The following is a 72089-nucleotide window of genomic DNA, read 5'->3' as shown; positions in this document are numbered from 1 at the left end:
ACAGTTCGGTAATAAGGGGAAGGGGGTAATGATTTTTAATAGTTATGTGGTTCAAACCCCTGTAATCGATGCAAGGCCTCAACGACCCGTCCTTTTTCTTGACGAAGAAAAACCCAGCACCTGCTGGGGAATTGGAGTGACGAATAAAGCCTTTCTTGAGATTCTCCTGGATATATTCATCCATAGCGTGAGATTCTGGTAATGACAAGGGGTAGGTCTTGGACTTGGGTAGGGAGTAACCTGGAACCAGATCGATCGGACAATCGTAAGTCCTGTGTGGCGGAAAAAGGTCTGACTGTACCTTATTGAAAACGTCCCGGAATTGATGGTAAACAGAAGGTAGAATAACTTCGGGAACAGGTGTATTGGCCAGCAGTTGATGAGTCTCGCCTGACCTCGGCCTCCAGGAGATGGGAGCAGAGGAAGTCCAATCAATGAGAGGATTGTTAAGCTGTAGCCAAGGAAGACCAAGGGTGATGGGTATCCCAGGAGCGTGAATGGCATCGAGAACTAAGATCTCCTTGTACAGATGTGAGGACAGAAGCAAGGGGACCGTCTCTAAGGAGATGTGGGCCGGGGTAAGAGGAAGTCCATCGATACCGACGAGTGCGATGGGAACCTTCTTCCTCACGAGCGGTATGCGGTTTAACCTGGTGAATTCAAGGTCCATGAAGTTTCCTCCAGCTCCTGAGTCAATGAATGCGGCGGTAGAAGTCTTGAACTTATCGCCTGAAAGGGAGACTGGAAATTTAAGTTTCTTAGGGAGTTCACCTTTATGAAGGGGACGTGGAGACATTACACCCAGAGAGAGCCCCTCTGTACTCACTGGGTGTTCCCGTTTCCCGGACGCAGTGGACACTCCCGAACCAGATGCTCCATGGATCCGCAGTAGAAACACAATCCCACGGCGTGGCGGAACTGCCATATCGGTGTGCGGATGCGTTGTACCCCTAATTGCATTGGCTCTGGCAACTCCAGTGCAGGACGAAGAGGTGTGGTAGCACTTGGGGGAGCAGGAGTGCTGCTGGGAGTACTGGAGAACGGAACTTGAAAGTTATGGAAGCGAGTGCGCTGACGCTCTGAACGGCGTACCTGGATACGTTGATCCACTCGGACGGCCAAATCAATGAGGACCTCCAATTGATCCGGCCTGGATTGGCGAGAGAGTTGATCCTTGATGGGATCTGCCAGGCCTTGCCAGAATACGGAGACGAGAGCCTCTTGTCCCCAGTTAGTCTCGGCTGCTAAAGTCCGGAACTCCACACTGTGTCACCATTCGCCGTCCCTGGGTGATCTGGAGGAGAGAAACAGATGCCATCTCCCAACGAGCGGGGGAATCGAATACTTGTTGGAACTCAGCTTTAAATGCCGGGTAATCTTGGGTAAGGTCAGAACGTTGCTCCCAAACCGGGGAAGCCCAAGCCAGGGCGCTGCCAGTGAGGAGGTTATAAATGTAGGCTACCTTCTTGCAACCAGTATTGTAGAGATGGGGGGCCATTTCAAACTGCACCTCACACTGGTTTAGGAAACCCCTACATTCTTGCGGTTCACCTGCATAAGGCGTGGGGGGAGGAATCCTTACATTGGAGCTGCTAACTGCGCTTGCGGAGTGGGGGCTTACATCTGGCGATGTCGCGGTCGGTACTCGGTCTGAGAGGACTGCGACTTGGCGTATAAGTGCCACAATTTGATCCGCCATGGCCTGGTTTTGTTGAAGCAGATTGGAGAGAAACTGTTGAAGTTCGTCTGGTCTGCGTCTTGTGGGCTCGACATAATGTTACGCCGGTGCTGCCCGCAGACCAGACCCTGAGCTAAAGGGGGAAGTGGTAATACATTCACCCGCAGCAAAGGGAGCGTGTCCGGTGTGTGGTATAAAGTGTTGCCAGGCCAGGTGTAGTAAGGTAGACAATACTTGCCGGTACCGGTTGTAGAGATAGAGTGAATAATGCCTTGACGAGGTCAGGGAGTGGAGAGCAGAGATAGGTCGTAGTCCAAGCCGTGTTCAAGGGGTTACCAGAGTGAGCGTTGTCCAAGGAGTACCGAGATCAAGAGCCAGAAGGGGTAGTCGTACAAGCCGCGTCAGAACCTGTGAAAACACTGAGAGAATCCAGAAGTACTTCCATACAGAGACTATGTCGAGCAAAGACTGAGAGCAGAGAGGAGCTAGATAAAGCAGGAAGGTCCAATTAGGAACGGAGGCGGGACAGGAAGAGCTACAGGGAGACACTGCAGATTGGTGCAGGCATAACAGGACAGGTGAGTCTTGTTGGTAATCTGTGTGCCGATTCAGAGCCTCCCTCAAAGCGCCCGTCCAGGATGATGACGTCACGGCTGCAGAGTTGGTCAGCTACGGGTCGCGTCTGAGCCCAAAATTGGTCCACTCAACGCGTTTCGCCCAGCTTGCTGTAGCTGTTGTCGGCTTCGTCAGGAGTGAATAGGATTGGGTACAGTTGACTCTTATATAACCATGTAGCAAGCTAATCTAGTTAATTATACAATAATCGGCACACAGATCCGTGGAAGAAAGCCAGACACCCGAGGGAGGCGGTGAGCAGTTCGGGGAGCTTCTACTTTCTCCATTTGTGAGATACATGCTTGATTTTTACTGGCACATTGTAAGTGCGTATTTTACAGACCCGTTTTTTAAAATATAAAGTTTACCTATTGATCGCACTATGTAGTTCTCTCTCTAATTTGCATACATCACCTTGCTGACGGAGTATCTCCAACAAGGGGGGTCCAGATCTTAGCCATCTACATGGTGGCAACCCTATTTGCCAGCTGCCTGATTTACTCTAAATTCTTGTGAGTAGTACATCTATACGAGCCAAGACAGAATCATTCCACATTCCAGAAACGTCTGCACTTATATTTGTGTACCTTGTTGTTTTTTTCCCCCATATACTCCCCCTGGATGTTTGAGAAAATTGCTTAAATCTTTGGAACCCGTGAAACAGGTCCCACCAGTGAGGTTTGAGCTGGGTGGTTGGAATATTTTTATCACACATCACTTTTTATTATATATTCACTATTCTTATTATTTATAGTTGTTTGCGCCTTATATCACTTATTTCACAATAAATAAAATAAATATCATCATTCAAAATCAAAAGTAAAAAAATAATCCAACATTAAAAAGCAAACACAATCAAAAGCCAGAAATAAACTATTTAAAAACACCAGAAAATAATCGCGTAAATAGCATACAAATTTAAAATCAAAGAAGCAATATACATTTAAAATACATACAAGTATCTGCCAAAACAACCATTGCTTCTTACTGTATGTATGTATGTATGTATGTATAGCCCTAAAGGGCCATACATAAATACATTTGGAATGAATGTGAAAAAAAAAATGCAATCACAAAATTTTTTTGATTCCCGTGGTCACCGCAAGCTCTCAAACCAATCCACGATCCCAAACAGCAACGGGCCACAAATAAAGAAAAATCCAAAGTCCTTTTCTTCTTTCTTAATCTGTAAATTGTAATCTAATTTTGGGGTCTTTCAGGGTCTTCTGGAGTCTTCTGTGGTCTTTGGGGGTCTTCTATCTTCTTTTTCTTCATCATCTATATCTTCTTCTTCATCTGGCACACACTTGTATTCCTATTCCTATTGGAGGAGGAGGTCCTCCCTCCTCGGCTTCTTCAGTGCAGATGGTTCACACGCCTCTGATTGGCTGTGAAAAGCATGTTTTTTTTTTGTGACGCCAGCCAATCAGACTGGCTGTGCTTCCTTTCCCTTTAACATGACATCACCGAAAGCAACATGGCTGCCATCACATGGTACTTCAGCCAATCAGATTGTGGGAACTGAATCCCCAATCTGATTGGTTGGTGTAGACCATGTGACAGAGTTTTTTGGGAAAGGATGTGACATCATCCAAAGGGAGTCACATGGTCTACAACAACCAATCAGTTTGAGATGCCGGTATCCCTCTGCATGATTTAAATTCAGTGGTCACGTGACGCGGGAGATTTAAAAGCACAGAGGATACTGACACCCCATAACATGGCCTGTATCTCATGAAGTAGGGAGACCCCAATGCGGTGCCGCTCAGGAGACCCCCTGCTCATGTACACTATGATCAAAATCAATATTCTTAATGCACGATCGCCTGTAATAGCCGTGCATGGAGACGCATTTTTTATTGGGAAATACTTAATGTTAGCATATGTTTTTAATAAGCATAATAAATTTATTTTTTAAGACTTTTCTTTGCCCCCTCATTTTATGGATAGTTGTACTAAATGTACATAGTACAGTAGGTTTAAGAATGAAGTTTGTCAAGTGTTATCCTGTCATGTGACATGTATTTGTATATGAACCCGCTCTTTTTTATACAGCTACATTGAAAGACCCGAGCACAGAGTATGAATGGGTTGTCTACACAGCAGTTGTCCAGGAGATATGTTGATGAGGTGGATCTTGGAAAGCCCGAAGAGGACTATTTCCTATGTATTACCTTTACTCCATTTGGAGAATGACCATACAGATGGGTGCTGTGCAGTTCTGTTTGTGGAAAGCAACTGAGATTTTGTTTGATGTATATAATAAGATTATGACCCAAGGAAGGGAAGTTAGCGTAGAGTCTCTCAGTATATGGTTATAGATTAGAAGTAAAAGAAAGAAGCCAAGAGAGCGATATATAGGCAGCAGAGAATTCCCAAATTGGGGTGCAGCGTGGAAGAAAATGTGCAGGTGGGAGAATACTTGGAAATTAGCTCACAAATGTAGGAGTATACAGTAGCTATGTATAGCTTTGTAGGTGAGCACGAGTCTTGAATTTGACTCTGCAAGGCAGTGGTTTTCAACCTTTTTTTGGATAATTAACCCCAGAATTAGATTGTAAAATTCTGGAGAACCCTAACCCTCGCCCCCTGTCTCTCATGCCCCATCCCTCCTCCTGTCTCTCTCCCCTTCACACTCTCCGCTTATGCTACATCCCCCTCTCAGTTAAACACACACACACTCCCCCTCTCACTTACACACACACTCTCTATCTCTCTCTCTTTAAGGGAGATGCCGGAGCACTGCAAAAATCCTTGGGGTGAGAGCGCGTACTCTTACCTGATCCTTCCTCTCCTTCCCCCCGAAGTGCAACGCGATTTCTGGTGCAGAGAGGAGCAGGCATGAAGAGGAAGGATAGCATTGACTGTGCGGCTGCTGCTACGCTTGTGAGCCGCCGGGTCACTGTTGCATAGGGCTGCCGCTGCGCCGCTGGGCCAACTGGGCGATTTGTCCAAGCTCCAGCCGTGGAACCCCAGTTGAAAATCACTGCTGTAAGGTATGGGTAGCCAATTTTAAGATTTGCAGAGTGAGGCAGCAGAGGAATAGCGGTGGGTGAGGTATATGAGCCTGGCATCCGCATTTAAAATGGACTGTAAAGGGGACAGACGGTAGAGATGGAAACCAACAAACCAGGTTACATTAGTCCAATCGGGATACTAGTGAGGGAAAAGTAATTTGGGGGGATTGTTTGGTGACATTTCTTCGGAGTTGAAAATGACAGTGAGATACGGACTATGCGGAATAAATAAGAGGGAGGAGTAAAAAATGGCACCTGAGCATCTGACTTGAGGTATCAGGAGATTATGGAGAAATATTTATTGCAAGTGAGAAATCAGGTAGAGGCGTGAAGTTCTTTTTGTGACATGTTTAGTTTGAGATTGTGACGGGACATCCATGAGTAGATAGCAGAAAGGGAATATCTCTCCCAATCCTGTTCCCAGCCTTATTTCTGTATGCGCTCGTCCTCGCCTGCCACATGCAACTTCTACTCCTTCTGGTTTCAACCCCTCTAACCTCATAGCCATCCCGTCACCCTCCCTCCTCTCTCCCTTTCTCCTGTGCCCTTTGAAATGCACGCTCCCTTTCTAACAAGTTCCTCTCTGTGCAGGACTTCTTTTTCTCTCACTCTCTGCTCCTCTTTGCTATAACTGAGACTTGGCTCCCTCAGTCTGACTCTTCTGTGGAAACTGCCCTCTCTTATGGTGGCCTTTCTTTCTCCAACACTCCGCGCCCTGATGGAAGGGGTGGAGGCGTGGGGCTACTACTCTCCTCTATCTGCCGCTAACGAACCCTACCTATTCCTCCCTCTCTTGCATTTCCCTCCTTTGAGGCTCACACTGTCCAGTTTGTTTGTATCTTCTGTCCCTGTCCATGTGGCAGTCATCTATCGCCCACCTACCTCTCCTCACCCCCCTTCTGTCTTTCTCTCTCACTTTGAATCCTGGTTCTCTTTCTTTCTCTCTTCAGACTCCCCTGTTCTTCTCCTTACAGACTTCAACTGTCACAGATGACCCCTCTCCCTTGGGCTTCCCGCTTTTTCTCTCCAACCTCTTCTTTTGACCTTCAACAGTGGACTGCAGCCAGCACCCACAAGGATGGCCACTACCTAAATCTGGTTTTCACTAAAAAAAATCCTCTCTCTTGGCTTCTCCATGTCCCCCTTTCCTCTCTCTGACCAAAGGTGATGACCTCATATTATTTTTCTCGCTTCTCCCCTTCTCCACCTCCATCTATCCCTCACTTCTGCAGAGAACTGCACACTACTAACCTATCAGCTTTTGATTCCACTTTACGCTCCTCTCTCTCCTTTCTCAGCTCTGCTCCAGACCCTGACAACGTGGTCAGGAAATACAACTTTGCCCTGTCCTCCTCTCTTGATCTACATGCCCCACTTTTTCTCTGCCATTCACGCCCTTCTAACCCCAGACCTTGGCTAAATTCCCACACTCGCATGCTGCGTTCCTGCACTCGTTCCTCAGGACGCCTCTGGAAGAAATCTCACACTTTCGCAGACTTCCTTCACTACAAATGTATGCTATCCTGTTTCAACTCTGCTCTCTCTCAGGCTAAACAAACCTACTTTTCCTCACTAATCAACACACACAAGACGAATCCAGACCAACTCTTCTCAGACCACCCTCTGCTGCCTGTTCTTCTTCCTTCATCTCACCTCAGGACTTTGCCGACTATTTCAAGGAAAATGTGGAATCCATACGTCAGGACATCCCCTCTGTAACCTCCTCCCATCCTACACCTCTTCCTAACTCCTACTGCCTTCATTGACTCTTTTTCCGCTGTCACAGAGGAGGGTGTGTTGCTGCTGATCTACTCTTCAACCCTCTACACCTGTCCTCTTGACCCCATTCCCTCCCATATCCTAAAACCTCTTGCTCCTACTATAATCCCTACACTCACACATATTTTGAACTCCTCCCTCTACTCTGGTACCTTTCCATCTTCCTTCAAACAGGCAACAGTTATACCATTACTCAAAAACAGCAATCTTGCCCTACCTGTCCTTCTAATCAATCATCGACCGGTCTCCCTCCTGCCTTTTGCCTCTAAACTTTTTGAACATCTTCTATTCTCTCGCTTGCTCCATTTTCTTAACACCTACTCTCTCCAAGACCCTCTACAATCTGGCTTCCGCACTGCTCACTCCACTGAAACAGTCCTCACTAAAATAACGAATGACCTCCATGCAGCCAAAGACAGAGGTCATTACACTCTGCTCATATTACTTGACCTCTCTGCAGCGTTTGATACTGTGGACCACCCTCTTCTTTTGGTATTTGTAATAAAGCTTTATCCTGGATCTCCGCTTACCTCTCCCATCATACTTTCAGTGTCTCTTTTGCTAACACATCCTCCTCTATCGATCTCTCTCTGGGGGAAGCACAGGGCTCTGTCTTGGGAACTCTTCTCTTTTCTCTTTACACTCTCTCTCTAGGTGAACTAATCGCATCTCTTGGCTTCTCATACTTCCTCCCAAACCTGGCCCTACTACCTCCTTCCACATTATTGTTGGTTGTACTATGATTCACCTACTAGCCCAAGTACGCTGCCTAAGGGTCACACTCGACTCCTCTCTCACATTCTCCTCTCACATTCAAAAGGTAGCCAAAACCTGTCATTTTTTCCTCCGCAGTATTACAAAGATACGCCTTTCTTCTGTTGCTTGATTGCAGAAACTCTGACACAGAACCTCATTCTCTCCCGTCTCGACTACTCTAACCTCCTGCTGTCCGGCCTTCCTGCCTCTCACCTGTCTCCCCTACAATCTATCCTAAACGCTGCTGCCAGAATCACTTTACTCTTTCCAAAATCTGTCTCAGCATCTCCCCAGGCTGAAATCTCTCTCCTGGCTTCCTATCAAATCCTGTATCACACACTGAATTCTCCTCCTCTCTTTTAAAGTTTTACACTCTTCTGCTCCTCCTTACATCTCAGTCCTTTCTCGTTATACACCATCCCGACTATTGCATTCTTGTCCTGGAACAGGATTACACATTTTCTGTCTCCCTTTGCAGTGTAATGATACTGCTGTGGCAGACTTTATTCTAACAAATCACCTGTTTGTCCCTGGCTTGTTCCTGGAATGCGACGCTGTTCACCCGGAGCATGCCGCGCTCCTTTTGTTTTCCCAGCCACGGGTCATGCCCGGCTGACGCGCGGTTGATATGTTAATTGATAATGGTTCAGGATTTAATAAACTGCAATGCTTCGCGTGTCCGCAAGATGGCATAAATTCATGAATTGTAATGCAGTATATATATATATATACTGTATAACAACAACCCCTATAACCCCTAACATACTGTAGTGTACACATACAGTACTGTATACAGTATGCACATCAATGATACTATAGGCCGGCGGGGGCGAGATGTGTTTGCAGCAGAGAGAGATCGGCTGCTCTCTCTGCGCAAACATCGACACATTAAAAATTATTTAAAATACATTTTTGTTCATAGTGTAGATGTGCAGGGGGTCTCCGGAGCTGAACCACATCTACTTCCCGAGATACAGGCCTCTTTATGAGGTGCCGGTATCCCTCTGCATTTAAAGGTCCCGATGACGTGACCGCGGCATGTAAACCAAGCAGAGGGATACCGGCACCCCCTAAAGGGGCCTGTATCTCGGGGAGCAGGGGGTACCTGGACCTAAAACCACAGCGGTTCCGCTCCGGAGACCCTATGCACATCTACAGTATGAATAAAACACACACATCAATAAAGAATCGTTCATTACCTTTGCGGCTATGGTAATGAAGCAGCATGAATGTATTTTTAATAATATTGTACAGTGAGCAGGGGGTTCCCTGAGCCAGAAATCAAAGCTCAAGGGACCCCCTGCTCCTGCACAATATTATTAAAATACAGAAATGCTGCTTCATTACCATAGCTGATAGCCGCTAAGGCAATGAAGGGGTTAACCCACCGTGCCCGCTTTATTGTGGGTATCGGGGGTGGGTGAAGGGGGTATTTGGCCCTTGGTGTGAGTTTAGGACTTGCGGGTGGTTGCATGTGCACTTAACCCCTTCACGACCGTAGCAGTTAATACCGCTACGGTCATGAAGGGGTTATCCCCTCCCGCTACCCCCTGCAAGCCCTAAACAACCACCGTTGGGGCTAATACCCCCTTCACCCACCCCCGCTACCCACAATAAAAAAAAATCACACACAGAAGCCGCCCAAAAAATAAATAAATAAATCTAATTTAAGCCACACTGGCCCGATACCCACCCTTCACCCGTGAATTTGTACAGTGGCTTCATCATGCAACTATATATACACTGGCGACACAGTTTATTACACTGCGGCCAGATCCGCAAGCCGGGAGATTTCCCGGCTTGCTAGTGGCCGCCCCTCGGCGTGCCGCGCGTCATAGACGCGCGGTCACGCGTCTTCGGGAGCGTGCGCCCCCTGCACGCGCGTCCAGGGGCTCCCCGAGGGAGCCCTGGTGTCCCGCGATCGCGGGACAGCGGCAGGGGGTTCCGGGGGACCCGGCGGACCCGGCAGCGGTAGGGAGAGCGCCCCGATCGGAGGGCGCTCTTCCGCTGCTTTGGCGCGCGCCCGTCACTCTCGGGCGCGCGCCAGGCTACTGCTGCGGCACAGAACGGGCAAATGCTCGAATAAACTGTGCCGCAGCAGTACAGTATATATATATACACACACACAGATATATATATATATATATATACAGTATATACACACACATGATGAACCAATATACAATATACAAATAAATGTAGAAGGGTTATCAAAACCATACTGTACTACAAATAACACTTCTCCATACAGACACACTACATTACAATGAATTTCCTTTAATAATCCTAACTGATCTTACAATCTAAATCATGAAATGCCAATGAAAAACCTCACATTACAATCAATACATTGCATTTACATTGTATAAATGATGCATAAAATCTATGCACCATATACATTCTGCAAATGAATGTTAACAATATCATTGCAAGCAAAATACAAATACCTCCAAACAAGTAAACTATTTTAACCAATCAAGTAAACAAAAATCAATTAGCAATCATTATTTACATCCCTAAACAATTGACAGTCCATCCCGAACAATGAAACAATTAACTAATCCAAGCCTGGAGCAGAACAATTTAGCATGTGAAAAAATATAAGTACCAACCAGAATACAAACTTTAAAACCAAGGCTAACCCTGAACACAAGCACACAATACAATATCAACAATTACATCTATCTAATTTTAAAATACTTTAAACACACAATAAAGTATACAAATTAATTTAAAATGCATCAAATCAAGCTTTTAAAACAACATAATTTCTTACCCTGTATGTATATATCTCTCTAGACATATATACATACATACATACATACAGTGGCAAGAAATGATATACCACAAAAAAAAAATACACATGTTAAAAAAGCTTTAAAAACCCACCCTTCACCCATGAATTTGTACAGTGGCTTCATCATGCAACTATATATACAGTATATATATATATATATATATATATATATATATATATATATATATATATATATATATATATATATATATATATACTGTATATATAGTTGCATGATGAAGCCACTGTACAAATTCATGGGTGAAGGGTGGGTATTGGGCCAGTGTGGCTTAACCCCTTAATTACCTTTGCGGTTATTATCTGATAAGGTGTTTAAGGGGTTAATTGATATCTGAATGTACTTGCAATGTATTGGCTTTGTATTTGCTATGTATTTTGTGGGCAAGACAAGGATGTCGCTGGCGACGGAGACTTCTTATTGATGAGGTCAGTAGTACTTTATTTATTTGAATATGCTAGTTAATGTTTTTAATAATGGGCAATTAATCTATTATCCATATCTGGATAATAGTTATTTTGCACATTATTGTACTGTACAGTAGGTGTTGGCGGGGGGGGGGGTGTATGTATTGAATGTATAGGCCAGGTTTATTTTTTTGACATTCAGGGTTTGTTCCGTGGTTTTGCGTGGGACCTCTGGAGACCACCTGCGGGTCTCCTCGGGTATCTCACGGGTATCAGGCTGGTGGTTCCACGGGTGACACATGCGGGGATGAAGCGGTGGCCTCACATCTGTGGGGGCACCGCAGACCCGTAGTCTGCGGGGATGAAGCGGTGGCCTCACATCTGTGGGGGCACCGCCGACCCATAGGTACGGGATGATGATGTGTGGTCCCACTTCTGTGGGGGCACCGCGGACCCATAGTGAGCACTCGTGAGTTCCCCAGACCCCCATGGGAACCACCCGAGGCCCCGCAGACACCTGTGGGTCTGACCCGGGGCTCCCAGACATCCGCGGGCCTACCGTGGGAACCCAATTGTGGCCCACGGTGACCCAAGGAGACCACCTGGGGGCCATGGTGCTGGCGGGACCCACCAGCAGGCCTCTTGAACCTGTTTGAAAAGGGCTGCTGGTACACTGTAGGTCTGTCAGGTGCCCCGCCAGCCCACCGGGGACTCGCGTGGGGCTGCGTTATGAACCCTGTTTGTAAAAGGATAAATCTTGTATTTATGGGGGGGCACAGGGGGTGGGTAATGTATTTAATAAATATAATGATGCTTATTGTGGGTCAATGTATTGTTTTTATTGTGGGTACTGGGGGTGGGGGTGTATGTGGGTAGGCCTCCCTTGTGTGTGGGTAGTGGGTGAGGGTGGTTAGGTCTCACGGGGTGGGGGGTTAGTGTGGGAGGGTATGTAGGCGTCCCGAGTGGTGGGTGAGGGTGGGTTAACCCCTTAATGACTGTAGCGGTTAATAACCACTATGGTGATTAAGGGGTTAGGGGACATTACTTTGGATGTTTTCATTTTTGTCTCTGTTTTGCAGCAGTGGTGGGGCCATGGGCAGGTGGGTAGTGGGTGTGGGTGGTTAGGCCTCACAGGGTGGGCCATTGGCAGTGAGGCGCTGCATTATATTTACACGGGATCCCCCTCCCCCTCCCCACATTTACATACACTGCACTCACAGAAACACAGGACAGGGAGATTAAACAGACACATTAGGGGGAGGGGGCTTTACACAGATTACAGTCACGGCAGGTAAATTTAACAGACACCTTAGGGGGAGGGGGGCTTAAACTTTCCTGCCTTGACTGTAATCTGTGTAACACACACATTAGGGGGAGGGGGGTCTTACATAGATTACAGTCAAGGCAGGGAGGTTTAACAGACACATAAAAAATATGTATTTAATGTATTTATTGTTGTTTATGTATTTTAAATACACAGGGGGTGTACTGTACTGTATGCTGTTTATTGCAATGTTTATTGGGGGCAAATGTCTCCAATAAACATGCTATTCTGCCTTAACCCTTCATTGCCTTAGTGGCTATCAGCTATGGTAATGAAGCAGCATTTCTGTATTTTAATAATATTGTGCAGGAGCAGGGGGTCCCTTGAGCTTTGATTTCTGGCTCAGGGAACCCCCTGTTCACTGTACAATATTTATAAAATACATTCATGCTGCTTCGTTACCATAGCACAAAGCCGCAAAGGTAAGGAATGATTCTTTATTGATGTGTGTGTTTTATTTATACTGTAGATGTGCAGAGGGTCTCTGGAGCTGAACCGCTGTGGTTTTAGGTCCGGGGACCCCCTGCTCCCCGAGATACAGGCCCCTTTAGGGGGTGCCGGTATCCCTCTGCTTGGTTTACATGCCGCGGTCACGTTATCGGGACCTTTAAATGCAGAGGGATACCGGCACCTCATAAAGGGGCCTGTATCTCGGGAAGCAGGGGGTCCCCGGACCTGAAACCAACGTGGTTCAGCTCCGGAGACCCCCTGCACATGTACACTATGAATAAAAATGTATTTTAAATAATTTTTAATGTGCCGATGTTTGCAGCGGATCTCTCTCTGCTGCAAACACATCTCGCCCCCGCCGGCCTATAGTATCATTGATGTGCATATACAGTACTGTATGTGTACAGTACTGTATGTTAGGTGTTATAGGGGACGGCTTCAAAGACAACAGCTCGCAAATGCCCCCATGAGTTTTACACGGCATTGCAGTATTTCAGACAGTGGGAATAAAATGCTTAAATCACAGCCGCGAAAATAACGCAATACACTCCGGCCAAAAACGACACAAAACCGCACGTCACCGGGATATTCTGAAATTCGCGGAGCTAGCCGAGTTAGAATAAAGTTGGTCGCCACTGTAATTGTCTCCCTAGTTTAGCTGCATGTTTTTCTCCTGTTCCAGCAGCTAGCTGCCTGTGTAAATGCAACATTATTGCTACATTTGCCTTCTTACACAGCCCTAGTTGGTTGCCCTGGCAACCTTCCAATCTTCTTAGCTAGAAGGTTGGTTCAGCCCAGCTCCCCTGTTTTTCTGGCAGTTACATTGGTCCTTAGACCTTTCCTATCTGTCACGGGAAAATGTGCCCTTTTCCTTCAAGCTAGCTTTGTGAGTGCATGCTATCCTCCATTACACCCCCGGCAAGGCCATCCTTTTTTAATGTCCCCCCAAACCAAGGCACCTTCATCTAGAGAAGAACTCTCTCACTACATACCACCATCTGAAAGTACCATTTATATTTCTGTTGACTCCCCCAATAAAGTTGAAGAAAATAGAAGGACATTGTATGACATTGTAGATCACAACCGGGAAATTACAGACCTGTAAGCCTGACTTCAATAGTAGGGAAACTACTTGAAGGTTTAAATACGGGATAATATTCAGGAATACCTAATGGAAAACAAAATTATTAGTAATAGTCAGCATGGATTTATGAAGGGTAAATCTTGCCAAACTAACCTTATTTGTTTCTTTGAGGAGGTATGTAGGAATTTAGACCAGGGTAATGCAGTTGATGTGGTATACTTAGATTTTGCAAAGGCTTTTGATATGGTTTCACACAAGTGGTTGGTGTACAAAATAAAGAAAATTGGACTCAGTAATAATATATGCATCTGGATTGAAAACTGGTTAAAGGACAGACAACAGAGGGTTGTCATAAATGGAACTTTTCAGGTTGGGCTAAAGTCGTGAGTGGTGTACCTCAGGGATTGGTACTGGGACCCCTGTTTTTTAACTTGTTTATTAATGACCTTGAGGTTGGGATCGAGGGCAAAGTCTCCATCTTTGCTGATGATACTAAATTGTGTAAGGTAATAGAATCAGAGCAGGATGTAATTTCTCTTCAGAAGGACTTGGAGAGACTGGAAACGTGGGCAGGTAAATGGCAAATGAGGTTTAATACAGATAAATGTAAGGTTATGCATTTGGGATGCAAGAATAAAAAGGCGACTTACAAATTAAATGGAGATATATTGGGGGAATCCTTGATGGAGAAGGATTTAGGAGTGCTTGTTGACTGCAGGCTTAGCAATAGTGCCCAATGTCATGCAGTAGCTGCAAAGGCAAACAAGATCTTATCTTGCATCAAATGGGCAATGGATGGAAAAGAAGTAAACATAATTATGCCCCTTTACAAAGCACTAGTAAGATCACACCTTGAATATGGGGTGCAATTTTGGGCACCAATCCAAAGAAAATACATTATAGAACTAGAGAGAGTGCAGAGAAGAGCCACCAAATTAATAAAGGGGATAGACAATCTAACTTATGAGGAGAGGCTAGCTAAATTAGATTTATTTACATTAGAAAAGAGGCGACTAAGAGGGGATATGATAACTATATACAAATATATTCGGGGACAATACAAGGAGCTTTCAAAAGAACTATTCATCCCACGGGCAGTACTAAGGGCTCGGGGCCATCCCTTAAGGTTGGAGGAAAGGAAATTTAACCAGCAACAAGAGGAAAGGGTTCTTTACAGTAAGGGCAGTTAAAATGTGGAATTCATTACCCATGGAGACTGTGATGGCAGATACAATAGATTTGTTCAAAAAAAGGTTGGACATCTTTTTAGATGGGAAAGGTATACAGGGATATACCAAATAAGTATACATGGGAAGGATGTTGATCCAGGGATTAATCCGATTGCCAATTCTTGGAGTCAGGAAGGAATTAATTTTTCCCCTTAATGGGGTTTTTTGTTTGCCTTCCTCTGGATCAATAAGTAAGTATAGATATAGGATAAAGTATCTGTTGTCTAAATTTAGCATAGATTGAACTTGATGGACCTATGTCTTTTTTCAACCTCATCTACTATGTAACTATGTAACTATGTATGCTTTCAAAAAGGGATGAGTTAAACCACTGGAGTCATTCACATCCTACATGTGATCCTGGTTCCAGAAGAGTTCTGCTCAAGGATGTCTTCTCTCTATCCCTTTTGTATGTAAAGCCCTCTTCTGCCTTAAACCTTTTTCACTTACTACCCTACAATATGTGGGCCGCACAGCAAAAAAATTGAAAAACAGGATTTTAGAACATGTGAGGAACATAAAAAAAAGGGCTTAGATTCACAATGTTTCACTGCATTTTAAACACATCATGCATCAGATCCAGGAGGTCTCAAGTTTATTGGAATAGATTTTGTTCCAAGACACTGGCGTATAGAGTGCAATCCATTTCCCCAAAAGAAAGTCTTTGGATTTATAAACTTAAAACCTTGAGACCTCTAGGACAGAATGTTGACTTTGATATAAATGAATTTCTCACATGATGTTTCAATGATTTTAAAGATATCTCTGTCTCTAAATTTTAGTATGTTTATATGTTTTATACATATTTAAACTTTTTAATTAACTTTCAATTCATATATAATACATTTCATATGTAATTCTGGCCTCTGGATTTTTGCAATTTTGCATCTGTGCACTTTTGCACTTTTTGCACCTTTGGCCCAGTTTTTGCTTCTTGACACTTCTTGCATTTTTTCCTTTACAGTATGTATATATTTTTAAATTTATAGCACTATTTATATTTTGATACTTATAAGGTTCTATTGAGTATATTCTTTCATTGAATCACCATGAGTCGTTTTATACGATTGTCTGTAGATTTGAATTTAACTGCATTTTTCTTTCTCCTTTATTGTGAATTTCAGCAGGCATTTTACTACTGTTATCTACAGATATAGAAATTAGATTTTGTTAGGGATGCTATGTATTTTTAGCTAGTATATTTTTTTAGCTAGTTTTTGGTTTGTAGTTTAAAGATGTATTAAAAATTGTAATATTGTGATTTTAAACTTTTATTGATTTTATTACCAATGTATAAACTTTGTGATTTTGTTAAATACTTGTTTAAACAATTGCTATTGTATTAATGAATTTTAGCCTTACTACACTACACAAATGAGACAGCTGTGTTTTGAGAGTCCAATACACATCTATGGACCAATCAGCATAAACTGATTTGCTGGTAGACACACAAGTAGGACCAAACAGCTGAATCAAATTTGGATTGTGAAGTTGTAGGGTATAAAGACAGGCTATAGAGAGTATACAGCATAACCCCAGAAGAAGTCGACACGCGGTTTAAACGAGTCGGGTTTTGAGCTACTGAGGCCACCGTATCCACTCGGTGACGATTCTGATTGGCGGACGTGCGAAGGAGGCAAAGCATCATCCGATTCGAGTGAGAGACGCGATCGGGAGAAAACTGTGCCTGTCTGTAGTAGGGCTCAGTTTGCCCAGAGTCACTCTCTGCGATTTATCTGAGGGGAAAGTGTGTGTTCCATTTCCCCTTTGTGTTGTTTGTTTCATGCCAAGTAAATGTTAATGCACTATTTTTGGCACTGTGTTTCCTTCTCTACATGAGGTTTACCAGGAGCACACATCTCAGAAGATTTCTTACGTGGAGCAGCAGTAGATGAGATACAGTATCAGTGTTTATTTCATACTCACTGGGTTATTTTCACATTTTATTGCACTATTTATCAATTTGCGCCGTAAACACTTGCATGTTCATTTAGTAGTCAATACGGTTTTGGGAAACCGCAGGTGTTTAGGCAGCATTTGATTTTGTCACCCATACCATATTATTTGTTGCGCTTTTTTGTTTGTTTCACATCCTTGAACATCTTCTATTCTCTCGCTTGCTCCATTTTCTCAACACCTACTCTCTCCTAGACACTTTACAATCTGGCTTCCGCACTGCTCACTCCACTGAAACAGCCCACACTAAAATAACGAATGACCTCCATGCTGCCAAAGGCAGAGGTCATTACACTCTGCTCATATTACTTGACCTCTCTGCAGCGTTTGATACTGTGGACCACCCCCTTCTCCTTCACATTCTCTATACTCTTGGTATTCGTAATAAAGCTTTATCCTGGATCTCCTCTTAACTCTCCCATCATACTTTAGGTGTCTCTTTTGCCAACACCTCCTCCTCCTCTATCGACCTCTGGAATGCCATTCCTCTCAACATTCGACAAGCACCCTCTCTATCAACCTTTAAAGACCCAACTCAAAACACACCTACTTAAGAAAGCATATGAATAGCTCTAAGAGTGATAGTTTTACACCGTATACATAAACCTTGACCCCTTGCAGATGCACTTACCAGAATGTCCTCCTACTGTCTCTCTACGTCCTTCCTACCAACCAATTCGATTGTAAGCTCTTCGGATCAGGGACTCCCTTTCCAAAATGTTACTGTAATGTCTGAAGCACTTTTCCCCTTTATGTGTTATTTATATTATTTGTTATTTATATGATTGTCACGTATATTACTGTTGTGAGGCGCTATGTACATTAATGGCACTATATAAATAAAGACATACAATACAAAGACATTTAGTGACACGAGTCTGGAGAGAAAGGGAGAGAGGTCATTAGAGGAGAAGTAGTTTTGGGTATTGTCACGGGAGACCAGGACTCTTTCATGGGATCAAGCACCAGGCAGGACACCAAAGTGAAGTAAAAATATTTTTTTTTTACTCTGGTGAGAGCCAGCAAACCCAACACAAATCACAAAAGAGCTTTACTCACAGCCTCTGGTCAATACATGGGGAATCCTAAACAGTCTAGTTGCCCTGCGCCTTTTTTGAGCTGGGGCACCCCTGAAGGATATTTTAAATAAAATCCTTACACTCCTGCTCGAGACCTCGCTCATCCCCTCCTTGTTTACACGCATGCACACTCACTATCCTTTTCACAAACACAAGCACAACACATTCACACATCCTCAACAATCATCCTCACACCTCATACACGCCACATGTATCCCCCTTCTCAAACAGCAGTCACCCTCTTAATCATAAACAGCACATTCAACATCCCCTTCTCTTACTTACACCACATGCCTTCTCTCACTCCACAAAAAGCACTAACCTACCTCCTCCCCCTTATCACAGAAAGCCACCACTCCTCCCCACACAAAGTCCCCACTCCCTTTCCTCCCACACAGCTCAAACATGTCAGGTAGGTGGTGGGAATGTCTACGCTATCTTGAGATGAAGAGGTTCCTCTTGCATTGTTCTATGTAGGCTGAGGAGAGGCGGATCACAGCGTGTATGACCCCAGGCAGCAAGGGACATGCCAACCAAGCAGACATGTGAGTTTTTTCCCTCGACGCCGCAGCACCCTTAGCCAAGGGTCACGACACACTAGGGATCCCTGGCACCCTGGTTGTGATACACTGCTTTAATGTATGTATGGAGTGTGGCCCTAGTTTATCTAGCTTTCGATGGTGGAACTCTTTGACCAGGGTTGGGGCGTGAAGATCCAGAGTCTCCACCAAACTTCTCTCCTCAGGCCCATACCCCTTCCAGTCCACTAGATACTGTAGCGAGCCTCTGGAGTTATGAGAGTCAAGTATCTGCCATACCTTGTATTCAAGTTGACCCTCAACTTGATTAGGAGGGGGAGAAACCTCTGAATAACAATTCCCCACCACAGGTTTCAAGAGGGACACAATATGTGGAGAGAATTTTCACGGATAAGGGAGCTCCAGTTGAAAGGCAACTTCATACATTTTTCAGATGATTCTTTAGGGGCCAATGAATCATGGTCGAATTTTGCTGAAGAAAAAAGCAACAAGTATCCGGAACAGCAGCACAAAAAACGGCAATGATTTAAAATCAAAACCCATGGTCAGGAAGAAAGGGGGGCTTTATTGAAAACCACAGCTGAGACAAGCAGTCCCCATGTTCTCCCTCCTACGCGTTTCACTCCGCTAGGGCGCTTCGTCAATGAGTTTGCTGAAGGCTGGCCTAAATGGATGTTTCGCGTATAGAGCCATACCTTATCCCCAACGGCATAAGGATGAGATGGCCTACGGTGTTTATCCGCTGATTTCTTTGTTTCTCTGTAGCCGAGTGAAGATTGGCCTGAATCCTCTTACAAAAGGTCCTGCAGATTTTGTACCTTGGTACCATCTGCTGGAACACCCACTGGTGGGGAGTGGAGGGGAAGGGTATGGGGATGGTAACCCAATGCTGCGAAGAAGAGAGAACAGCCCAGGGAGCTATGTGATAGGCAGTTGTGGGCAAACTCCGCCAGTGGTAGGAGCTCTGCCCAATAATTCTGTCGTTCATTGAAATAGCACATGGAGTATGTTTCCATGCATTGGTTGGTGCGTTCAGTTTGCCCATTAGATTGTGGATGGTGTGCAGATGAGAAATGAAGATCAATCCCCAATCGCCTGCAGAACGACTTCCAAAATATAGATATGAACTGAGACCCACAGTCCGAGACAATCTCGGCAGACAATCTAATGGCAGACCATGCAGACGAAATACCTCCTTAGAGACAATGTCTGCGAGTTCAGATGATGAGGGAATTTTCTTTAAGGGCACAAAATGAGCCTGTTTCGAAAAATGGTCGATGACAACGAGAATGGTTATCATACCGTGGTGAGAGAGAGGAAGCTCCACAATGAAGTCCATGGATAGGTGCATCGGCAGAAGCTGCAGAAGCCCATAAGGCAGCATTCGAGGAACCTTAGTTCGGCCACATACACTGCAGGCAGAGACGAAGTCCTATACATCCACTTTTAATTTCGGTCACCAAAAAGTCCTCTCGAGAAGCACAAGTGTTTTCCGGACCCCAGGGTGGCCTATGAGTTTGGATTAGTGTCCCCATAGTAGAACCTCCTGCCGAAGAAGGTGGAACGAAGAGCTTTGATGGAGGAATGGGAAGTCCAGCAGGCAACTTGGCCTGGACTTTCTGAATGCGTTGGAGCATGGTAATAGCGGACATGATTTTAGATGGGGGAATGATGGGACCCTGTGTTGTCCATGGAGAACTGGTGGGATAGGCATTCTTCGATTCCCGCTTAAGATTCTCATCAATGTATGTCCTCATAGTCTTAATCTCAAGCTCGTTCAACGTGTAACATTGCTGACTGCAACCAGGATATGGACCCGCAGGGCTGAGGTAGGGAGTGATACACCGAACTTAGCCTGGAATCTGAGGCCTGGGATACAAGGGTAGTCAGGTCCGGTTCAGGAGTTTAGGCAGGCAAAGGGTATTCAGGTCTAGTTCCGGGGTCGAGACAGGCGCAGGGAAGGGTAGTCAGATCTAGTTCAGGGGTCAAGGTAGGCAGGCAAGGGTAGTCAGAAATGAGCAGGAGTCCAAACATAAACAGAGCAAAACCAAGATCAGCGGCAGGGCTAGGCAGGAACAAGGCACAGGGTACTTTGAACAAGCAAAGACAGGGAGCAACTGTCTGCTATTTAAACCAAGGAGCAGCTGTTGGCAATTGAGGGCCAGAGAGAGGCTGACTTCCTGTCAGCAGCCATCTTAGGTGGGGCATGATATTGACCTGCTCCGTCGGATATCTTGGTATACAGATAGGACCCTTATAGAGAGTTGCTAAAAAGATTATTTTTGAGTAATGGGTGGGACGAACTTCCAATAATAGGATTGTGGGGAGGATTATATTCCAGACAGCTGTGGGTTATTTGTGAAGAGATTTTCAGTCATAGATTTTCGGTCATAGATTTTCAATGTTAGACAAGGTTGACTTCCATAACTGTAAGATGCTATTACACAGATACATGGTGCTGCCATATACAGAGAATAGCCTACTGGTGGTTTTAAGCTGTATAAAAAGACAGACAAATATCAGATTAGTGAGGAACAGGAGAACACTAGGAGAGAAATCGAACAGGAAAAGGACGTTTCCAAGAGAGAAGGAAGGAAAGACAGGTTGCCATCTTTGAGAACACATCTAAAAACTTGATTTGTATATACTATATCTGTGAAATACTCAAGGAAATAAACGTTTCTTATGTGCCAAACCTGAAAGCTGAAATGTTATATCTTGGAACATATGATGGTAAATAACATTTATATGGAGCCCTCCTCTTCCGTTTCCCAGTGTGCCGGATCGTGTATGGGGCGCAGTAAAAGGCCAAGATATAGCCACTGGAGTGACAGGCGCCATGATGTAGTGTCTATGTCTTAGGGCACCCAAAGGGTTAGGATAGACGATAGGCTCCCTCCCCAGCCCACAGCTCCCTCTCTCCCTCGACAGTACACATCTCCCTCCCCTCAGTGCACTTCTCCCTCCCTCCCCCCAGTGCACCTCTCCCTCCCGTTCCACAGCGCACCTCTTCCTCCAGCTCCCCAGCGCACCTATCCCTCCCACTCACCAGCACACCTCTCCCTCCCGCTCCCCAGCTCACCTCTCCCTCCCGCTCCCCAGCGCACCTCTCCCTCCCGCTCCCCAGCGCACCTCTCCCTCCCGCTCCCCAGCGCACCTCTCCCTCCCGCTCCCCAGCGCACCTCTCCCTCCCGCTCCTCAGTGCACCTCCCGCTCCCCCGCAGCTCTCCCTCCCGCTCCCCAGCGCACCTCTCCCTCCCGCTCCTCAGTGCACCTGTCAGGGTCTCCTAGACCTCCGGCCTAGCCATTGTTGTTCTTTGTCCACCGGGTGTGCTGCTGCCTTCTGTTTCCTCTGGGTTCCTCTCTGTCTGTCTGTCTTTCTTCTTGTTGCTCTCCTCTCTGTCTTATAGCTCTGCTTCCTGTCTGTTTCCTTTGCCTTTGCTTGAAGTGAGACTCCTATTGCACATGCCTCTGATCCTGATCTGTTTTCTGTACCTGTACCTGTATTATAGAAGTCTGTTCACAGTAAAAGCCCTTGCTGGTAAATCTGGCTTGTCCCTGTTTGTTCCTGTTCTCAGTCCCTGCCCCCAGACCTGTCCTTGCTCTCCTGTCCTGTTCCAGTCTCCTCGTTGCTGACCTCTGCTTGTTACCTGACTTCGCTACCTGCTGCCTGCCTCGGACCTTTGCTTGTTGACTGACTGCGCTGTCTGCCGCCTGCCTCGGACCCTCTGATTGTGACCCCTACTAGGCTCGTGCTGTTCCGGCCACCGAGATCCTACCCGCCACAGGAGTCTCCCGTGACAGAAAGCAAAGGCCACTTCTGGACCTCGCTGGAACAGATTCTTCTTCTGCCTGCACCCTTTCCTGCCTGCTACAGCAGACCACATCCGCATGGTTGAAGATAAGTACTTTCATTTCTTTTTTGGAAATCCCAGTTGGGAAGGTTTTTTTTTTGCTGCTAATTGTTCTGCAAGAATTATTGCGTTCATAACGAAAAAATATTTTTGCTGAGACTAGAACTGTTGCTGCAGAGACTAGTGCACCTTTCTTTGAGGGTTTTTTTTTCTTTTGTGCAGTGCCTGGGTTTACCCTTGCAGTACCTGTTGCCCCCTTTTTAGACTCTGACTTTTCATTCCCTGGACAAGGCTTGTCTCTGCATCCCTGGTTGGACCACTGCTGTTCACAGGGTTCCCATTTCAAAAAGTCAAGAGTGCTTCCATTATTTTGTTACTGCATGCTGTGATTTTTTCTTGCAATCTGTAGTTCTTCCTATGATTGGTTCTAAGGTTTCAGGTTTATCTGCAAGTTCCCCTAAAGAGCGTTTCTCTGTAACATGTGATATCCCTACGCCTGATATCAAAAGTTTCAGATTTAACTGCAAGGTTCATCTGATATTCCTATGTCTGATGTCAAAAGTTTCAGATCTAACTGCAAGTTTTCTCTGTAGTAGTTTCCTACTGTCTATGATATTTCTATGCCTGATTTCTAAAGTTTCAGATTCAACTGCAGGTTTTTTTTGTCTATATGATATCCCTACGCCTGATGTCTAAAGATTCAGATTTAACTGCAGGTTCTCTCTGTCTGTATGATATCCCCACGCCTGATTTCTAAAGTTTCAGATATAACTACAGGTTTCTCTGTCTATGTTTTTTCCTTGCATTTATAAATCTTTGTGACTGATGATACTGTAAGTCTCAAAAGGTCAGCTCTCCTATCTTGTGTCTCTCTGTGTCTAATATTCCTGTTGTTCATTCTAATGCTTCTGCTTTAAAGACACATTTTCTGCATTACTGGTTTCTTGGGAAGTTTGGTTTCCCTACAGTATGTCTGAAGTTATGGCTCCTACTCTGAAAACAGTCTTGAGCAGTAAATGTGAACACAGTACCACTGATTCTTCAGAACTTCTCAAAGCAAGGAAGCAGAAGAAAAAGAAGGGATGCATTACTGTGGAAGTTGCAGAAGAAATTAAGAATGAAAATTTAACCTCAGAGTCTTCATTTGATGAAAGAGATATGCTGCAGCTTAAGGCAACTCACAGACGTATCCCAAGAATAGTGGAAGAAAAGAAAGATGCCCTAACTCAGACGCATCAAGCTGCACAGAAAACGATTGTTTGTCTTTATGGACGTTTAGATAAGGAGCAAGAAGCCAAGGCTGCACTATAGAGCTGCCTATCCTCAGCAATTGCTAAGTGTGTTCTCCAAGAAAAAGAAAAGCACCAGTTGGAGAGTGACCTGGATGTCATGTCAGGTGAGCTGGAGAAGGCATATGCTGATGCCGCTTCTAAAAGTAACGAATTCCTGGAAAGTTCTATGAAGGAAATTGACAGGCTAAATACAGAGCTTAAAGTCTCCCTGGATGACATTTGCTACTTCAAAAAAGAGATGGAAGTCGATCGGGAGGAGAGATGCTACTTGAAAACAGAGATACATTCGATGAGAGACGCCTCCGAAGAGTTAAATAGTAGGTTTGAAACTATAAACCAAATGAGTAAGAACTTCTCTGTCCAAGCCAGTGAAGGAGATAAAAGACTCCATGAATCAGAAGAGGAGAACAGACTATTGATAGAAGAAAAGTCAAGGATGCAATTAACGCTGGAAAAAGCAGAGGGTGACTGGGAAAAAGAAAAATATCAGTTGGAGAATGACAGGGTGATCTTGTCAAGTAAGCTAGAGAAGGCCTACGCTGATTCTGCCCAGTACCAGACTTTCATGGCTCAAGTTGACGTGGCACTGGAAGCATCTCAGAAAGAGGTTCACAGGCTTACTTCAGAGCTGGAAGCCTCTAAGGAGAAGAGTTGCCCCTTCAACACAGAACTATGTTCATTGAGAGAAATCTTCGAAGGGTTAAATATCAGTTTTGAAACTGTAACCCAAGAGTGCAAGAATCTCTATGTCCAAGTCAGTGAAGGAGATAAGAAACTCCATGAATTAGGAGAGGAGAAGAAACAGTTGGCCCAGGAAAAGTTAGACGTGCAGACAGCACTGCAGGATGCAGAGAGAGTGCTGCAAGAAGAACGTGTCTCCCTGGAGCGGCGCACACAAGCAGAAAATATGCTGCAGAGTCAGCTGCGAAAACTGCGTACACATCTGCAGGACACCAAGGAGAAATGGGTGAATGCTGAAGAAAAGCAGCGAGTTCTGCAGGAAGAAAGTTTCCAGACTGCCTACAAAATAAAGATGCTGCAAGATTATTTGAGTACCCAGTGTGTCCCCAAAGAACAGCATGAGGAGCTGAAGGCCACACTGAGCATATCCAGAGCATCGCTGGAGGAAGAGCTAAAGCTAGCAGCTGAACACACATCTAAGCAGCCCACAGCGCTGCAGGCGCAGATCGCTGAGCTCAAGACACAGCTTGCCAAAAAGGAGGAGAGAGAGAAGGTGTCCGTCTGTCAAGTGGCTGGCCTGACACAGCTCTATGAGGTCAAAATCGCCGATGCCTGCAAATTCTTGGACCACACTGCCCGTGATAAGGTCCGGCTACAGCTGGAGCTGGACAATGCCCGGGAGGAGTACCGGCAGCTGCAGATCAGAAATGAAGAAGATGAAACATATTTAAGCCTTGCTCCAAGTCAGCTGGGAGAGATGGAGTCGCGACTCAACTCCAAAGAAGCTGAACTGACAACTGCTTTGAGTGGGAAAAGAAGTGCAGAAGGACAGCTTCAAGAGCTGAAAACTCAAATTGCTCATCTTTCATTGGGTGATGCCACGAAACGGCAGTCGCAAGAGGAGACCATGGAGAGCGAACTCTGTGTCCCCACTGACTCATCTGGAAAGGCTGCACCTGTCCTTGATGCCCACGTTCCTGATGTCTCTGCCCCTGCTTTTGGGTTGAACGCACCCATTCGGAGGTTCCTTGCAGCACCCAATGTACCTGTGGAGTACCGTCTGCCCACTGACAAACCACCAGAGGTGGGTCACCTTGAGTCCACTTTTCATCAAGGCCTCCGGGAAGAGCCTGGAGGATCGTCCGGAGAATGCTCTCGAGAGGGGGGGAGTAATGTCAGGGTCTCCTAGACCTCCTGCCTAGCCATAGTTGTTTTTTGTCCACCGGGTTTGCTGCTGCCTTCTGTTTCCTCTGGGTTCCTCTCTGTCTGTCTGTCTTTCTTCTTGTTGCTCTCCTCTCTGTCTTATAGCTCTGCTTCCTGTCTGTTTCCTTTGCCTTTGCTTGAAGTGAGACTCCTATTGCACATGCCTCTGATCCTGATCTGTTTTCTGTACCTGTACCTGTATTATAGAAGTCTGTTCACAGTAAAAGCCTTGCTGGTAAATCTGGCTTGTCCCTGTTTGTTCCTGTTCTCAGTCCCTGCCCCCAGACCTGTCCTTGCTCCCCTGTCCTGTTCCAGTCTCCTCGTTGCTGACCTCTGCTTGTTACCTGACATTGCTACCTGCCGCCTGCCTCGGACCTCTGCTTGTTACCTGACTTTGCTACCTGCCGCCTGTCTCGGACCTCTGCTTGTTTCCTGACTGCACTGTCTGCCGCCTGCCTTGGACCCTCTGATTGTGACCCCTACTACGCTCGTGCTGTTCCGGCCACCGAGATCCTACCCGCCACAAGAGTCTTCCGTGACAGCACCTCGACCTCCCGCTCCCCAGCGCACCTCTCTCTCCCCAGCACACCTTCCTCTCCCCCTCTCCCCAGCACACCTTCCTCTCCCCCGCTCCCGAGCACACCTTCAACTCCCCCTCTCCCCAGCACACCTCCCCAGCACACCTCTCCCTCCCGCTCACCAGCATACCTCTCTCTCCCCCGCACAACTTCCTCTCCCCCTCTCCCCAGCACACCTCCCCAGCGCACCTCTCCTTCCCGCTCCCCAGTGCACTTCTCCCTCTCGCTCCCCAGCGCACCTCTCCCTCCAGCTCCTCAGTGCACCTCTCCCTCCCGCTCCCCAGCGCACCTCTCCCTCCGGCTCCTCAGTGCACCTCTCCCTCCGGCTCCGCAGTGCACCTCTCCCTCACGCTCCCCAGCGCACCTCTCCCTCCCGCTCCCCAGCGCACCTCTCCCTCCGGCTCCTCAGTGCACCTCACCCTCCCGCTCCCCAGCGCACCTCTCCCTCCCGCTCCCCAGCGCACCTCTTCCTCCGGCTCCCCAGCGCACCTCTCCCTCCCGCTCCCCAGCGCACCTCTCCCTGTGGCTCCTCAGTGCACCTCTCCCTCCCGCTCCCCCGCACCTCTCCCTTCCGCTCCCCAGCGCACCTCTCCCTCCGGCTCCTCAGTGCACCTCTCCCTCCCGCTCCCCAGCGCTCCTCTCCCTCCGACTCCTCAGTGCACCTTTCCTTCTTGCTCCCCAGCGCACCTCCCGCTCCCGCTCCACAGCGCACCTCTCCCTCCCGCTCCCCAGCGCACCTCTCCCTCCCGCTCCCCAGCGCACCTCTCCCTCCCGCTCCCCAGCGCACCTCTCCCTCCCGCTCCCCAGCGCAATTCTCCCTCCCACTCCTCAGTGCACCTCCCGCTCCCCCGCACCTCTCCCTCCCGCTCCCCAGCGCACCTCTCCCTCCCACTCCTCAGTGCACCTCTTGCTCCCCCGCACCTCTCCCTCCCGCTCCTCAGTGCACCTCCCGCTCCCCCGCACCTCTCCCTCCCGCTCCCCAGCGCACCTCTCCCTCCCGCTCCTCAGTGCACCTCCCGCTCCCCGGCACCTCTCCCTCCCGCTCCCCAGCGCACCTCTCCCTCCCGCTCCTCAGTGCACCTCCCGCTCCCCTGCTCCTCAGTGCACCTCTCCCTCCCGCTCCCCAGCGCACCTCTCCCTCCGGCTCCTCAGTGCACCTCTCCCTCCCGCTCCCCAGCGCACCTCTCCCTCCGGCTCCTCAGTGCACCTCTCCCTCCCGCTCCCCAGCGAACCTCTCCTTCCCGTTCCCAAGCGCACCTCTCCCTCCAGCTCCTCAGTGCACCTCTCCCTCCCGCTCCCAAGCGCACCTCTCCCTCCCGCTCCCCAGTGCACCTCTCCCTCCCAAACCCCAGCGCACCTCCCCAGCGCTCCTCTCCCTCCGACTCCTCAGTGCACCTTTCCCTCTTGCTCCCAAGCGCACATCCCGCTCCCCAGCGCACCTCCCGCTCCCCAGCGCACCTCTCCCTCCCGCTCCCCAGCGCACCTCTCCCTCCCGCTCCACAGCGCACCTCTCCCTCCCGCTCCCCCGTGCACCTCTCCCTCCCGCTCCCCAGCGCACCTCTCCCTCCCGCTCCTCAGTGCACCTCCCGCTCCCCCGCACGTCTCCCTCCCGCTCCTCAGTGCACCTCCCGCTTCCCCGCACCTCTCCCTCCCGCTCCCCAGCGCACCTCTCCCTACCGCTCCTCAGTGCACCTCCCGCTCCCCCGCACCTCTCCCTCCCGCTCCCAAGCGCACCTCTCCCTCCCGCTCCTCAGTGCACCTCCCGCTCCCCTGCACCTCTCCCTCCCGCTCCTCAGTGCACCTCTCCCTCCCGCTCCCCAGCGCACCTCTCCCTCCGGCTCCTCAGTGCACCTCTCCCTCCCGCTCCCAAGCGCACCTCTCCCTCCAGCTCCTCAGTGCACCTCTCCCTCCCGCTCCCAAGCGCACCTCTCCCTCCCGCTCCCCAGTGCACCTCTCCCTCCCAAACCCCAGCGCACCTCCCGCTCCCCAGCGCACCTCTCCCTCCCGCTCCCCTGCGCACCTCTCCCTTCCGCTTCCCAGCGCACCTCTCCCTCCCGCTCCCCAGCGCACCTCTCCCTCCGGCTCCTCAGTGCACCTCTCCCTACAGCTCCCCCGCACCTTTCCATCCGACTCCCGAGCGCACCTCTCCCTCTGGCTCCTCAGTGCACCTCTCCCTCCCGCTCCCCAGCGCACCTCTCCCTCCGGCTCCTCAGTGCACCTCTCCCTCCCGCTCCCCAGCGCACCTCCCGCTCCCCAGCGCACCTCTCCCTCCCGCTCCCCAGCGCACCTCTACCTCCCGCTCCCCAGCGCACCTCTTCCTCCCGCTCCCCAGCGCACCTCCCTCCCGCTCCCCAGCGCACCTCTCCCTCCCGCTCCCCAGCGCACCTCTCCCTCCCGCTCCTCAGTGCACCTCCCGCTCCCCCGCACCTCTCCCTCCCGCTCACCAGTGCACCTCTCCCTCCTGCACCTCAGTGCACATCCCGCTCCCCCGCACCTCTCTCTCCCGCTCTCCTGCACCTCTCCCTCCAGCTCCTCAGTGCACCTCTCCCTCCCGCTCCCCAGCGCAGCTCTCCCTCCCGCTCCCCAGCGCACCTCTCCCTCCCACACCCCAGCGCACCTCCCGCTCCCCAGCGCACCTCTCTCTCCCAAACCCCAGCGCACCTCTCCCTCCCGCTCCCCAGTGCAGCTCTCCCTCCCGCTCCCCAGCGCACCTCTCCCTCCGGCTCCTCAGTGCACCTCTCCCTCCCACTCCCCAGCGCAACTCTCCCTCCGGCTCCTCAGTGCAAACCCTCAGTGCACCTCTCCCTCCCGCTCCCCCGCACCTCTCCCTCCCGCTCCCCAGCGCACCTCTTCCTCTGGCTCCCCAGCGCACCTCTCCCTCCCGCTCCCCAGCGCACCTCTCCCTGCGGCTCCTCAGTGCACCTCTCCCTCCCGCTAGCCCGCACCTCTCCCTTCCGCTCCCCAGCGCACCTCTCCCTCTGGCTCCTCAGTGCACCTCTCCCTCCCGCTCCCCAGCGCTCCTCTCCCTCCGGCTCCTCAGTGCACCTCTCCCTACAGCTCCCCCGCACCTTTCCATCCGACTCCCCAGCGCACCTCTCCATCTGGCTCCTCAGTGCACCTCTCCCTACCGCTCCCCCGCACCTCTCCATCATGCTCCCCAGCGCACCTCTCCCTCTGGCTCCTCGGTGCACCTCTCCCTCCCGCTCCCCAGCGCATCTCTACCTCCCGCTCCCCAGCGTACCTCTCCCTCCCTCTCCTCAGTGCACCTCTCGCTCCCCCGCACCTCTCCCTCCCGCTCCCCAGCGCACCTCCCCCTCCCGCACCTCAGTGCACCTCTCGCTCCCCTGCACCTCTCTCTCCCGCTCCCCAGCGCACCTCTCCCTCTGGCTCCTCAGTGCACCTCTCCCTCCGGCTCCCCAGCACACCTCTCCCTCCCGCTCCTCAGTGCACCTCTCCCTCGCGCTCACCCGCACCTCTCCCTCCCGCTCCCCAGCGCACCTCTCCCTCCGGCTCCTCAGTGCACCTCTCCCTCCCGCTCCCCAGCGCACCTCTCCATCCCGCTCCCCAGCGCACCTCCCGCTCCCCAGCGCACCTCTCCCTCCCGCTCCCCAGCGCACCTCTCCCTCCCGCTCCCCCGCACCTCTCCCTCCCGCTCCCCAGCGCACCTCTCCCTCCTGCTCCTCAGTGTACCTCCCGCTCCCCTGCACCTCTCCCTCCCGCTCCCCCGCACATCTCCCTCCCGCTCCCCAGCGCACCTCTCCCTCCGGCTCCTCAGTGCACCGCTCCCTCCTGCTCCCCAGCGCACCTCTCCCTCTGGCTCCTCAGTAGACCTCTCCCTCCCGCTCCCCAGCGTACCTCTCCCTCCCGCTCCCCAGCGCACCTCCCGCTCCACAGCGCACCTCTCCCTCCCGCTCCCCAGCGCACCTCTTCCTCCCGCACCCCCGCACCTCTCCCTCCCGCTCTCCAGCGCATCTCTCCCTCCTGCTCCTCAGTGTACCTCCCGCTCCCCTGCACCTCTCCCTCCCGCTCCCCCGCACCTCTCCCTCCCGCTCCCCAGCGCACCTCTCCCTCCGGCTCCTCAGTGCACCTCTCCCTCCTGCTCCCCAGCGCACCTCTCCCTCCGGCTCCACAGTAGACCTCTCCCTCCCGCTCCCCAGCGCACCTCTCCCTCCCGCTCCCCAGCGCACCTCTCCCTCCCGCTCTTCTCCCTCCCGCTCCCCAGCGCACCTCTCCCTCCGGCTCCTCAGTGCAACCCCTCAGTGCACCTCTCCCTCCCGCTCCCCAGTGCACCTCTCCCTCCGGCTCCTCAGTGCACCTCTCCCTCCCGCTCCACAGCGCTCCTCTCCCTCCGACTCCTCAGTGCACCTCTCCCTCCCGCTCCACAGCGCTCCTCTCCCTCCCGCTCCACAGCGCTCCTCTCCCTCTTGCTCCCCAGCGCACCTCCCGCTCCCCAGCGCACCTCTCGCTCCCGCTCCCCAGCGCACCTCTCCCTCGCGCTCCACAGCACAACTCTCCCTCCCGCTCCTCAGTGCACCTCCCGCTCCCCCGCACCTTTCCCTCCCGCTCCCCTGCACCTCTCCATCCCGCTCCCCAGCGCACCTCTCCCTCCCGCTCCACAGCACACCTCTCCCTCCCGCTCCTCAGTGCACCTCCCGCTCCCCCGCACCTCTCCCATCCGCTCCCCAGCGCACCTCTCCCTCTGGCTCCTCAGTGCACCTCTCCCTCCCGCTCCTCAGTGCACCACTCCCTCCCGCTCCCCCGCACCTCTCCCTTCCGCTCCCCAGCGCACCTTTCCCTCCGGCTCCTCAGTGCACCTCTCCCTCCCGCTCCCCAGCGCACCTCTCCCTCCCGCTCCCCAGCGCACCTCTCCCTCCGGCTCCTCAGTGCACCTCTCCCTCCCGCTCTCCAGCGCACCTCTCCCTCCCGCTCCTCAGTGTACCTCTCCCTCCCACTCCCCAGTGCACCTCTCCCTCCTGCTCCCCAGTGCACCTCTCCTTCCAGCTCCTCAGTGCACCTCTCCCTCCCGCTCCCCCGCACCTCTCCCTCCCGCTCCCCAGCACACCTCTTCCTCCGGCTCCCCAACGCACTTCTCCCTCCCGCTCCCCAGCGCACCTCTCCCTGTGGCTCCTCAGTGCACCTCTCCCTCCCGCTCCCCCGCACCTCTCCCTTCCGCTCCCCAGCGCACCTCTTCCTCCGGCTCCTCAGTGCACCTCTCCCTCCCGCTCCCCAGCGCTCCTCTCCCTCCGACTCCTCAGTGCACCTCTCCCTCTTGCTCCCCAGCGCACCTCCCGCTCCCCAGCGCACCTCTCCCTCCCGCTCCTCAGTGCACCTCCCGCTCCCCCGCACCTCTCCCTCCCGCTCCCCTGCACCTCTCCCTCCCGCTCCCCAGTGCACCTCTCCCTCAACAGCACACCTCTCCCTCCCGCTCCTCAGTGCACCTCCCGCTCCCCCGCATCTCTCCCTTCTGCTCCCCAGCGCACCTCTCCCTCCTGCTCCACAGCACCTCTCCCTCCCGCTCTCCAGCGCACCTCTCCCTCCGGCTCCTCAGTGCACCTCTCCCTCCCGCTCCCCAGCGCACCTCTCCCTCCCGCTCCCCAGCGCACCTCTCCCTCCGGCTCCTCAGTGCACCTCTCCCTCCCGCTCTCCAGCGGACCTCTCCCTCCCGCTCCTCAGTGCACCTCTCCCTCCCACTCCCCAGTGCACCTCTCCCTCCTGCTCCCCAGTGCACCTCTCCTTCCAGCTCCTCAGTGCACCTCTCCCTCCCGCTCCCCCGCACCTCTCCCTCCCGCTCCCCAGCACACCTCTTCCTCCGGCTCCCCAGCGCACTTCTCCCTCCCGCTCCCCAGCGCACCTCTCCCTCCTGCTCCTCAGTGTACCTCCCGCTCCCCTGCACCTCTCCCTCCCGCTCCCCCGCACATCTCCCTCCCGCTCCCCAGCGCACCTCTCCCTCCGGCTCCTCAGTGCACCGCTCCCTCCTGCTCCCCAGCGCACCTCTCCCTCTGGCTCCTCAGTAGACCTCTCCCTCCCGCTCCCCAGCGTACCTCTCCCTCCCGCTCCCCAGCGCACCTCCCGCTCCACAGCGCACCTCTCCCTCCCGCTCCCCAGCGCACCTCTTCCTCCCGCACCCCCGCACCTCTCCCTCCCGCTCTCCAGCGCATCTCTCCCTCCTGCTCCTCAGTGTACCTCCCGCTCCCCTGCACCTCTCCCTCCCGCTCCCCCGCACCTCTCCCTCCCGCTCCCCAGCGCACCTCTCCCTCCGGCTCCTCAGTGCACCTCTCCCTCCTGCTCCCCAGCGCACCTCTCCCTCCGGCTCCACAGTAGACCTCTCCCTCCCGCTCCCCAGCGCACCTCTCCCTCCCGCTCCCCAGCGCACCTCTCCCTCCCGCTCTTCTCCCTCCCGCTCCCCAGCGCACCTCTCCCTCCGGCTCCTCAGTGCAACCCCTCAGTGCACCTCTCCCTCCCGCTCCCCAGTGCACCTCTCCCTCCGGCTCCTCAGTGCACCTCTCCCTCCCGCTCCACAGCGCTCCTCTCCCTCCGACTCCTCAGTGCACCTCTCCCTCCCGCTCCACAGCGCTCCTCTCCCTCCCGCTCCACAGCGCTCCTCTCCCTCTTGCTCCCCAGCGCACCTCCCGCTCCCCAGCGCACCTCTCGCTCCCGCTCCCCAGCGCACCTCTCCCTCGCGCTCCACAGCACAACTCTCCCTCCCGCTCCTCAGTGCACCTCCCGCTCCCCCGCACCTTTCCCTCCCGCTCCCCTGCACCTCTCCATCCCGCTCCCCAGCGCACCTCTCCCTCCCGCTCCACAGCACACCTCTCCCTCCCGCTCCTCAGTGCACCTCCCGCTCCCCCGCACCTCTCCCATCCGCTCCCCAGCGCACCTCTCCCTCTGGCTCCTCAGTGCACCTCTCCCTCCCGCTCCTCAGTGCACCACTCCCTCCCGCTCCCCCGCACCTCTCCCTTCCGCTCCCCAGCGCACCTTTCCCTCCGGCTCCTCAGTGCACCTCTCCCTCCCGCTCCCCAGCGCACCTCTCCCTCCCGCTCCCCAGCGCACCTCTCCCTCCGGCTCCTCAGTGCACCTCTCCCTCCCGCTCTCCAGCGCACCTCTCCCTCCCGCTCCTCAGTGTACCTCTCCCTCCCACTCCCCAGTGCACCTCTCCCTCCTGCTCCCCAGTGCACCTCTCCTTCCAGCTCCTCAGTGCACCTCTCCCTCCCGCTCCCCCGCACCTCTCCCTCCCGCTCCCCAGCACACCTCTTCCTCCGGCTCCCCAACGCACTTCTCCCTCCCGCTCCCCAGCGCACCTCTCCCTGTGGCTCCTCAGTGCACCTCTCCCTCCCGCTCCCCCGCACCTCTCCCTTCCGCTCCCCAGCGCACCTCTTCCTCCGGCTCCTCAGTGCACCTCTCCCTCCCGCTCCCCAGCGCTCCTCTCCCTCCGACTCCTCAGTGCACCTCTCCCTCTTGCTCCCCAGCGCACCTCCCGCTCCCCAGCGCACCTCTCCCTCCCGCTCCTCAGTGCACCTCCCGCTCCCCCGCACCTCTCCCTCCCGCTCCCCTGCACCTCTCCCTCCCGCTCCCCAGTGCACCTCTCCCTCAACAGCACACCTCTCCCTCCCGCTCCTCAGTGCACCTCCCGCTCCCCCGCATCTCTCCCTTCTGCTCCCCAGCGCACCTCTCCCTCCTGCTCCACAGCACACCTCTCCCTCCCGCTCCTCAGTGCACCTCCCACTCCCCCGCACCTCTCCCTCCCGCTCCCCTGCACCTCTCCCTCCCGCTCTCCAGCGCACCTCTCCCTCCGGCTCCTCAGTGCACCTCTCCCTCCCGCTCCCCAGCGCACCTCTCCCTCCCGCTCCCCAGCGCACCTCTCCCTCCGGCTCCTCAGTGCACCTCTCCCTCCCGCTCTCCAGCGGACCTCTCCCTCCCGCTCCTCAGTGCACCTCTCCCTCCCACTCCCCAGTGCACCTCTCCCTCCTGCTCCCCAGTGCACCTCTCCTTCCAGCTCCTCAGTGCACCTCTCCCTCCCGCTCCCCCGCACCTCTCCCTCCCGCTCCCCAGCACACCTCTTCCTCCGGCTCCCCAGCGCACTTCTCCCTCCCGCTCCCCAGCGCACCTCTCCCTGTGGCTCCTCAGTGCACCTCTCCCTCCCGCTCCCCCGCACCTCTCCCTTCCGCTCCCCAGCGCACCTCTTCCTCCGGCTCCTCAGTGCACCTCTCCCTCCCGCTCCCCAGCACTCCTCTCCCTCCGACTCCTCAGTGCACCTCTCCCTCTTGCTCCCCAGCGCACCTCCCGCTCCCCAGCGCACCTCTCCCTCCCGCTCCCCAGCGCACCTCTCCCTCCCGCTCCACAGCACACCTCTCCCTCCCGCTCCTCAGTGCACCTCCCGCTCCTCCGCACCTCTCCCTCCCGCTCCCCTGCACCTCTCCCTCCCGCTCCCCAGCGCACCTCTCCCTCAACAGCACACCTCTCCCTCCCGCTCCTCAGTGCACCTCCCGCTCCCCCGCATCTCTCCCTTCCGCTCCCCAGCGTACCTCTTCCTCCGGCTCCTCAGTGCACCTCTCCCTCCCGCTCTCCAGTGCTCCTCTCCCTCCGACTCCTCAGTGCACCTCTCCCTCTTGCTCCCCAGCACACCTCCCGCTCCCCAGCGCACCTCTCCCTCCCGCTCCCCAGCGCACCTCTCCCTCCTGCTCCACAGCACACCTCTCCCTCCCGCTCCTCAGTGCACCTCCCGCTCCCCCGCACCTCTCCCTCTCGCTCCCCTGCACCTCTCCCTCCCGCTCTCCAGCGCACCTCTCCCTCCCGCTCCTCAGTGCACCTCTCCCTTCCGCTCCCCAGCGCACCTCTCCCTCCGGCTCCTCAGTGCACCTCTCCCTCCCGCTCTCCAGCGCACCTCTCCCTCCCGCTCCCCAGCGCACCTCTCCCTCCCGCTCCCCAGCGCACCTCTCCCTCCCGCTCCCCAGCGCACCTCTCCCTCCCGCTCCCCAGCGCACCTCTCCCTGTGGCTCCTCAGTGCACCTCTCCCTCCCGCTCCCCAGCACACCTCTCCCTCCGGCTCCCCAGTGCACCTCTCCCTCCGGCTCCCCAGTGCACCTCTCCCTCTCGCTCCCCAGCGCACCTCTCCCTCCCACTCCGAAGCGCACCTCTCCCTCCCACTCCCCAGCGCACCTCCCGCTCCCCAGCGCACCTCTCCCTCCCGCTCCCCAGCACACCTCTCCCTCCCGCTCCTCAGTGCACCTCCCGCTCCCCCGCATCTCTCCCTTCCGCTCCCCAGCGTACCTCTTCCTCCGGCTCCTCAGTGCACCTCTCCCTCCCGCTCTCCAGTGCTCCTCTCCCTCCGACTCCTCAGTGCACCTCTCCCTCTTGCTCCCCAGCACACCTCCCGCTCCCCAGCGCACCTCTCCCTCCCGCTCCCCAGCGCACCTCTCCCTCCTGCTCCACAGCACACCTCTCCCTCCCGCTCCTCAGTGCACCTCCCGCTCCCCCGCACCTCTCCCTCTCGCTCCCCTGCACCTCTCCCTCCCGCTCTCCAGCGCACCTCTCCCTCCCGCTCCTCAGTGCACCTCTCCCTTCCGCTCCCCAGCGCACCTCTCCCTCCGGCTCCTCAGTGCACCTCTCCCTCCCGCTCTCCAGCGCACCTCTCCCTCCCGCTCCCCAGCGCACCTCTCCCTCCCGCTCCCCAGCGCACCTCTCCCTCCCGCTCCCCAGCGCACCTCTCCCTCCCGCTCCCCAGCGCACCTCTCCCTGTGGCTCCTCAGTGCACCTCTCCCTCCCGCTCCCCAGCACACCTCTCCCTCCGGCTCCCCAGTGCACCTCTCCCTCCGGCTCCCCAGTGCACCTCTCCCTCTCGCTCCCCAGCGCACCTCTCCCTCCCACTCCGAAGCGCACCTCTCCCTCCCACTCCCCAGCGCACCTCCCGCTCCCCAGCGCACCTCTCCCTCCCGCTCCCCAGCGCACCTCTCCCTCCCGCTCCCCAGCGCACCTCTCCCTCCCGCTCCCCAGCACACCTCTCCCTCCCACTCCCCAGCGCACCTCCCGCTCCCCAGCGCACCTCCCGCTCCCCAGCGCACCTCTCTCTCCCCAGCACACCTCTCCCTCCCGCTCCCCAGCGCACCTCTCCCTCCCACTCCCCAGCGCACCTCTCCCTCCGGCTCCTCAGCGCACCTCTCCCTCCGGCTCCTCAGCGCACCTCTCCCTCCCGCTCCCCAGCGCACCTCCCGCTCCCCAGCGCACCTCTCTCTCCCCAGCACACCTCTCTCTCTTCTCCCCAGCACACCGCAAGAACATGGATTTGCATAGCCTAGATCTGTGAAATACTTAAGGAAATAAACGTTTCTTATGTGCCATACCTGAATGCTGAAATGTTATATCTTGGAACATATAATGGTTGATAACATTTTACATGGAGTCCCTGCGTGCCAGATCGTGTACGGGGCCCAAACTCCGATCTTCCCTGGAAAACGAGCAGTAGAAGGCCAAGACTTGGCACTGGCGTGACAGGCCCCATGACATACTATAGTAAATAGAGACATAATATCAGTCAGATAAAAGATCAGCAAAAGTTATCAAAATACCAGACCCTCACAAGCATCACCGTATTGACAGCACCCCACAAGAATGTTGCGCTTGCATTTTGGATATTTTCGCCCATCTCTACTTCTTGCAGTACTACTGTCCAGACACCAGGTGGCACTGATGTTATGCACAGGGAGAAGAGCTGGCATTTTCACACCACACAGCTAAATCAAGCATGCTCGTCATAGGCTAATAGGCAGGAACAAAACAACGCTTAGAGCCGCGCTTTTCATGCAGTGCTGCTGAAATCATAGCTCTGACTCTGTTCATGCTGGCTTAACCCCTTGAGCGCCCAAGAGGTTAATGATTCCTCTGCCATAGGCGACTGCCTCAGCATCATTGAGTCCATTACAAAAAGCAACCAACACTTGGGAGATGTTACCTATTGACTTTCTGTCAACCAGGTCCATGCTAATGTTGGGCTGTGGCCAGAGTGGAGCGAACCGCGTGTGCACGCTCGGCACGATCAGAGCGATAACTCTGAATGCCCTCGTCCAAGATGAGGGTGCGTGCGCGCACACGTGCCCGTGCGCTTGCTGCTTGGCGAGACAACCAAATTTGATTTGGCTGCTCGCCGATGCGTCACGTGAGCGGTTCGCCCAATGAGGGTAACCCCTGACACGCCTCCCGCGCGCAACTAGCTGGCCAGAAATCACGCAGAGCAGAGCACATGATGTCATGGCGCTCGAGCGCCAGTGTGCGTGGTCCCAGCCTGGTCGCAGCCTTAAGCAAACTCCCTCGTGAGTCAAGACGAGCATTTTAGACTAATTAGGGAGATAATTAATGGGACAGGTATGCACCAGGGGAATAGAATAATGTAATCATGAAACATACCTCGTACCCTTGTGAATGATGTGGATGGTAACATAGTAACGCAGATTTATAAACACCAGCCCCAGATAGATGACACAATACATATTTTTGTGTGTACAAATTGCCTTTCCTGATCAGATTAAAAGAAACGAAAAGTACACAACACTGAAGTAATCAATCATCATTCCTAATGCTAAAATAAGCAATTACCTTTATCCAATGGAATTCAGTGGGGGAAATGGCAGCCATCTTAATTTCAGGCAAAAGTCTGTGATTTTGGAGGTTGATATTTCCGAATTGGAGGAAAATATAAAAGTAAGAAACTCAAGGAACTCTGTTAAAGGGCTACTGTACATTGGCAGCAAGAAAATCTAAAAAAAGTTTATATATATATTTCTAGGTGTGTGTGTGTGTGTGGGTGTGTGTGTGTGTGTGTGGGTGTGTGTGTGTGTGTGTGTGTGTGTGTGTGTGTGTGTGTGTGTGTGTGTGTGTGTGTGTGTGTGTGTGTGTGTGGTTGATTAAAGTAGGTTTAAATTGAATGTTACATACATGGTTTCATGTACATTTTTTATATCTTAGGGCAAAGCTCTTTGTACTTTATTCAAGAAAGATGTAGGCACGATATTTATGCTGTTAAAATAGGTACAGATGCATTCTACAAAAACAAACAATCCCTTTAAAAAAGTGTAATTATAAGTTTGCATAAAAAAAAGCAGTGGTTCTGAGGTTAGAAGAAAGCAGTGGTACTGTGGGTGTGGGTAGAAGAAAGCAGTGGTACTGTGGGTGCGGGTAGAAGAAAGCAGTGGTACTGTGCATGCAGGTAGAAGAAAGCAGTGGTATTGTTTTATTTATTTATTTATAAAATATTTTACCAGGAAGTAATACTGTACATTGAGAGTTACCTCTCGTTTTCAAGTATGTCCTGCGTGCGAGTAGAATAATGCAGTGGTACTCTGCACCGCTCAGTACTATTACACTTGGACCTGGATTCAGTCTTCAGCAGGTAACTATCTCTCAACTGATTCTGACTATAGTGTGACCTGCTGTATGAAGATAGCTCCGTTATCATCATCATCATCATCATCATTAGCTGCTCTGCTTATCCCATGTCATGCTAATCCAAATTGAATAGGGGTAATGTACTGACTAAACCATACTTGTTTCCCATAAGCTATATGACCCAGCGGATTTTGTGGTTCAATTAATAGAGGAGAGAGAGAGTTACAATTACTCTGAATCTTAATTGGGATGCATCCGCTAAGACAAAGGCTTACAAACAATGAAGTATACTGTATTACTGTAATATCCTACTGTATATGTAACCTGCTCTGTTCTCATTCATTTTACAGTACTTATCTTTATATTCATCCCACTCATTCCTTGGGTTATCCATTTTTAGTTCGACCCCTTTTTTCTTATATCCTCCCCCCCCCCACCCCCACTCCCTCTACTATTAGAAAAATAATGGGGGGTTTTTTGTCTCTTTTTTAAATGTGGTTTTCTGAAAACCTCTTTAAACTAGACGTGCGAATCATCCCCCTGCTTTTGCATTTGCTGAGAAATGTGGGGTTATCACAGCTAATGGAAAAGTCACGGAGATCTAAATCTTGTCTAAAAAAACATCAACAGCGAACTTCTTAGTAAAGATCATACAAATGTTGACTTTTTTAGCAAGAGATAAGGGGGCAAAATGTGCAAAATCTGCATTAAAAAAAATGAATTTACACCTTTTTTTGGCAGTGCAAATAAGCAAGTATCTTGACGGCCAAATGCTTTGCAAATGGCAAATTATTCGGGGGAATTTTCCCAAAGTGACCTGGGACAGATGTGCACATCTCCGTTTGCAACTCGGATCCCAGCAACTGTGAAACCGGCTCTGCATTCTCTGCACGGTTACAGCCGAATCCAGCCGTTATCCACCAAGCGAACTGCATATCCCACGACTCCTTCTTGCAGATTTCAAGCCTAAATGTGCAAGAACAGGAAAATTCACCATCAAGATCAAAAGGCCGAAAAAATTAGAAATTTTCTACCCTCCAAAAAAAAAAACAAGTCGGTGATCGGAGCATCACAAGTTGCCCGCCAGATTTGTATCCCACATGTTTCGTTAACCTTTGCAGTGCCATTATGACATTACTGGAACGTCATGGAAATTAAAGACACATTATTGATGTACCAATCACGTAAGGGTGCAGATTTCCATGGGACGCCCGCCGGGCTGACTGCCCGTTATAAACAGAATTGAAGTCCCATTTACGTCCGCTTCCATCAGTGTGGAGGTGGGAAAGGTTAAAGTTATGCTGTGGTTACATAGTTACGCTGTGCACTGCTGGCTCGCCTGGGCCTGAAGTAGTTAAACAGCACTGACGTCTCAGCCCAAGAAAATATATGAAGAGAAAACAATAGCAGAAGGTTTACCACAACGCTAAATCCTACCTCTTTTGTCTCACTTAATGCTGGAAGTTGTGATAATGCAGCCAGCTCTTTGAATGCATTTTCAGCAGAGCGACTTGTTAAAGAGCCGTTGTTGCTGCTTTATCTGCGTTCCAGTCTTTATTTCCCAAAGACCAAAGCAGCCTGTTGCCTTTGGAAGAATTACATTTATCTGCGCCGCGTTTCATGTGCAGGGGATTTGCGCGCCATTTCTTATCTCGTCCTCTCTTTTATCATCACAAAGAAATTAATAAGGGAAGAGTTATTTGTACGTTTGCTGCAGCCGGAGCTTCAATCGCCCCGGAAAACAAGCAAGACGGAGCGTGGTTGTGCGGGGCGGCGTTTTCGGATTAATATGCAGAAAAGGCGTCCGCGGGGGAAAAAAAAAACAAAACAATTAACACCGGGTGTCAGAAAAAGTAGTAAACAAGGATTTTTTTTATACAGGGAGGTTTTTCTCTTTTTGCTCAAAGAAGAAAATACTTGTGTGTGTATTTTTGGGCGTTGGGAGGGGTAAAAGAAAAATCCGTGTGCGAGGGTTTTTACGGTATGCGAAAAGCAGCAAATGGTCTATGTAAATCAATAAAACAAATATAAATGAGTAAGAGTTTACATTACAGGGGAAGTTGGAAACACAGAAACGTTATTACAATTACATTTGTAAAGGTCAGGATTTACAGGTAATTATTGATATGAAACAATGTAGATATTTTCTATTAGCTGATACATGTTCTATGGAGCATACACAACAAGGTCTGTTCTGGCAGTCAGTTAATGCACACATGATCATTTGGCACATCTCCATGCCACGTAGTGCGAGGCACCTTCCCTGTGCCGGAAGGGAGTTTGTTGAAATAAATGTTACTACAGTCTTCTTCAGCCTGGTGGAAAGGGCTTCAAAAGCACAGCATACGTTAACACAGCGGTGTGCAAAGTTGGGGGCGCGATCCCCAGGGGGGGCGGGAGATTGTGCTGGGGGGGCGCGGGCAGTTGCAGAGGCCCCGCTCTCTTCCCCCAGGCATTTAAATTAAATGCCGGGGGATCGCGTGAGGCCCCTGCAACTGTTTACTTCAGCCGTCTGTGTTGCGTCGCCATGGCAACGCCGCGTCAATAGACGCCGCTGCACCATGTGACCTGATGTCACACTCCCACGCAGCGTCATCTGACGCGGATGAAGGAAGGCAGGGGCGCGCGAGAGCCGGGGGCAGAGAGACGGGGGCGCAGCACAAAAAGTTTGCGCTCCCCTGCGTTAACATGTCGTTATCAAGCTCCATTTTTACTCTTTGGCTTTAGTCAGCATTTGTGGACAGTATTATGCAACAGTAGGAGGCTTTATAGGGAGCTGTTATATGGAGTAATGAGGAGGAGTTATAGAGAGAGGTTATATGAAACAATAGGAGTTATAGAGAGCGATTATATGGAGCAATAGGAGGAGCTATAGGGAGCGGTTATATGGAGCAATAGGAGGAGTTATAGGGAGCGGTTATATGGAGTAATGAGGAGGAGTTATAGAGAGAGGTTATATGGAACAATAGGAGGAGTTATAGGGAGCTGTTATATGGAGCAATAAGAGGAGTTTAGGGTGCGTTATATGGAGCAATAGGGGGAGTTATGGGGAAAGGTTATATGGAGCAATAGGAGGAGTTATAGGGAGCGGTTATATGGAGCAATAGGAGGAGTTATAGGGAGCGGTTATATGGAGCAATAGGAGGAGTTATAGGGAGCGGTTATATGGAGCAATAGGAGGAGTTATAGGGAGCGGTTATATGGAGCAATAGGAGGAGTAATAGGAGGAGTTATATGGAGCAATAGGAGGAGTAATAGGAGGAGTTATAGGGAGTAGTTATATGGAGTAATAGGAGTTATAGGGAGCGAGTACATAGAGCAATGGTAGTTGATGGTATAGACTGTTATACATGAAGAGAAAATTAAATCATATCCCCATGCCATAGAGCTCACAGTCTCATTTCCTGTTCCTGATGAGGCCATGTGACTTCTTCCAAGTCTGGAACGGGATCCCACTGTAGAAGTCTATACATTTCTGCTCTTCTTTCTTTCACAGTACCATGGAGATCTTGATTGTATGACGTCCCAACGCTAAATAAAAATAAAGGGAGATGATTTTCATTTAATGCCCGGTGTATTACATTTGCTCTCGGCCCAGTTACTCAGCGGCACAGAGAAGCAATGCAATTCAGTTTCAATCAATAAATGACATTAGCCTGGTGCTCATGCGTCTTGGTTAGACACCGATTACCCTGCACAGCCTGCTCTGACAGTGAAGTCGCCTGCTTCATTACACTCAAGGCAAAGCGTTCCATTCCTGATAATTAGCCGAAACAATCCAATCCGCTCAATAGTAATCAGGTAATGTCAATTCAGTCCAGTACGGCCAGGCATAGATCAATAAGGATCGATTGAAATTAATTAACTGCACCAGATGTCAAGCAGACTCAGTGCACATTTAAAGAATCATAGCATTGTATTGTAATATTAGCCAGCAATCCTGACCAGGATCAGTGAACTAATGATAGCAATACTGTATATTTAATGGGCCGTCCCACGTAGCATGATTATATATATATAAAGATACAAATTTCAGCTTGCACTCAATGTACTCAAAAACATCAACAGGTGCCAGTCTCTAATAATAATAATAGAACAACATTACCATTCTCACGTCCGGTAAAGGAAGAATGCACTCAGATCAGTAAAGTTTAAAAAAAGTCTGTATTAGGCATCAATACAAAATGAACAGGCAGCCCAATCCGACGTTTCGGTTCCGGAGTGGAACCCCCCTTGAGAAAGGTTCCATTCCGGAACTGAAACGTCGGATTGGGCGGCCTGTTCATTTTTGTATTGATGTCTAATACAGACTTTTTTTGCCTTTACTGATCTGAGTGCAGTCTTCCTTTACCGGACGTGTAAAGAAAGACTGCACTCGGTTCAGTAATCATGAAAAACTGTATTGGGCATCTGAATAGAAAAGATAAGTCACCCAATCCGACGTTTCGGTCCTGGAATAGGACCTTTCTCAAGGGGGTGCTCAAGATAAGGCACCCCCTTGAGAAAGGTCCTATTCCAGGACCGAAACGTCGGATTGGGTGACTTATCTTTTCTATTCAGATGCCCAATACAGTTTTTCATGATTACTGAACCGAGTGCAGTCTTTCTTTACTGGACGAGAGAATGGTAATGTTGTTTTTCTATTATTTGAGACTAGCACCTGTCTATATGAACCAGTACATTGAGTGCAAACTGTGATGTTTGTTTGAAAAAGTCGCCCTCTGGTGACGAAACGCGTCAGGGAATCCTATATGCGCAATTACATCATTACGACGTTGCGCATGCGCATGAGGCAGCTTTGGAGCGCACGATTGATCCAGCAGCCTTTTGAAAGTGAAGGAGGCGTTTTTCCGACATACAAGGACTGAATTCTCTCGGCGAACTACACCACGGTCCTCCTGCATCATCTCCATACAGCCCTGAGGGAGCAAAGAACTGTGGACGTTTGCAGTACAGAACCGGATGGTGGTGAATTATTCACGCAATGTTTTAAATTGATTTTACTCCTGTGAGTGTTATTCTTCCCCCCCCCCCCCCTTCCCTTCCCTTCCCTTTTTACTATTAAATATACAGTATTATGCTATGGGGCGTGCGCTCTCTCTTCTTTTTCTTTTGTTGGTAATCTTGGATGTGGTTCATCCTTATTGAGAGCAGCCGAAGACCCCCCATACCAGCATTAATTATCCACATGGTTTATGGACTGATTTAAAAAGGATTGGTTGGACTTTTTCCTTTATGCTTTTTTGCACTTTTTAAATATTTCATGTATACAGTATGTTGTGAAGTTTTGTGTGATACACCTTTATTTAATCACTTATATGTTGTTTATAAGTAATTACACCTTACACTTTTACGCCTAAATTCACTATATTCTATTAACACATTAGTCACTATTTGAGTTCATCATAATAATACTGTGGCGCTACAATTTTTTGTCTACATATAGGTAGAGGTATCAGTACCGTGTTAGCCGAGTTTCAAAAAAAAATAATTATATATATATATATATATATATATATATATATATATATATATATATATATATATATAATCAAAAAATAAATAGATGATACCGTTCTGTGGCTAACGAAATGCTTTTATTTGTGCGAGCTTTCGAGATACACTGATCTCTTCTTCCGGCGATGTTACAATGAATGAAGCAAGCAAAGGGTATACTTAAAAACAGTGTCTCTTGGAATGTTATCTGTGCTTCTCCTTCCCCCGGTGTGGATGTGTTTTATGGCTAGAGGTGTCAAAGGGTAACTGAAAGCAAGTGAAGAAAGAGTGTGTATGTGTATCAGTGTGAATATACTGTGGGCTCTCCGTTCATTTTTATTCACACTGATACACATACACACTCTTTCTTCACTTGCTTTCAGTTACCCTTTGACACCTCTAGCCATAAAACACATCCACACCGGGGGAAGGAGAAGCACAGATAACATTCCAAGAGACACTGTTTTTAAGTTATCCTTGCTTCATTCATTGTAACATCGCCGGAAGAAGAGATCAGTGTATCTCGAAAGCTCGCACAAATAAAAGCATTTCGTTAGCCACAGAACGGTATCATCTATTTATTTTTTGATTATTGAAGCTCGGCTAACACGGTACTGATACCTCTACATATATATATATATATATATATATATATGCAAATACAACTGTATGCTCATCTGCATGTCTTAGGCAGGTCTGCAACCCCACCTTTCACCATTATCACCCAGCATACAGCACTTCCACTGCAGCAAGGGATTCTGGGAAATGACATGCAAATGAGCACGCAGTGCCACTTTTTGCTTTAAAAACCATTTTTAACATGGTTCCCTATAGGCTTACGCTTGCTGCATGGTCACAGCTTTGAGCACAGCCAGGGTTAAGGTGCATACCCAGAAAACCACCCACAGACAGCTGTTTCGACCTTAATGGGTCTCATCAGTGTGGGGTTGATTAACTGGGTATGCGAAGAAGCTATGGGATAGGGCAGGGGGGCGCAAACTTTTTTCCCTGCGCCCCCCTGCCGGCGGTCCCCTCTCTTCCGCGCCCCCCCATACCACAATTGACCCGCCCTCCGGCGTCATGACGTCACGTTGCCATAGCAACGTGACGTCACATGACCTCGCGGCGTCATTTTGACGCCGCGTTGCCATGGCGACGCAAGAAGGAAGCCGCCGGAGTCACGGGTAAGTATGGTTTACAGAGGCCCTGCAGCTCCCCGGGCACTTAATTTAAGTGCCTTCGGGAAGCGCGCGGGGCCTCTGTAAACCCCGCGCCCCCCCACCGGCAGTCTCGCGCCCCCGCCTGGGGGTCGCGCCCCACAGTTTTCGCACCGCTGGGATAGGGTATACCATAATACTGAGTTAAGTTATGGTGATATAAATATATATACACACACACATACATACACACACACACACACACACACACACACACACACACACACACACACACACACATATATACATATATACACAAACATTTTTATATCATTATATATTTTTTAAGAAGCAATCACCCCAGAAGTATGTATGCATTTCATTCATATAATGTTGCCCCCTAGGCATGTCTGGCCCTTAAAAATAAAATAAAGATTGCTTTTAGTGAAAAAAAATCTGAATTTTTAACATCTCTAGCTTCTAAAGTTACCATGGTATCCTTTAAACTGCACTCAGCTCTGGGGAGAGCTCCATTTTAAACTCCCAGACACCATATATTTTGAACACTTCTATCGCCTTCACGGAGCATAAGGTTTAAAAAGAAATAACAAACTGCAGTGGAAAAGGAAATAAATGAAAAACAAAATCAAAAAAATGATGGATCAGCGCAGATTGCTGCTTTAAACAACTTATCAGTGTAATCAACTTCCTTATGAAGAGTAAATACTGTGACATTTTACTTGTTTCCTTTAAAAAACAAACCAGAATGTGTCCTTATTTCCCTTAGATCCTATGCAGTTCATGCATCATACATACTGTATATGGAGTCATGCTTTGCAATGTATTGCATGCCGTTCTGGCATCAAATGGGATCACATGAATTAACTTGCAGGACTGGCTGTGTTTTCTCTTAGGTAGCACTACTGTCTTAATCTCTATAGAAATAAAAGGTGTGACTCATCCAGCATTCATTCTCTTAATGCGATAAAAATTCCTTACACTCTGGCACTTTCCAAGTACATTTAAGCACATCTCCTGACAGATTAGAAAGCCCCATTTCTACTTGCCAAGGACATTCCAGCCCCGCCAACACGTGATCACGTGTGTCCTCCAAGTTGAGGTAACACGGACTCGGTCTCCCCTAGACGTGAGAAAAATTGGCGTGACATTTACTGGAAGCTAGGACCGTGAGATGCCATCCGACCTTGGGGACCACCAGAGACCATCATGAGGGTGCTCGAGTTAAAGGGTCAGTCTCGCCTAGCCCATAATTTTCCAAGAGCTACTGTAAATTCTAACCTGGTTATACACTTAGCTTTACGCCTGGCTCCAAACTTGATGTGTTCATAGAAAAGGCAATCCGATTCTCTCTCTGAAGCGGAGTCAGGGCTTACAGCTCTGTGAATTGCAGTTTACAAGAGAGACAGTGCCTACGATTACATATTGAATTCACCGACTTTTCCCAATATTGTAAGAGCAGCTGTAAACTCTGACCCAGCTACAATCCCAGATTCAGTGATAAGATATTATCTTTCACAGCTTTCACAGGCAGAATTCATACAAATGTTCATGAATGCCACCACCCGTCTGATAACACCATTGTAATCGCAGTTGCGGCATGAATCTGTAGCAGTTTGTAGAAAATATATTTTCGGGCGGTTGCGAAAACACAGAGAGAGAAGAAAAGCCTTGTGGTTTCAGGTAATCCATCTCTGGCCGCCAGCGTCAAACTGATTCATTATTTCCAATTTTCTCCTAGATCTGGATCTAAAGTAAATCAGGGGTGAAAGATCCCACAGACTTTGTGTGAGGGGCAGCTAGCTCACTGATACAAAAGTGACTTCACGATTAACATATCCACTGCATTCATCTTGTTCATTTTTCACTCCCTGACATCAACACCTGCCCTACACAGCCCACTAGAACACAATTCATTTCTCCTCGTGGAAGTGAGCGATGGGGATTTGATGCAGAAAGCTGGCGAGAAGAGAGAGACAGGACATTGAAGGAGTGAAAACCAAGACTGTCTTCCAACACCCTGTTCAGTTTTGCCAGTGAAATCTCCGTTTTATTCTCTCAAGGGAGGGGGGAGAGGGGGCCGTTTCAGCGCATTCGTCAATATCACTTTCTGGAACTAAAATGATAAAAGTTATCTGCGGTTTTTGCTGTTTTCATTTTTTGCCCTTTAAAGCCAAGTCAATTATTTTCCGAAAGCAGAATCATTTATTTTCTCGTTCTTTTTTTTTTATTTTCCCTAGTCTTATCCTCCTCAATCTTCTCTCTTCATTCGGCCTTTCGGACATCGTTAAACCCCCTTCATGGCAAGACCCTGTAGATTGCTACTGCATGCAATGGGGCAATGGTTTGTGTGCAATGTTACGTACGTGATTTTCTGGGCCGTGTTTGATCTACATATGGTGAGCCTGCACGAGGCAGATTCCTGACTTGTTACGGAAAGGGAATGTTCCCAAAGCTTCTTTAATCCATATAGAAGCAGCCTGCAGTCCTCTAATGGGATTGAGGGCAGATGTTCATCATGGAGGCAACGTGTACAAGTCATACAGATGAACAGTTTCTCCCCCCCCCCCCCTTTTTTTTCTTCTTCACATTGGTGGGAAGCAGTGGGTGTTCATAGCTGAACAGCATTCATTTCAGCTCTGAGGACCCCCTGGTTCCTGAGATACCTACCAAGGAAGTATCCCCCTCCAGAGAAAACAAAATGGCGCTTAAATCTCGAGCATTAGGCGGGCCAATAGGAAGCCATGGCATCATCCATCACATCTTGGTGACATGGGGATTTAAATTTCCAGGAAATGTATCTCTTGAACTAGCGGATCCCTGAGCTAAAATGAACACAATTCAGCTCTCACAGAGGTGTAACTACCGCCTTAGCACATCCCCGGGGCCTGAGCTTGAGGGGGGCCCGAAGAGACACGAGAAACTCCCTCTTGACTTGTAAGCAGTGATGGGGCAGTATCCCCAGTGACCGCGGGGACCCGGAAATGGCTCAAATCAACCTAGATGCAATACAGGGGAGGAAAGAAGGCAGAGCGTGATTCCTGAAGAAGCTGTGCCAAGCGAAATGTGTAGGCTCTGTGGAGTCTGTGGAGTACGCTCTACCATCAGCCCCCCTGTCCATATTGGTTTGCTGCTCGTTCCTCTCCACAATACCGATCACATCGGAAGTGACGAGACGCACACCGGGAGCCCGGAAAATTGAGAGATCCGAGTACGAGCAACGAGGTTGCTGAATAGCCACTCAACTATAGTCTTATGTGCCTATGCTACAACACCCATAAAAGTGTAATACCATTTGTCTAATACACTTTTGAATTATATACAGTGTTGCACTAAAGTGTTATTTCAGTTTCACTGAGGTCACACCACACCGAGAGCACTACCATCTACTGTACCTACCAGAGACGTAAAAGTCTGGATATCCTGAGCCACTTTTTATCTGGGAAATGCTGTTTTTGATCTGAGAAATTGAGAGTCCCCATTTTGCTGAATCCTAGAATTAAGAGACATTTTTGAAGCTGACCTGAACTATCAAGTTTTCATTTTTCTTCATTCCACATATGGTGAAACCTGCGCTCCCCAAAGCTTCCTACACATTGAACCGGAGAGACCGGTATTTGGTTACTCTGTCTGTTAAAAAATGAGAGATAATACCGGACATGTACAGTGGCGCCCGCCTTTAGTCTCCTGCGGCCGCCACCGCGGGATTTTTAAAATCCCGGGCAGACGCGGGCTTTTTTTCTTAACAGACGCGGGTTTTTTTTCTTGGTTTCGGCGCCACGGGCGCTTTCAATGTTCAGCGACATTAGCGCTGAACAGGAGATGCGGCTGGCGCTGAACAGGAGATGCGGCTGGCGCTGAACAGGAGATGCGGCTGGCGCTGAACAGGAGATGCGGCTGGCGCTGAACAGGAGATGCGGCTGGCGCTGAACAGGAGATGCGGCTGGCGCTGAACAGGAGATGCGGCTGGCGCTGAACAGGAGATGCGGCTGGCGCTGAACAGGAGATGCGGCTGGCGCTGAACAGGAGATGCGGCTGGCGCTGAACAGGAGATGCGGCTGGCGCTGAACAGGAGATGCGGCTGGCGCTGAACAGGAGATGCGGCTGGCGCTGAACAGGAGATGCGGCTGGCGCGCGGCCAAGTTCAGCTGAAAAAGCCAACATCCCCGTATTAATACGGTGATGTTGGAGGTTTAAGGGGGCCGTGACAGTATATGTGCGGGGGGCGGGGGGGGGAATATGTATGTGTCCGGTATTATCTCTCTGGACTTAGCAACCAATCGTGGGATTTCCCCTGAGAAGGGATAGAGCTGGGCTGCTACTGCTAGGGGGCTGGACAGCTTCCTCCATCCTGATTGGCTGCTGCGGTGTAATGCAGCCAATCAAGATGAGGTGGCAGGAGCCTGGGGGGTGGGGCTTGAGTCTATAGAGTCTAAAGAGCGGAGGAAAAGCATGGAGCAGAGAGAGGTGAGACTGTGGGCCTCATGCAGAGAGCAGCGCTATTTAAAATTGGAGAGGGGAATAAAAAGTAACTGTAATGGAGAGTTTTTTTCTCCATATGCAGAAACGGCATAAAACTGCATTTAGAATCCTTTCTGCATATGGAGAGTTTCAACCAGCGATATGAGCCAGCTTCTTGCTGGCGAAGGAAAATGTTGAAAATCGCGCCATTTTTTTGCCTCGAACAGCCACTAGATGGCGTTCGCGGCTCTCTGCATACGGCCGTTTTCAACACTGGAGAGATTTATGTTCTCTCCAGCCGCGCGGCGAGTTTCAGAGGAAAAATAAAAAATGGCGCTTTTTTTAAAACTCGCCATTATCTGCCTTTCTAAAGGCAGATTTCGCCAATACATGCCGCTTTCCCTGTTAGCGCTGCTCTCTGCATGAGGCCCTGTGTCCTGAGTCTATTTGTTCTGTTTTGTCCTGGTGTGTGTGTGTCTTCTCTGGCTGTCCTGTGGGGGTGATAATGACAGGGAGGGGGTGAGAGAGGATGAAGGGAGGGAGGATGAGGATGAAGGGAGGGGGGGGGGGTGAGAGAGGATAAAGGGAGGGGGATGAGAGAGGGGGAATGAGAGGATGAGGGGAGGGGGCTGAGAGGATGATGGGAGGGGACGTGTGAGAGGATCAGGGGAGAGAGAGAGAGGATGAGGAGGGGTGCAGTATTGCTCGCCATGGGCCTGTATGACTGCAGGTCAGTTATTTATAAACGATCTGACCATTACGTCATTTGTTCTAAATGTCACTCCAAGCATGCACCAATTTGCACTATTTCATATTCTATTTCCTAAAAAAAATCCTCAGAAGGGCGCTCCCTCCCAAGACTCCTCCCCAGATTTTTTATGAAACAGAATATAAATTGGTGCAAATTGGTGAATACTAGGAGTGAAATTTTGAAAACATTACGGAACAGTCGGTAATGTCTAAATAACCTTCTTCCTCACCAACGATTCTCGCACGCGTCGCACCTTTCACCATTGTGTCCAGCATATTTGGACAAGCCACCTGGCAACCCTATGCGCATCCCATCGCTCCCCTACAGACCGCAGCTGTAATCTGTGCACGCGCCACCATGCCGCCAGGCGCGCGTGCAGAAGTGAGCACTGGGGCCGTAGCCGTAATGCGTTCCAGGTCCCTCTGGCAGAGAAGGGGTTAAAGGTTCAGTCTGTGATACTTGGCTACAAATCTGTAACAAATATGCACCTGCTATTTGCTCCCTGGCTTCTTTCCACACATTTTGTATATCCCAAGCAAACAAATTCCTGTACTGCAGCAACCTGCACCAGCTTCGCTAGGAGGATGTATTGTATGTCTTTATTTATATAGCGCCAAAAGTGTACTCAGCACTTCACAAAGAATACAATACAGGGAATTATAATAATACACTTAGTGCAGCAAAATCAGACAATAGGAAAGGAAATCCCTGCCCCGAAGAGCTTACAATCTAAGAGGTTTGATGGGGAACTTACAGAGACAGCAGTTGAGGGAATAAGTGCTGTAGGTGGTAGTGCTTGCTCACAATGGGTGGTAGGAGTGACTGAGTGTGGGACATGAGTGCAGGCTATTGGGATGCTTGATTTGTGGGGCAAGTTTTAAGGTTAGTCACTTAAAATGAGAGGGTTAACACAATTTACAGGGGAAGATATGGCAGGGCGGCGTGGGTGAGAGCAGGTATGTATGTCTGGGTTCAGGCTTAGGGGAGATCCCCAGCAGCAGGAAGGAGTAGATAGAGGGTGTGAATAGAGGATTTGTGTGGGTGTGGATGTGCCATGTATCCACAATCCCTTCAGTGAAGAAGGATGCCATTTGGTTTGCTTGAGCTAATTTTTTGCCATTTCCTTCTCAGTTTTGTGAGTGGAGATTACAGGCACTGAATAGAAGACAGCTGAAGGAGTATGTTCAATCTGAATCACTGTTATAGTCTTCTTGCGCCAGAAGATGGCACTGGCGTATTTTCTTGGAGCTCCTTAAATGGGGACGCCGGGAATGCCGTTTTTCTTTTTTATTTCTGCTTTCCTTGCCATTTCTTTAGCACTCTTAATTCAAAGATTTGCCCTCTTTAGCTCCACTTCAAAACAAAATGGAGCCCAAGAGTGTAATTAATAACTTTGAATGCTAACCTCTGTGGAGTCCGGTTTTAGAAAATATGTTCTGCTTTTCTAATGGGAATAGGAGTGGTTATTTATTATTTTTTCCAAGCACTGCCACTTTACAGAGATCTATATTCTGTAATAATAGAGGCAGAATTCATTCTGCCTGCCTTGCACATGCTGTTTGCACTGCCTACCCTCATACAGATGCTACAGGCTTCACCGTTACCAGTGATGGGATATGGTGGGATGTGTTGCACAAGCACTGCCATTGAATGCTATGGAAATTCGACAATATTCTGCATTAAAACGGGATGTAAAGTGTTATCTAGTGGAACAATGTTACGTGTTACCGATCTACATCCTCCAGGCATGTGTCTACCTCCATGCGTTCTTTGTGTACCCTCTTTGTCCGGGAACCCAAACTGCCCTCAATAATCCTTTGGGTATTCCGTCACCTATTATACTGTGAGCACCTTGCCTGCTTCACTTATTCTTACGGCTACGGCCCCAGTGTTGGCGCTGCACCCGCGCCTGCCAAGCTGATGGCTCGGGCAGCTGTGATCCCCGGTCTGTGCAGAGCTGCAGGGTGAAAGACAGGGGGTGGAGTGATGGGGCGGGGGGGGGCGCAGCCATGACGTCACCCGACAGGGTCGCCTTCATTGGCTGAACAGTCGGGGGCGTGGCCAGCGCTCCGTCGCCGGTTCTGAAGACAGTTTTACTGTCTTCAGAACAATCTGGTCGCGCAACGGGGTGGCCAAGGCAGATAATGGTCTCGGCCCCATTGAGTGCGGTTCTTGTCCCTGCAGCGCATCCCATAGCGCGCACTGCAGCAGGGACTTGGACTACTGCACCTTGTATGCCCTCAAACCTCGGTTGGGATTACGGCCTGCCACAAAACACACATTGGGTACCCGCAGTGCCTTCAATCACTCATGAAGTACCCAGCCTCACATCAATCCCCCTTTAGGTGTCTTGCAGCATTTAAACACCCTGCCTCTGACAATCCCTTGGCCACCTTGCCTGCTCCTAAAGATCTTGTGGGCATCCTAACTCTCTCGATCATTTGTATCTTTGCTTGGTCAGCCTGCCTGGTCTGGCATTCAATCTTGCCACCAAAGCGAGAGTAGTCGGTCTGGAAAATAAAAAAAGGAGCAGTAATAACTATTGCCAACTGGAAGGGGGGGGGGGGGGGGAAAACATATTAAAATAACATGAAAGTCAGCTAGAAGACTGAAATGGTGCAGACTACACAAAGTCACCGATCTCGCTCTGTAATGCCTCCATTCCAGCTGCTTTCTTGTTTATTTTTAACCAGATTATATTTTAGAGCTACAGTATTCACAATGTGCATCCAAGAGACATCAATTAGCACTAAAGATGCAAGCAAGGAGCAGAAAACATTAGAAATCTGTTTTTGACTTGAGGGCTATGGTTTCATACAACCGAGATATAATTAGGATCCCCCCTCCTTTTGGTGGAAGGGGCTTTCCTTGAGGGCTGACCTTTCACCTCTTCAACTACGCAAACCAAAAGAGTCTCTTAAACAGAACTTGCCAAATCTCAAGTGGCAGGCGCGCAGAGAAGGAATTACTGCTCTTTTTAATACCGAGATGATTGGCAGCTTCTTCCCTTCAGTGGTTCAGAACCGGCCTCCTTCAATTAGAGGAAGCCTCGTGCCGGGAGAGAGCAGAGGGCTGTTCCTTTAGGGCACACGCACAACATTGACCAGATAGGCCTCTGGCGGGTCTGTGATACAGAGATGAGAACAAGTATCTGCACTATAAACCCATAACACCCAGAGTGCAATTCTTTACAGTGCATTTGCAGGCCCTTTGGGCAGCAAAGGTTTGTGGGTTGTTGTGGGGTTTATTTTAAAACAACATTCTGATTAACTTAAAAAATATATTTTTTCCATGAGGGAAAAATAACTGCGTGTTTTTTAAAGAAATCCCTTTCTCTTTAAAAAGAAATGACTCGTAGTATATTTTAGTAACTATTTCATGCCGGTTTAAAGCTTGTTAGCATAATTGTATTAGAATTAATTCAAAAGTAGTAATTAGAATACTTTATTAGTAATTGTAAGTTTGTACTCCCGTTCCAACTTCATGCATTTTGCATGTTATTCAGAAAGTACTTTTTAATGGTCACGACCCATCGCTTTGGGGCCTTAGGCCTGAGACATAGTGCCCTTAGACAGTGCTGAGGCGCGCTGAGGCTCAGGGAAAGCGGTGCTTTCCCTGGCCTTACACAGCGCGCCATCAGGGGGCGGGCCGGGGGCGGGCCAGTGACGTCACAGAGCTGGTTCGCCCTCATTGGGCGAACTGCTCACGTGACCGGCCCTGCGCTCCGGCAAGCGGGGAAATTTCAAAACGCCATCAGACACGCTTCCCCAAGCGTGCTGACGCGTGCGCAAGCCCCTGCTAAAGCCGCTCTCATTGCGGCTGCAGGGGCTCAGTGCCGAGCAGCAGCAACGCTCAGCACGGGTCAGCGCATAAGCACTGACCATGTCCCAGGCCTTATTCTATATCTGCCGAGCAGCTGTCACCAGTCCCTACTAAAGTTTATGTGGATTTATGGACACACACACACAAATAACAGACCAGACTTCACCGACTTCTTTTTAGCTATCCAAAATTCCTAAAAAAGTGTGAATATGTGCAGCTGTGGCACTTATCTTGAAAATAAATTGCATTCTCTAAACGTTTTCTGAAAGTATGTATTCTTTCGCTTGGGGCTGAAAGTTGAATTTGATTATCCAGTTGATTTTTCGGTGAGTGTAAAATTCAACACTGCTGCCTACGTGTATTTTTGTGAACTGTGTTTATGTATTTATTTTCCGCTGTATATTACTATTCAGTCAAATACTGGCAGTGTCCATGGTGCTTTCAAATGACACAGAAGGCACTTGTTGGGATTGGACAATTATATGAATTAGATTGTAAACGCTTCGGGGCAGGGACACCTTTGCCTAAATGTTACTTTTATGTCTGAAGCACTTCTCCCTTTTATCCATTTTTTATATTATTTATATGATTGTCACGTGTATTACTGCTGTAAAGCGCTATGTACATTAGCGGCACTATATAAATAAAGACATACATACATATGCACAGCGCTGCGTACATTGTCACTGCAATATACTGTGAGAGAAATTATAAGCAGGAGCTTGTCTCCCCTTACCCCCGGTTTTTCTTTTACATAGCTGGGAAAAAAGGATTCTGTGTTTATTTCAGCTCTGAGGACCCCGGGTTCCTGAGATATATACCTGCAAACAAAGTGCTGGTAGCATCCCTCTAGTGTAAAAGTGGGCAACCCCAATCCTCAAGGCCCACCAAGAGGTCAGGTTTTCCCAGATATCCCTGCTTCAGCACATGTGGCTCAGTCGAAGACTGCTCCACCTCTGCTGAAGCAGGGATACCCTGAAAACCTGACCTGTTGGTGGCCCTTGAGGACTGGGGTTGCCCACCCATGCTCTAAGGGGAAACAAAATAGCCGTTTTAAACCTCCCTGTCATATGAGCCAATAGGAAGCCTCAAAATCCTCAGTTGTGGCATCCTATTGGCCCGCGTGACGCTGGGGATTTAAACAAACAGGAAGTATTGTGACACTAGCATTCCCCGTTTGTATCTCCGGAACCAGGAAATCCATGGAGCGGAAATGAACGCGGGTCACCTCCACGGACCTTCTCATTCCCACCTATGTCAAAAAACAATGCAATTCAATGCATCAATTTCTGCCCCATTTGGAAGCTGAAATCTACTTAGAACTGACAATGGACAGCATTATTTAAACGACATGTACTCTATAAAGTGAGGGGTTGGAAATTTGTTCTCCCTGTTTATTGGTCCATATATAACTATGTATTATGTTCAGGAGATCCACATGTACACAGGGGCTCTTCAACTGGTGACCTGCGGGCCAAATTGCGTCTCACAAATGTTCTCGCAGTGAGCCTTGGACAGTCTAGTTCTAATGTCATTATAGTTGCCCAGGCAGCTACACGTGGCAGACACTATTACCCCCGTTAACACGAATTAATGCACAAATACTGCGTTAACGCGACGTATTGTGTGAAAGGTTGCAATGTCTACTACATCTGTGCATGCAATTTTGTTCACACTAAAACTCACTTGGAAGGAGTGGCTCAGTGAGTCAAGACACTGACTGGCACTGAGAGTTTGAAGCAGGGGAACCTGGTTCGGCTCCTTGTGACCTTGGGCAAGTTACTATCTCTCTGTGCCTCTGGCGCCAAAAAATAGATTGTAAGCTCCACGGGGCAGGGACCTCAGCCTGCAAAATGTCTCTGTAAAGCACTGCGTACAACTAGCAGCGCTATACAAGAACATGTTATTATTATAAGGAGATATATGCATGCACGCACGCACACGTATGTAAATGGATCTCAGGTGATATTCTGATATTATTGAGGCCCTTCTACTAATATTTTTTCTCATCCGGCCCCTTTGGGAAACTGAGGAGCCCTGCTGTACAGGTGCACTGCTGTGATAGAGCCTTTCATATACAGCACATTACGGCAGAGGTTCTAAACGCCAGTCCTCAAGAGCCCCAAACAGGTCATGTTTTAAGGATATCCCTGCTTCAGCTCAGGTAGCTCAAACAGTGGCTCAGAAGACCGAGTCTCTGATTGAGCCACCTGTGCTGAAGCAGGGATCTCCTGAAAACCTGACCTGTTGGGGGCTCTCGAGGAATGGAGTTGAGATCCCCTGCATTAAGGCTTTCCAAGGATGCGAGAGGGAAGCATTGTTCAGAGAGAGAGCAATGATAGAGAGGAGAAGCTCCGATCCTGGGGATGGGGGAGGTACCGGAGAATGTGAAAAGGTTTTCACTAAAGTGTTAGTGGAAGCATAGAACAGGCTCCCAGTAGAGGCAATATATTCAAATACAGTAAAATAATTAAACAATTGGCCAAAAAAAAAACCAGAGAGACTAGGCAGGGAACATGTTTTATGGACAGACTCAGTGGGTCAAATGGATTCCTATTTCATTAGCCAGTTGCTCTTTTACTGCTAAGTTAATGGAAAGCGATCATAAATATCACGGTGATTCATTGACGGCCGGAGGAACAGGCTGCTTTCTCCATTGATAAATGGGACATTGTTTGAGGGCGCAACTACAGTGAGAGATTTCCAGCCTATCAGAGCTCTGTGTTCGAATGGCTTCATTCATCAGTGTCCCATCAGGGAAATGGTATAGGATTGCAGTGAGGGCTCTCTGTTTAACCCTTGCGGAGCAATGCGTGGCACATCCCTCTGGCAGCAAAAAGGTTCTTTAGTGCAGTCAGGGATGTAACACCCATATAAGCACAGGTCTACAATATTAGCAGTATGTATGCCACAGTATAGAAGCATATGTATCTATATAACAGTACGTAAGCACGCGTGGGTCTGCGTGTATCTATATAACACTATATAAGCACGCGTGGGTCTGCGTGTACCTGTATAACAGTACGTAAGCACGCGTGGGTCTGCGTGTACCTGTATAACAGTACGTAAGCACGCGTGGGTCTGCGTGTACCTGTATAACAGTACGTAAGCACGCGTGGGTCTGCGTGTACCTGTATAACAGTACGTAAGCACGCGTGGGTCTGCGTGTACCTGTATAACAGTACGTAAGCACGCGTGGGTCTGCGTGTACCTGTATAACAGTACGTAAGCACGCGTGGGTCTGCGTGTACCTGTATAACAGTACGTAAGCACGCGTGGGTCTGCGTGTACCTGTATAACAGTACGTAAGCACGCGTGGGTCTACGTGTACCTGTATAACAGTACGTAAGCACGCGTGGGTCTGCGTGTACCTGTATAACAGTACGTAAGCACGCGTGGGTCTGCGTGTACCTGTATAACAGTACGTAAGCACGCGTGGGTCTGCGTATACCTGTATAACAGTACGTAAGCACGCGTGGGTCTGCGTGTACCTGTATAACAGTACGTAAGCACGCGTGGGTCTGCGTATACCTGTATAACAGTACATAAGCACACGTGGGTCTGCGCGTACCTATATAACAGTACATAAGCACGCGTGGGTCTGCGCGTACCTATATAACAGTATATAAGCACATATGGGTCTGCGTATACCAGTATAACAGTACGTAAGCACGCGTGGGTCTGCGTGTACCTGTATAACAGTACATAAGCACACGTGGGTCTGCGTGTACCTATATAACAGTATATAAGCACACGTGGGTCTGCGTGTATCTGTAAACCAGTATATAAGCAATTCATTTGTACTAGTCACCCAGCACACAATCTAGGCTTACAAAATATTGTCCCTATCTGACTCACACACTTGATCTGACTTAAAGCAGCAGTCCCCACTGATCACCATTTTTGTTTGCATTTTATTTTTTACTTACTTTAAGAAATCTCTTCTTGCCTCTTCCAACGCAGTTTTTATTTTAACGATCTCATTCAGGTGATACACACGATTTAAAATGTAGTTCTCCCCAGAGCTGTCTAAAGGGTACCTTCAGGAAAGAACATGACATGCTAAGTGTGCACTAACATTATATGAGACACTCACACAGGGTTCTGGATGAGGTTGGAGGAAGGATGCAGAAGCTGCCTGTATCAGTAAAAATAGATACGTCTATATAATAATAACTCTACTTCTGCTGGGGCAGAGAGGGATGTGTGCATCAAGAAGATTGTTTGCAACCTGCCCAACAGTTACTAAATATCCCCTCTATTAGTGTCTAACAAATGTAACCCCTTCCACGCTTTCCAAAGTGTAGGGGGATATTTATATTTAAAAAAAAAAAAAAACTACTCTCAGAATGAATGTGGAAAACATTGGATGTGTCAAGGAAAGATAATCCGGTGCAAAGCAATGGGCGTTTTCCTTCAATCTGGTGCTGTACTAGTTGCAGCCTCATTTGAGAAGCTTGGACATGTTAGCAGCTTATTGAATAAGTTACTCTTAGAAAACTCTAAAACTGGAACACTAAACTTCAACAGTTTAAGGGTTAAAAAGCGCTTATTTGATTTGAAGACTTCCAATGCAGTATGGTAGCAGTTCAAATTATTAACCAATTAGCAGCAAAGCAACCAGCCTAAGACCAGCACCTGTCAATCAGACCTAACACCAATTAGAAAAAACAAGTTTACGAGGGGAATTAATAAAACATGACAGATTAAGTGATCATGTCCAATTAAAACATATAAATCCTCTGGGTGGGATAACAAGGGTTTTTTTTTTTTTCTTTTTCTGTTCTCCAGCTAATGTCTGTGAGGGGTTTTCTGTAAGGAAACATCAAAATAATGGCACCAAGGAAGAAAAGAGCCAAGGTGACTGTGGGTGAGCATGTTGATGGACAACCAGCCTCTGTGGATAAGGGAGATGAAATGGAAAGTTCAGATTCTAATGCACCCATCAATCCACTGAGATCCTATGCGGTTGGGTTATCAGGCCCGGCCACTGTGCAGGACAAAGAGGAGAACATGTTGATGGACCGAAGGCAAACATATGTTATACATGCAGGAGCAGGACCAGCATTTAACAGGAGGGGGACATATGTAATTCCCAATACCCTGGAGAAGTATCCCGATGAAGATGATCTGACGAGTCTAAAGTGTGGCGGTTTTGTCCTGAACACAACGGAGGATCTCTGCGAGGGGACTGGTAATGGAAGCCAATCTATAGAGTGTAGCTTACATAACGTTGATTCGTTCAGCTACCTTTTAATGTTTTGATGCCTTTAAGGATCAATTGACACTGTCACATGTTATCCTGTTTTGGTTTTGTGTTCCCACTTACTGCTCTGTTGGAGACCTGGGTCTCTTACAAAAAGAGAAGGGAGAGTAACCTGGATCTCTCACAAATAACCTGGAGGCAGCTGGAGCAGACAGCACCTCTCAACATACTCCAGGTTACATGTGATATACATCCAGTTTTGGTTTTTGTTTCAACCTTCCTGGGAGCTTTCTGAGATTTTCTGTGGGGAGGGGCGCACCATGATGTAATTTGACACTGAGGCTGAGCAGGGGTAGAGAGCAGGCAGGGGTAAAAGATTGCACACCCCTGCTTTAGATCACATTGATACTGTATAACAGTTTTCAGGAAACCAGCAACAAATGAGAATACAAAACAAGGACAGGATCACTCCCAAAGGTGACCTGGAGTCAGACAAAACCTGGTCTGGATGAAAGACATTGGGATTGCTAAAAGGGAAGTTTTTTTTTTTTTTTTTTTTTCCCTCCCTTCCCTGAAAATATAACTTTTCTCTAACTGTGCATGCAATGTATTGTATATAATGTATACCCTGTTCACTTATGTAACTGTTTTGTAACCATGTATTATTTGTCTTAACTCTATGTCCAGGACATACTTGAAAACGAGAGGTAACTCTCAATTTATTACTTCCTGGTTAAAATATTTTATTTATAAATGTATAGTCTTTGAAATGAGAACTTGGATGGGTAACTCTGGGTCATAAAGTGAAGTGTTAAAACGTTCATGTGGGTCATTGTGCCTACATGATGGCATGTCGGTGTCACAGGACACGTGTGTAAAGCAGCAGTCCACACTGACCACCATTTATTTTCTCTCCTTCTACAAAGCGGGTTTTACTTGTAAAATTGGATGCATCTTCCTGAAGATCTAAGCACACAGAATATTACGTGTCCTGGTGGTTAAAATGAACTGATCTCTAGGGCAGGGGTTCCAAACTCCAGTCCTCAAGACACTTCCTCCTCCCCCCCCCAACAGGTCAGGTGTTAAGGTTAACCCTCTGCTTCAGCACAGGTGGTGCAATCTTTGGCCTGGATACATCAAAACCTGGGTGGGGGGGGGACTCGTGTTGAAAACCTTTGCCCTTCAGCTCATTAGTCTAAAGGCTCCCATGGTAACCTCTAAAGCTACAAATTAAGAAAATTATTTTTATTAAGGGTGGAAAAAAAAGTGAGACCTTCTCAGTGGCTAAGATACTAACATTGCGTTCAACTCCTATATACTTCTGGGGAACGGCTGCTTTAAGGTGCCCTCAACTTACAATGCAGAGGCACTAGTGACTTGATTGGATCCCTTCTAACATGTAGAATTCATTGGTCAGCCATGGTAATATGTTGCAGACCTATTTAGTACCAAAGGGATTAATATCACAATTTATTGGTGCATTATTTAAATGTATAAGATCGGGCTTGCTGTACTTGTGTTTACATTCTACTGGGGAACATTTTCCTGCAGGCTGTTATCTTTTTCATGATGGATATTTTTTTTATTTTATTTTTATTTTAACATCGGGGTGTTCATTTTCTTTTCTCTTTCACAGAAACGAGACACTCTGAAAGGGAGATCACAGGAACGGAGACGCAGGTACCTCAAGAAAATGATTACCTGTCTGCTTGGTGCTTACAGGAGAAATACGGCACATCATGAAACAGTTCACAAACATTTAGGATGGTGATATACAGTTATATTGTTTCTAGCTGCTGCATTGCTTTGCATATGCTTAGTTACTTTGGTATTTGCAGGATAATTTTTTTTTATTCCTCCCTTTAGTCTAAACCTCCTTTGCTAATAAGGGCAACTTCAATTTAAACCCCACATTTTATGGAGTTGGGTCCTTGGAGGTTGACTTCAAAGGGCTCAAAGAAAAGTAGTTCAGTCTGAATATTTGGTTATTTATTTTTATTTATATCTTTTTTTTTTTTTTTCTCCAAGGATCAAGGTTGTGAGATGTGGGTGTTCAGGACCAAAAAAGGCATTTTAATTGAAAAATACTAACTTTTATCAGTGAGACTGAAGTCAGATGGTGAGACTTGTTCCAAAACAGACCCATGGAAAGTTAGTGAGTTGGCAGGTCTGTTACTTTCTCCTGTCTGCTCCCACAAAGCAATGAGGCACCCCCCATAGAAGAGACCTTTACCTCTCCACTGGTTACATGGCCAAGTTATTTCACTGTCTTGTACATGTAACACATCTTGCTAAGTGGTACCCACTCTTTGCCATCCCAAATCCCAATCCTGATTGATATGGTTAGTGTGTGAGTTGGCCCGGCGGTTTTTGTATAGCTGCAGGCCTCGTGTTCACAATTGCAGTCTGTCATGTCTGATGGTTAATGTGCAGAGACTGTGCTTCCTGCTCTCTTAATGCTCTTTAACTAAATCATTTACCTTTCTTCTTTCTCTAGCGTCTAGACACGCCGGTTTTCCCAGTGCGGTTTTCAGCCTCTTGTTTGGCAAAAATCCAAGCCAACGTTGTTGATCTGTCACAAGCTGATCTAATTAATTGCGTAGCCTTCTGGGCCTCTGTATCTTGTATTAAGTCTTTTCATTTAATTCCTAAACTCCCTTAATGGCGCTTGTAGATGCTGCGTGTTATTGGCAGTTTTAAAATGAGGATCCTGGGATAAATGAATGGCTGGCAAAAAGTGAGCAATTATAATATTCAGGCTTGCAGACCTGTACAATCTCCGCTATCAACATGGAGCGAAATGAAATTATTTCTGTATGTAAAACTGCCTTTGAGATCTATTTATGCTACAACTTATTCTATAGCAATTCATGCAGCTATCTTCTAAGAGCTTTACAAGTATAAATTCTTGTTCTGCAGAGCTTGCAATCCAAACTGTTTAGGAAGAGGTTTTCTCAAGTTTGGAATACAAAACATGTTATTTTTGAAAAAAGGACAAACAAAATAATACAAGTCGAGGGGAAAGAAGGAAAAATAGTGCAATATCTCGTATGCGAGTTGAAGATGAGACTATTTCTAAGGCAGTGTTTTTCAACCAGGGTTCTTTGTAACCCTTGGATTCCTCAGGCATCCCTAAAGGGTTCCCTGTAATTTTCAGGTTGCTTGTAAATTGTACCCAATACAGAAGGAATTTACAATGCATCTGATCTCGCTCACTGTGAGATGGTTGGAGTTTCTCAGAATTTCACATAGGATTCCTTAACCAAATAAAGGTTGGAAACCACTGCTCCTAAGGGGCAATCCCTCCGATGACAAAGGGGAACTAATTTGTTACCTCTTTAAGGGGTCTCATTAGTGTCATCTGATAAAAAAAAAAATGAAACCAAATCTGACACTTGGCTGCTCCCTTTTTGTATGATCAGCAAGAGCTCGTACAGCCAAAGCACCCCACCCCACAACTTGATTGGCTCTCTGATAAGGACAGGGTGGGATAAGCGTAAAGGAAGCATGGGATTGACAAACCCTCATTCATAGACCCTCTAAGAAATTAAACTGTGACTGTGGGTTTGCAACTGAAGTCCAAGTGTTACCCAGGGCCAATGCGATCAGGGGTGCAACTGGGGCATTTGCACAGGACTGCAGTTTTGGGGGAGGCTATTCTGCTGGATGTTTTGGGGCCGGAAGGATGAGCGGGTGGGACATTGTTCGGGGTGTGGCGGCAGTCTGCCTTTGCACAGGGTGGCAAAATATGTAGCACCAGCCCTGTCGGTATCGGACATGGGATAGAACAAGATGGGTGTCAACAATTGGACTGCTTCTGAGAGAGGGTTTGCCACAAACCTTTTTATAATATGGGAATATATATATTATATTTAGGGGGAGAGGGGGTGCCTGTGCACCTGTCGGGACAGTTCCCAGCTCGCCACCTTTAAAAATATAGAACAATTATGCATTCTGACATGTTTCAGGGACAACAGGACCATTCAATGGAAAAGGGGACCAACCCTATGCTTGGAATGCGTAGCACAACCTTATTAGCCGGATGTTTTTGAGGTGGTCAGAAGTGGTTTTGTGGCTGTAATGTTTTGATTTAAAGAATCAGAATTTTTTTAACATTTTTTTTTTTTGTTCACAGCCTGGGCTTGATGTAGTTTCACAAGAAAATATAATAATACATTGGGTAATACCACATTAACCAAATGTACTGTAGGTGTGACACTTGTGGTGTGTTTTTCAGACAAATTGTGCTATTTGCCATTAGACCCGTATCCACAATTTCTAAATGTGACACAGATCATACTGTTACACAGAGCTTCTTAATGAAGGCAGTGTAGCAATTAGCGCAGTGTTGAGGGAGTTTAACAACATGTCAAACTTTTTTTTTCTTTTTCTTCTCAGGAACGTGCTGCTATTGCTGAGGAAACGGTCGTCCAAGATGCCAAACCTAAAAAGCGCGGCAGGAAGAAGAAAAATGCCAATATGTCTATGCCAACCATGCAGGAGGAGCCTGGAGCAGCGGGGGATGCAATAAATGCAAGTGGGACAAAGGTGTTTTGCAAATAAATTGGTGACACTGCAAAGATGTGACGTGAATGTGTTTAAAACTACTTGTAAAATGATATGCTCGGTGTCTAATGGTAGAACTAAACTAACTCCTGATTGTGAGTTGGAGCATTAACTCTTGACGGTGTTATCTATCGTGCAGTTAATTTATTTTCTGTACATCTTTTGAACCAGGGGGGTTCACTCAGCTGAACAATGCTACTTTCAGCTTTTGGGGGCCCCAGGTTCCCAAGATGATTACAGTTACGTTTGCCGGTTTTGCTCCTTTAATATCGATCCTGGCCGCCTTCACTGACCAGTAGGAAGCCACAATCTAGAGATGTGAAGGGTAATAAGTTTACCCACAACAGGCACCCTGGACCCCCACCGGTCATCTATCCTGTGGGGAAACAGGGGTCCCCGGAGCTGAATATAGCAATTTGTTTTACCTCTCCCATGTGGGATTGCAGCATTAAAAGGCAGATATAAAGACACATGCAGAATGTTTGAACTCTTTAACCCCTTTAGTAGCAAATTGCTTTGCATCCCTGGATGCCTTACCTTTTTATCTTTACATTGTATGTGTTTATCTGCAGATGTGTTATCACACACTACTCATGCAGTGCATCTACACAATCCCATTTTCACTGCAAGTTTGTTGCATATATATATTTTTTTAAATAATTTCAGTTTGTACTTGTAGCAAACAAATCTATAGTTGAGCATTTTTCCACCTCAAACAATATTACTGTACAGCTGAGTTTAAGGTTGAGTGTCATTATTTGCCTAGGCAAAGGATTATATTTTGGCTACAGTAAAAAAATTAAAAAAATTCTTTACTAGTGAAAATCTTCAGAAGGTGCTTCTTGGTAAACTGCACCAAAGCAACATTTCACCCTCTTCATGGATGAATGTTTAATTATTTTGTTTCACATTTTGGTTAAATGAAAATGAGGTTCTGAATGTAAATGAGATTACTGATGAACCGAAACCCAAGAAGAGTGGTCGGAAGAAGAAATCGGAGATGGGTGCTAGTGTCAATATCAAGCTCGGTAATTTGTCTGATGGGGAGGACGTGGGTATGGGTGGAAATGAAGACTTTGCTTCCACAATCCAAAAGACCCAACGTGGCACGAAAAAGGTAGAATTGGTTTATAGTGCCATAAAATACAGTATTTAGAATCTCTGATATGTGTGATGGAATCCACTCTTGGTGTATACTCACTACAGTACAATTGCGTCAATCATGTAGCTTGGTTTTGGATGTGAGAAATCTAAATGCACTACCTGGATGGGATTTTGGTCCACATTCCATTAGCTGTGTTATGCTAGAAGATGCATTCCAATGAGAAGACCACTAATGATGCATTCACTGAAATGGGTGGAAGGTAGGGTGACCAGATTTTCAAAATGAAAAACCGGGACACTTTAAAACATTATTTATAAAACAATGTACATCACGTCATGCCCCCCCCCCCTCCTCGTTGCCATGACAACAAGACACTAACGGCAGGCGGTGACATGTTGCTATGACAATGTGGCATCACGTGATGCCTCGTCACCATAATGCATCCCATTGTCATGTCAACTTGATGCCGCATGACGTCACGGAGCAGCTCGTTGTTATGGCAATGTGTATTACGTGACGTCGCGCAGCCATGTTGATGGAATTTGGAGGGGAAGATACAGCCAAAGGCAAGATAAATATAAATATATATATATAGATCTAAAAAAATGTTATCTCCACGTTAGCCTTCAATAGAAGGTGGTAACCCTGGCTGCAGTGTGTGTTTCTGTATACAGAGGTAGGCCCTGCAGTGGGTGTTTGTGTGTGTGTATAGAGGTGGGGGCTGCAGTGTGTGTTTGTGTGTATAGAGCAGTGATTCCCAACCTTTTTTTGTTTGGAGGAACTCTTTAAGTATTTCATTACATTTTTGGAGGAACTCTTTTTAAGTATTTCATTACATTTTGGGGAACCCCTATCTGGATAACATGTTCGACGGGTAAATCACAAAATAGACGTGTAAAGAAGTGGGGGTAATAAATAATAATTAACTCATACTTTTGAATAAACAATGTGTATATATTTTGTAATTTTGGTTTAAACAGCCCCCCCCTACATCTCACATCACCCCCCCCCCCCCACGGATCAATCGATCTCTCCCCTCCCCCCCTTCTTTCTCCCTCCTCTCTCTCACCCCCCTGTGTGGGGGAGAGAGCCGGGTTGCCGAGGAGCCAGAGGGAGGGACAGAGTGCCGGGGAAAGGCGAAGCCCCGCCCCCCGGATACTCATCCAATCCCCTGCGGCCCGGCCTTCTAAAGCCCCGCCCCCGGCATTCTCCATCCAATACCCTGCAGCCCGGCACGTTTCTGCAGAAGCCCAACCCCTGGCAGTAAGAAAAAAATACTTGCCGGGCTGCTCTGCATCCTTTTCCTCCCCGCCGCCGCGCACCGCCCTCACCCCATCCCCGCGCACTGCCGCCGTCACAAAAAAACGGGACAGTCAGGCAACCGGTACTGCACACGAAAAACCGGGACTGTCCCGGGAAAACCGGGACGAATGGTCACCCTAGTGGAAGGTATGTTATGGCATAGCGCTGCTTGGTAAATGTGGGCCTTAATGGTTGCTAAGGTTTATTAACATTAGGACTAAGTGAGTTCAGGGGCTGTTTTCCACAACTGCTTATAGTTGCTGTGAAACCACCACATTCAGCAAAGCATGTACAGCACTTCTCTTCTACAAACCATTGTGCCTTGCGGTACTTCCCCCCCCCCCCTCCCCTTTGACTCCTTTCTGTTCACCACATCCAAAGCCCAAATGTCATCATTTTTATGATGCACGACCCTCACTTAGTAAGGGCTTTCTTATTAATCAAAAACACAAAAGACACAGCGCACAACGCTCATAGTGCATTAAAAGTATATTAAGACAACAAATTAATGAGGAAAATATTGTGCGTACATCAAATAAATTTCAAATAAGCATTTCATGGGGTAAGTTACCCATACACCAACACTGTGGACCGGATCAGATGTCATCTACTGGAACTGGAGCTGGTACATGATTCACAGGTTCCGGATGGGTAGGTATGGAGTCCTTAAACAGTCCCCGCTCAAAAGTAAGCAATGTCCAGCACACTTTGCGGCTCACGGGGGAACGGCCGTGTCCCGTGGATCTCCGCGGCGGCTGGTTTTCTCCTTCTGTCCTCCGCTACAGCACTTCCGGGTAGTGACGTCACAAGGGGGGTTGCGCCAAAGCTAGCGTCGCAATCCTCCTCCGGTGGCCGGATCAGTATAAGTAACGGGGCAGAAAGCCAATAGCACACTTCCAATGCGTTTCGAAACCGTAAAGGTTTCTTCATCAGGGTTTATTCCCTGATTAAGAAACCTTTAGATGACATCTGTACGAGTAGATGACATCTGATCCGGTCCACAGTGTTGGTGTATGGGTAACTTACCCCATGAAATGCTTATTTGAAATTTATTTGATGTACACACAATATTTACCTCATTAATTTGTTGTCTTAATATGCTTTTAATGCACTGTGAGCGTTGTACGCTGTGTCTTTTGTGTTTTTGTCTAACTCTCCAGGGGGTGCTTTGGGCCATCCCCGGTATCACAGCTGCAGACGCTCTATCTTGTTAATACCCAAAAGGTCACGTAATATTTAATTTACTTTTTTCACTGTAATATCACGTCACGTATGTGAATTGTTTAATAGTTGCGCACTGTTTCTTCACCTTTCTTATTAATGCCAGGGATGTCTACCATTGCAGAAGCCGCAAGTTGAGCAGGATCAAGATCCAAAGGATGCATTTGACTTCCCTGCTGAAGACCTGTGTAGCCCCCTGTAAACAGCACAGGCTATACCCATCTTCCTTCTACTGTGGTAAGTCCTGTTAAGATCAGGCACCAGTAATTATCATGGGGTTTCCCCCCTTCATACTGTAGCCCTATCCTGAGTGGTAGATGCAGGCTTGGACTCTGCTGCAGGCGTGAGCAAGAGGGGAGGTTCTGCTGACATCACGAGGGGCAGTTTTCAGCCTCTTGTTTGGCAAAAATCCAAGCCAGTGTTGTTGATCTGTCACAAGCTGATCTAATTAATTGCGTAGCCTTCTGGGCCTCTGTATCTTGTATTAAGTCTTTTCATTTAATTCCTAAACTCCCTTAATGGTGCTTGTAGATGCTGCGTGTTATTGGCAGTTTTAAAATGAGGATCCTGGGATAAATGAATGGCTGGCAAAAAGTGAGCAATTATAATATTCAGGCTTGCAGACCTGTACAATCTCTGCTATCAATATGGAGCGAAATGAAATAATTTCTGTATGTAAAACTGCCTTTGAGATCTATTTATGCTACAACTTATTCTATAGCAATTCATGCAGCTATCTTCTAAGAGCTTTACAAGTATAAATTCTTGTTCTGCAGAGCTTGCAATCCAAACTGTGTCGGAAGAGGTTTTCTCAAGTTTGGAATACAAAACATGTTATTTTTGAAAAAAGGACAAACAAAATAATACAAGTCGAGGGGAAAGAAGGAAAAATAGTGCAATTTCTCGTATGCGAGTTGAAGATGAGACTATTTCTAAGGCAGTGTTTTTCAACCAGGGTTCTTGGTAACCCTTGGATTCCTCGGGCATCCCTAAAGTGTTCCCTGTAATTTTCAGGTTGCTTGTAAATTGTACCCAATACAGAAGGAATTTACAATGCATCTGATCTCGCTCACTGAGAGAGGGTTGGAGTTTCTCAGAATTTCACATAGGATTCCTTAACCAAATAAAGGTTGGAAACCACTGCTCCTAAGGGGCAATCCCTCCGATGACAAAGGGGAACTAATTCGTTACCTCTTTAAGGGGTCTCATTAGTGTCATCTGATAAAAAAAAAATGAAACCAAATCTGACACTTGGCTGCTCCCTTTTTGTATGATCAGCAAGAGCTCGTACAGCCAAAGCACCCCACCCCACCCCACAACTTGATTGGTTCTCTGATAAGGACAGGGTGGGATAAGCGTAAAGGAAGCATGTGATTGACAAACCCTCATTCATAGACCCTCTAAGAAATTAAACTGTGACTGTGGGTTTGCAACTGAAGTCCAAGTGTTACCCAGGGCCAGTGCGATCAGGGGTGCAACTGGGGCATTTGCACAGGACTGCAGTTTTGGGGGAGGCTATTCTGCTGGATGTTTTGGGGCCGGAAGGATGAGCGGGTGGGACATTGTTTGGGGTGTGGCGGCAGTCTGCCTTTGCACAGGGTGGCAAAATATGTAGCACCAGCCCTGTCGGTATCGGACATGGGATAGAACAAGATGGGTGTCAACAAATGGACTGCTTCTGAGAGAGGGTTTGCCACAAACCTTTTTATAATATGGGAATATATATATATTATTTAGGGGGGAGAGGGGGTGCCTGTGCACCTGTCGGGACAGTTCCCAGCTCGCCACCTTTTAAAAATATAGAACAACTATGCATTCTGACATGTTTCAGGGACAACAGGACCATTCAATGGAAAAAGGGACCAACCCTATGCTTGGAATGCGTAGCACAACCTTATTAGCCGGATGTTTTTGAGGTGGTCAGAAGTGGTTTTGTGGCTGTAATGTTTTGATTTAAAGAATCAGAATTTTTTTTTAACTTTTTTTTTTTTGTTCACAGCCTGGGCTTGATGTAGTTTCCCAAGAAAATATAATAATACATTGGGTAATTACACATTAACCAAATGTACTGTAGGTGTGACACTCGTGGTGTGTTTTTCAGACAAATTGTGCTATTTGCCATTAGACCCGTATCCACAATTTCTAAATGTGACACAGATCATACTGTTACACAGAGCTTCTTAATGAAGGCAGTGTAGCAATTAGCGCAGTGTTGAGGGAGTTTAACAACATGTCAAACTTTTTTTTTCTTTTTCTTCTTCTCAGGAACGTGCTGCTATTGCTGAGGAAACGGTCGTCCAAGATGCCAAACCTAAAAAGCGCGGCAGGAAGAAGAAAAATGCCAATATGTCTATGCCAACCATGCAGGAGGAGCCTGGAGCAGCGGGGGATGCAATAAATGCAAGTGGGACAAAGGTGTTTTGCAAATAAATTGGTGACACTGCAAAGATGTGACGTGAATGTGTTTAAAACTACTTGTAAAATGATATGCTCGGTGTCTAATGGTAGAACTAAACTAACTCCTGATTGTGAGTTGGAGCATTAACTCTTGACGATGTTATCTATCGTGCAGTTAATTTATTTTCTGTACATCTTTTGAACCAGGGGGGTTCACTCAGCTGAACAATGCTACTTTCAGCTTTTGGGGGCCCCAGGTTCCCAAGATGATTACTGGTTACGTTTGCCGGTTTTGCTCCTTTAATATCGATCCTGGCCGCCTTCACTGACCAGTAGGAAGCCACAATCTAGAGACGTGAAGGGTAATAAGATTACCCACAACAGGCACCCTGGACCCCCACCGGTCATCTATCCTGTGGGTAAACAGGGGTCCCCGGAGCTGAATATAGCAATTTGTTTTACCTCTCCCATGTGGGATTGCAGCATTAAAAGGCAGATATAAAGACACATGCAGAATGTTTGAACTCTTTAACCCAGGCCTGCACAACATACGGCCCGCGATGAGATTTTAAAAAAATAAAAAAACTTTAAAAAAAAAAAATGGCGGCGATTCCCCGCGGTTAGGGGGTGATGTGAGGTGCATTGAGGTGAGGTGCAGGAAGGGTGATGTGAGGTGCAGGAAGGGTGATGTGAGGTGCAGGAAGGGTGATGTGAGGTGCAGGAAGGGTGATGTGAGGTGCAGGAAGGGTGATGTGAGGTGCAGGAAGGGTGATGTGAGGTGCAGGAAGGGTGATGTGAGGTGCAGGAAGGGTGATGCGCAGGAAGGGTGATGTGAGGTGCAGAGGGGGTGGTGTGAGGTGCAGGGGAGGTGAGGTGCAGGAAGGGTGATGTGAGGTGCAGGGGGGGTGGTGTGAGGTGCAGGGGGGGTGGTGTGAGGTGCAGGGGGGGTGGTGTGAGGTGCAGGGGGGGTGGTGTGAGGTGCAGGGGGGGTGGTGTGAGGTGCAGGGGGGGGTGGTGTGAGGTGCAGGGGGGGTGGTGTGAGGTGCAGGGGGGGGTGGTGTGAGGTGCAGGGGGGGGTGGTGTGAGGTGCAGGGGGGGTGATGTGAGGTGCAGGGGGGGAGGGTGATGTGAGGTGCAGGGGGGGTGGGATGTGTGTGGGGTATTGTGTGTTTGTGGAGAGGGAGTATTATGTGTGTGGGTGAGGGGGAGAGATGGGGGTATGAGAGATAGATGGGGAGTATCGCAAAGGTTGATAGTGAGGGGTTCTGGGGGAGATATGATGATGATGATTTTACCCGTGCGGCCCAAAATTTTTTTCCTTGGAGCATTTCGGCCCTTCTCGCTTTACGAGTTGTGCAGGCCTGATGTAACCCCTTTAGTAGCAAATTGCTTTGCATCTCTGGATGCCTTACCTTTTTATCTTTACATTGTATGTGTTTATCTGCAGATGTGTTATCACACACTACTCATGCAGTGCATCTACACAATCCCATTTTCACTGCAAGTTTGTTGCATATATATTTTTTTAAATAATTTCAGTTTGTACTTGTAGCAAACAAATCTATAGTTGAGCACTTTTCCACCTCAAACAATATTACTGTACAGCTGAGTTTAAGGTTGAGTGTCATTATTTGCCTAGGCAAAGGATTATATTTTGGCTACAGTAAAAAAATAAAAATTGTTCTTTACTAGTGAAAATCTCCAGAAGGTGCTTCTTGGTAAACTGCACCAAAGCAACATTTCACCCTCTTCATGGATGAATGTTTAATTATTTTGTTTCACATTTTGGTTAAATGAAAATGAGGTTCTGAATGTAAATGAGATTACTGATGAACCGAAACCCAAGAAGCGTGGTCTCGGAAGATGAAATCGGAG

General features: G+C 48.5%; 1 long non-coding RNA gene across 1 annotated transcript; it reads right to left on the bottom strand.

The window, feature by feature from the left end:
• Positions 1–39535: 39535 nt before the first annotated feature.
• Positions 39536–58539, bottom strand: LOC142496483 (uncharacterized). The gene is made up of 3 exons (XR_012802007.1): positions 58347–58539; positions 42106–42243; positions 39536–39678 (listed from the first exon to the last, which is right to left on the bottom strand). It is a non-coding gene; the product is annotated as an uncharacterized LOC142496483 (long non-coding RNA).
• Between the last annotated feature and the right edge of the window lie 13550 nt (positions 58540–72089).

This window comes from Ascaphus truei, chromosome 6 (assembly GCF_040206685.1).
Source record: "Ascaphus truei isolate aAscTru1 chromosome 6, aAscTru1.hap1, whole genome shotgun sequence".
NCBI lineage: Eukaryota > Metazoa > Chordata > Amphibia > Anura > Ascaphidae > Ascaphus > Ascaphus truei.
The sequence above is the reverse complement of the archived record's forward strand: the minus strand, read 5'-3'. Positions and strand labels throughout refer to the sequence as shown.